The 72089-nt window shown below is 43.0% G+C and overlaps 2 protein-coding genes across 2 annotated transcripts; both read left to right on the top strand.

Moving 5' to 3' along the window:
- Nucleotides 1-7625: 7625 nt before the first annotated feature.
- On the top strand, nt 7626-8611 carry LOC109755157 (glutamate-1-semialdehyde 2,1-aminomutase, chloroplastic-like). The gene has a single exon (XM_040394301.2). The coding sequence runs from the start codon at nt 7871-7873 to the stop codon at nt 8426-8428; it is 558 nt and encodes a 185-aa protein (XP_040250235.1). The 5' UTR covers nt 7626-7870; the 3' UTR covers nt 8429-8611.
- A 2103-nt stretch (nt 8612-10714) lies between these two features.
- On the top strand, nt 10715-45114 carry LOC109755158 (MADS-box transcription factor 51). Its single transcript, XM_020314043.4, has 6 exons — nt 10715-11235; nt 12174-12273; nt 43978-44039; nt 44129-44216; nt 44360-44401; nt 44612-45114. Exons 1-6 carry the CDS (start codon nt 10937-10939, stop codon nt 44678-44680), a joined length of 660 nt encoding a protein of 219 aa, XP_020169632.1. The 5' UTR covers nt 10715-10936; the 3' UTR covers nt 44681-45114.
- The last annotated feature ends 26975 nt before the right edge of the window (nt 45115-72089 follow it).

Consider the following 72089-nt stretch of genomic DNA (forward strand, 5'->3'; position numbering starts at 1 on the left):
TATCATACATATATATAGCATCGCTAGTACAGCTAGAACCGTAGCGCCCGACGGGTATCGGCGCGGGCGGTGGACACCCAAAGGGAAGGAACCATCACAGCATCATAGCTCCAGTGAGATCCCTGAAGAACCTGCCAGGTATTGTCGAACCTGTCCTCCAACGCAACCATGTAGCAACGGACGTGCTCGTCCTCCTCGCTGACACGGTGACGTACCACCTCCGTGGTGTCCGGAAGCCTAGGCACCGTCACTGGCCCACGCGACCGCCACCAAACAAGGATCGGGTCAACGACGGGCTGGCTTCTCACCAACCTACGCCCTCCGGAAGGTAGCACCTCCCAATACCAGCCCGGCGGAGCCCAGTCCCGGACATGGCCCCTCTGATCAAGCCGGCCTCCTCCGCCGAGTCGACGACGAGGATGCGGGATAGGCATCGTCGACGTCGATGCGGGAATAATTTCTTGAACTAAAAAAAATATACTAGTTCTATTAATTTTCTTGCTAAAAATAAAATACTTCTATAGTAAAATAAAGTAGTTTTATTAAATCAACTAGTTCAACTACTAAGCACTTACTATAAATAAAATAAAGTAGTACTTACTAAAAATAAACTACTTCTATAGTAAAATAAAGTAGTTTTATTAAATCAACTAGTTCAACTACTAAGCACTTACTATAAATAAAATAAAGTAGTACTTACTAAAAATAAACTTGTTTAACTAGTTCTATTATTTATCGACCCCCCCTCCTCATGTCGAAGTTATCGGGGAGGGGGTATATCGACAACGACATACCCGATAAAAAATAAGAAGAGGAAGGAGAAGAAAAAAAGAGGAGAAGAAGAAAGGAATAGAGGAGAAGATCGAAGAAAAAAAAGAAGAAGAAAAAAGAGGAGAAGAAGAAAGGAATAGAGGCTCTCCTCTATTACTTTCTTCTTCTCCTCTTTTTCTTCTTCTTTTTTCCTCTTCTTATTTATTTCTCCACTTCTTTCTCTCCTCTTCTTCTCCTTCTTCTTCTCCTTTTCCTCTTCTTATTTTCCCTTTTCCTCTCCCCCCTCATCACATGTCTGAGGAGAAGAAGAAAAAAAAGGAGAAGGAGAAGCAATAGAGGAGAAAAAAAATAGATTTTAGATTAAAATCTATTTTTTTTCTTCTCCTCTATTCCTTCTCCTTCTCCTCTTTTTTTCTTCTTCTTCATCCTCTTCTTATTTTTCTTCTTCTTCCTTCTTCCTCTTTTCTTCCTCTTTTCTTCTTTCCTTAATTTCATTGCTCGACGACCCTAACCCTAAACAGTACAACTAACTACAACGACTTCGCTTGCATACATATGAACAAATATGATCGATCATCTATGAACAATATAAAAACATCATATGATATATGAACAAAAAATCACATCTATGAACAAAAAAATCATCTAATCATATATTTTTTACGGCGGCCACGGCGGCGGTGGCGGGGGGCAGGGCAGGGCACGGGGGCCGGGGCTCACTAGGGACGGCGTCGGCGACGGCATCGGGGCAGGGCGGCGTGGACCGGGGCGGTGACGACGCGGGGCGGCGTGGCAACGGCCTCGGGGCAGGGGCGGCGTGCGGCGACGGCGTTGGGGCAGGGGGCGGCGGCGCGACGACGGCGTCGGGGCAGGGGCGCGCGCGGCGACGGCGTCGGGGCAGTGGGAAGAAGAACTGAACCGAAAATTTCACAAGTGTGGCTTATATAGACAGACCTTTGGTCCCGGTTCGTGGCAGCAACCGGGACCAAAGCACCCCTTTAGTCCCGGTTGGAGCCACCAACCGGGACCAAAGGTCGCTTTTCAGCAGCCCAAAGGGCGGGAAGCAGAGGCCTTTGGTCCCGGTTGGTGGCACAAACCGGGACTAAAGGGTGCGCATTGGTACCGGTTGTTGGCATGAACTGGTACCAATGTACGCCTTTAGTACCGGTTGGTGGCACCAACTGGGACTAAAGGCCTTGTGCTGCCCGCATCGCGGCACGAAAGTTTAGTCCCACCTCGCTAGCTGAGGGAGCTCAAGAGTGGTTTATAAGCCCCACTCCCGCTGCCCTCTCGAGCTCCTCTCAAATGCAGGCTTTCGGGCCTAAACACACTGTATCTATATTGGGCCTTCTACAGGCCTGAATCCTGGCCCATGGGTGGGTTTCTAGTCGTATTCAGGCCGTGGTGGCCCAGTAGGTTGCTTTTTTCTATTTTTTCCCAGTTTATTTCTTTTCTTTTTTGCTTTATTTATTTTATTTTGTTTCTACTTACAACAAAATACTTATTTATTCTATTTTATGATAATTCTTTTTGCTATTAAAGTTTCTAACAAAAAAAGTTCTTTATGAAAATTCTTTTTGCTTTAAATGATTTTGAACAGAATAAACTTTGATAATTTTAGTTGCATCAATTTTATATAATTTTAGTTTCAATAATACTAGAGGTTGCTTATAATGTTTTGAACAGAAAATACGTTGATAATTTTAGTTTCATAAATTTTATTTATGTTATTAAAGTTTATTTTATTTTGTTTCTACTTATATATTTTATTAAAGTTTATTTTATTCTATTTCTAATTACTTATTTATTTTATTTTATGATATTTGTTATTTTCCATGTATTTACTGGTTATTTTGAGCTATAAGACCCTGAAATTGAAAAGCAATACAGATGAACTCTGAAAAGGTTGAAAGTTGGCATGGTATCATCATTTCACCCACATAGCATGTGCAAGAAAGTAGAGAGGGTTACGGCAAAAACTAGATGCACTTCGTGTACAAAACGGAAAATCTGTTTCGAAGTATCAGGATTTCATACGGAAACTCGTCTGTTACAAAGGGATTTCATTTTTTAGAAATTATTTGAACTCCATAGTTTTCCTGTGTTCAAAATGCACCATTCAAAGCCACATCATCAATTTTCAACCCTTTCTGACTTCATTTGTTATTTTCCATGCATTTACTGATTATTTTGAGCTATAAGACCATGAAACTGAAAAACTTTACAAATGAACTCTCAAAAGGTTGAAAGTTGCCATGGTATCATCATTTCACCCACATAGCATGTGCAAGAAAGTAGAGAGGTTTACGGCAAAAACTGGATGCACTTCGTGTACAAAACGGACAATCTGTTTCGAAGTATCAGGATTTCATACGGAAACTCATCTGTTACAACAGGCATTTCAAATTTACTACGAAAAGGTTGAAAGTTGGCATGGTATCATCATAATAGTTGTGGAGATAAAGTCTTCACTTTTTTTTCGCTTGTGTGAATTGCTTATTGCGCCGTAACCATGGATAATCTTCATCGTTTATCAGGATGCTTGGGTCAGCCTTGACTTTGAAGGGAGGAATTTCATGAAACTTTTCATAATCTTCAGACATGTCTGTCTTGCCCTCCACTCCCACGATGTCCCTTTTTCCTGAAAGAACTATGTGGCGCTTTGGCTCATCATATGATGTATTCGCTTCCTTATCTTTTCTTTTTCTCTGTTTGGTAGCCATGTCCTTCACATAGATAACATGTGCCAGATAATTGGCTGGGATGAAAGGTTCGTCAGTGTACCCAAGATTGTTCAGATCCACTGTTGTCATTCCGTACTGTGGGTCTACCTGTACCCCGCCTCCTGACAGATTGACCCTTTTGCACTTAAACAAAGGGACCTTAAAATCATGTCCGTAGTCAATTTCCCATATGTCCACTATGTAACCATAATATGTGTCCTTTCCCCTCTCGGTTGCTGCATCAAAGCGGACACCGCTGTTTTAGTTGGTGCTCTTTTGATCTTGGGCGATCGTGTAAAATGTATTCCCATTTATCTCGTATCCTTTGTAAGTCAATACAGTCGAAGATGGTCCCCTGGACAACGAGTACAGCTCATCACAAATAGTGTTGTCACCTCGGAGACGTGTTTCCAACCAACTGCTGAAAGTCCTGATGTGTTCACATGTAATCTAGTCATCACACTGCTCCGGGTGTTTGGAGCGCAGACTGTTCTTGTGTTCATCGACATACGGGGTCACCAAGGTAGAGTTCTGTAGAACTGTGTAGTGTGCTTGAGACCAAGAATGCCCGTCCCTGCATATTATTGAGTCCGCTCCTAGTGTGCCTTTTCCAGTCAGTCTCCCATCATACCGCGATTTAGGGAGACCTATCTTCTTAAGGCCAGGAATGAAGTCAACACAAAACCCAATGACATCCTCTGTTTGATGGCCCATGGAGATGCTTCCTTCTGGCCTAGCACCTGTTCCATTCAACAGCTGTAAGAGTTCTTCAACTAATGGCCTTAGGTACACATCAATGTCGTTGCCGGGTTGCTTAGGGCCTTGGATGAGAATTGGCATCATAATGAACTTCCGCTTCATGCACATCCAAGGAGGAAGGTTATACATACATAGAGTCACGGGTCAGGTGCTGTGATTGCTGCTCTGCTCCCTGAAAGGATTAATGCCATCCGCGCTTAAAGCAAACCATACGTTCCTTGGGTCACTTGCAAACTCAGGCCAGAACTTTCTCTCGATTTTTCTCCACTGCGACCCGTCAGCGGGTGCTCTCAACTTCCTGTCTTTCTTACGGTCCTCACTGTGCCATCGCATCAACTTGGCATGCTCTTTGTTTCTGAACAGTCGTTTCAACCATGGTATTATAGGAGCATACCACATCACCTTCGCAGGAACCCTCTTCCTGCGGGGCTCGCCCTCAACATCACCAGGGTCATCTCGTCTGATCTTATACCGCAATGCACTGCATACCGGGCATGCGTTCAAATCCTTGTACACACCGCGGTAGAGGATGCAGTCATTAGGGCATGCATGTATCTTCTCCACCTCCAATCCTAGAGGGCATACGACCTTCTTTGTTGCGTACGTACTGTCGGGCAATTCATTATCCTTTGGAAGCTTCTTCTTCAATATTTTCAGTAGCTTCTCAAATCCTTTGTCAGGCACAGCATTCTCTGCCTTCCACTGCAGCAATTCCAGTACGGTACCGAGCTTTGTGTTGCCATCTTCGCAATTGGGGTACAACCCTTTTTGTGATCCTCTAACATGCGATCGAACTTCAGCTTCTCCTTTTCACTTTCACACTTTTCCCTTGCATCAACAATGACCCGGCGGAGATCATCATCGGGCACATCGTCTGGTTCCTGTGGATCTTCAGCTTCCTCTCGATCTTCAGCTTCCCCCGTTGCAGCATCACCGTATTCAGGGGGCACATAGTTGTCATCGTCCTCTTCTTCTTCGCTGTCTTCCATCATAACCCCTATTTCTCCGTGCTTCGTCCAAACATTATAGTGTGGCATGAAACCCTTATAAAGCAGGTGGGTGTGAAGGATTTTCTTGTCAGAGTAAGACCTCGTATTCCCACAATTAGGGCATGGACAACACATAAAACCATTCTGCTTGTTTGCCTCAGCCACTTCGAGAAAATTATGCACGCCCTTAATGTACTCAGAGGTGTGTCTGTCACCGTACATCCATTGCCGGTTCATTTGCGTGTCAAAAGTAAGAAAATTAGACAAGTATCTATCTAAAGTAAGATTTTTTTCCTTTCAGAAAGAAGATAAGAACAAGAGGCTCACCACGGTGGTGCCGACGATGAGATCGGCGCGGGCGATCGACGGCGGTGAAGACGAGGATGGGGCGTGACGGGCCGCTAAACCTAGACAAATCTCAGAAAAAATGGAGCTCGGAGGTCGAGCTTCGAGAGGAGAAAGCTTAACTAGTGTGGCTCGGGCATTTCATCGAACACCTCACATGCATAGGAGGTGAGCTAGAGCACCCAAATGCCCTTCCTCGCCGGCCAGCAAAAAACAGAGCACTTTGGAGTGCTCTGCTCGCCGGCGATGGGGTATATATAGGCAACTCATTTGTCCCGGTTCGTGGCTAGAACCGGGACTAAAGGCCATCCTTCTGTCCCGGTTTCTGCCACGAACTGGGACCAATGGTTGTGGGCCAGGAGCGAGGCTCATTGGTCCCGGTTCATGCCAAGAGCTGGGACAAATGGGCCCAGACGAACCGGGACCAATGCCCATGAGGCCCCGGCCGGCCCCCTGGGCTCACGAACCGGGACAAATGCCTCCATTGGTCCCGGTTCGTGGCAGAACCGGGACTAATGGGCTGGCCAGGCCCGAACAAAAGCCCCTTTTTCTACTAGTGATAGGTTAGGAGGGGAGGAGAGGGCAACCACAAGGGGGGGAAGATCCCCCTTGGGGCACCAGCCAAGGCAGGGGAGTAGGACTCCCCCTCCAAGTAGGATTCGGACCCCCCCCCCCCTTAGGAAAGGGAGGCACCTCCCTTGTTGGGCCCTTGTGGCCCAACTCCTTCTCCACCTCTTGGCCTTATTTGGCCCGTCGATATTAAATTAAATGTATTTTTGTTCTAAGAATTTTCAGAGCATAATATATATAATTTAACATCTCCGGAAACATTTTCTACCTATATAAATTAATCGGTAATACCCGTAATTACCCGATATTCACCGAAACCCTTCCGGTGACCCCGAAATGCTTCCGGAACCTCTCAAAACTATTTCGGATATTAATGAAACTATTTCATGAATATATTCTCATTACTCACGTTCCACTAACACTCATAAGATCGTGATTACCTTAAGCTTGTGACCCCGTAGGTTCGGTAATAATAGACATGAACGAAACTCCTTCCTTCAATGACCGATAGCGGAACCATGGACATCCATATCGGTCCCTATGATTACACGAATAATATTTGAGTGAACCTTTTGTTATCATATGACGTTCCCTTTGCTTCGCGATACTTTACAAAACCCGGTGTGCATCGGTATCCTCCTGGATCATCACCATGCCCACTATACCGTTGCTCCTGTTACCGGTTTTGTTCTTCTTTCTCGTTGACGTGTTCCGGCATCCCTGTGACATAGTCACCTGTGTCTGGCTAGACGACGATGGATGCCATCACACTGAGAGGGCCTAAGAATATCTCTCCATCGTCGGAGGAGCAAATCACACTCTTGAGCACGGCCTCTTTACTTGGTTGCAAGCGTACGGGATGGAGGGAGTATTTCATAAATTGTATGGGATGTAATGTTTCTACCAGTATATTTTGAACTGCTTTATTGTTGCCCAGAGTGAATATTTGATGATTTCCTTTGTTGTACTCGGTAGGATTAATTTGACTAATCACCATTTTTTCCAAAAAAGAAATACCACTAGCTAAAGTACATGCGTTATTCATTAGATTGTTTGATCAAACTGCTGGAATCGCCTAATACTATCTCAGTTCAAAACTTTTGAGGAATCATGAAGTTAGTGCTAAACATATCTTGCTTTATTTCTAAATCGCAAGATAGAAACTGACTGATCATTCTGAACAAAATTCAGCGTTATTAAATGCTTGTGTTTAATTCAGGTGAATGCTGCACTTATTGAAACTCTGAAGAAGGGAAGTAGCTTTGGTGCTCCATGTGCGTTGGCTCAAATGGTCATCTCCGCTGTGCCGGGTATCGAAATGGTTCGTTTTGTAAATTCAGGAACAGAAGCTTGCATGGGAGCACTCCGCCTTGTGCGTGCATTCACTGGGAGGGAAAGATCCTCAAGTTTGAAGGCTGTTACCATGGCCATGCAGATTCCTTCCTCGTTGAAGCAGGCAGTGGGGTTGCCACCCTCGGCCTCCCAGACTCCCCTGGAGTGCCTAAGGGAGCCACTGTTGGGACTCTAACAGCACCTTATAATGATGTTGAGGCGGTTAAAAAGCTGTTTGAGGATAACAAAGGGGAGATTGCTGCAGTCTTCCTTGAGCCGGTTGTCGGCAATGCTGGCTTCATTCCTCCGCAGCCTGCTTTCCTAAATGCTCTCCGTGAGGTGACCAAACAAGACGGTGCACTTCTGGTCTTTGATGAAGTGATGACTGGTTTCCGTTTAGCTTATGGTGGGGCACAAGAGTACTTTGGAATCACCCCTGACGTGACAACCTTGGGGAAAATTATTGGCGGTGGTCTTCCAGTTGGTGCTTATGGTGGGCGTAAGGATATCATGGAGATGGTTGCTCCAGCAGGGCCAATGTACCAGGCAAGAACCCTGAGTGGAAACCCTCTAGCTATGACTGCTGGAATCCACACTCTCAAGCGTCTGATGGAGCCTGGCACGTATGAATACTTGGACAAGGTCACCGGTGAACTTGTCCGGCGGATATTGGATGCGGGTGCTAAAACAGGGCATGAGATGTGTGGTGGACACATCAGAGGCATGTTTGGATTCTTCTTCGCAGGTGGCCCAGTGCACAACTTTGATGATGCCAAGAAGAGTGACACCGCGAAGTTTGGGAGGTTCCACCGTGGGATGCTGGAAGGAGTGTATCTAGCACCGTCCCAGTTCGAGGCAGGTTTTACAAGCTTGGCACACACAACCCTAGACATTGAGAAAACCGTGGAGGCTGCCGAGGAAGTTCTTCGACGGATGTAGACAATTCAGATTGCAAACTTTTTGGAGCTTTTCCTTCTGTTGTACTCTGTAAGTTGTACGTGGCTGAAGTTTAGTTTTGTATTGTATTTTGTTGTGCAGCAGCAGAAGCAGCAGTATATTGTCTCTAGACCATTTCTTTTCTTCTGAATTAGCATTTGGGGTGATTTTGTCTTGGCAATAAAACTTTGGCTACGACCTCAATTTTCTTCTCCTATTCCATCTACCTGTTCAATGGATATTTTTGCACCAAGTAAAGAAACCAGTAAATGTAACCGTTGTGTCGTTGCGTGCCTAAAGATGTTGGATCAACGGTGCTGGTCGCTGTACATCTTCTTGTCTCGCTAAAGCCAAAGAAGGAAAAAACAAAATTTCTACTTGAGCACGTTATGTCAAATATCTTGCCCCATTCCATTTTCAGATATGATACTCTTTTCAGGTTGACATCGTGCTTGGCTGGTGATATATATTCCCTTTAACTCGCTCTCTTGTGCAACTTGATTAGGTCCGTCCAATTGTTAGGATAGAAGTGCATGTTGCAAAGGTATGGGGGTCTCATTCCGAAAAAGTTTTTTTTTTTACCGAAAAAGTACGGGGGTCTCTTTCATCGATCGATTCCATCTTTTTCCACACAAAGAGAAGGCACATCATTCTCTCACTCTTTTTTTCTTTATCATGAACAAGCTGCCTCCGTCGCTCCCTTAATGGAGCCGGCCTATCAGGAAATCTTCATGCAAGTGCCCTTAACAGCCAACATTTTCTCACTTGTAGTCATCACCAATGAACCCATAAATTGATTTGAAGCGCCTGACACCAAATCTCGTTGTCTTGCTCACATGGCGAGAAACCCTAACCTCATTGTCCCAAAAAGACTGCATGAATCTATGTCAAAACTCCATCGACTTTGTTCCGATGGACGAACTGGAGGAGAATCGAAGCTCGAAAGATCAACTTGAAGATGAAGCGCCACCATCCGCCACCTCACCGCTCCGAGGAGAAATAATAAACTCTAACCTAAACTACTAGCCCAACCGAGGCACGAGGAGGGCAATTGGTTCACGTCCATGGCAGCCTTGCCAAAATTGGTCACCCCAATAATTTGGCATCAGTTTTTGCCACCAGCGATTCGCCAACGCGTGGGCATACAGAGTAAACCGGCTACCAAAATATTGACGTGGATCCGATATTTTGGCATCCTCCAAACGCACGCCAACTCTAGCAGTCAACGTCAATTAATTGGCAGGGCAACCCTAGGCTGCAGTCCAAACGCCCCCAGGACTCCCCATCTCGTTGTCAGCTGCTAGAGTGGCGAACAGGGGGAGGCGGGTCCTCGGGAGCGGAAGGAATAGATTGATTCGAAAAAAAAACCTAAAAGCCAAGGACACATCATTCATTGTGCTGAATGCTTAATTTTGCGGATAAAAAAAATACACAAACCAATACATCATCATGGGGAGCGTCCCCTGGTCACAGTTAGAAGGTGATAGCAGTTGTCAATTAGCAACTGTCATCTCTTCGGGTGTTTGTTGACTGTTTTTTTTTTCAGAAAGACTTTCGATCATCAAACATCATGCCAGCATAAAGAACACAGGAAGTAATAACAAATATTTTATCCATGTCCCTAGGCCACCTAGCAACACTATAAACACAGGAGGAGTCAATGGCGCAATCATCACCCCTTCCTCAAGGGAGCCATACAAACCGTTTTTTTTTTCACGCTTGAAGAAGCCGACAAATCTTGTTATAGTAGATAGTTGGGAAGTCGTCAAGCTAGCTAAGGCCCCGAAGACATCCCCGGACAAATCTTGTTATAGCAAAACAACAACCATCATCACTACTACAGAGAAGACATCCCTTCCTTCCAATCTCTTCACCTTGTGTAAATACCAAAATCACTTGTGATAATTTTACATTATGGAACATGATGCATAATTCATTTTTGTGCAATTCTGGCAAACTCTTGGTTGTTCATGTTCAGATTAGTACTATGCCGCTAACCGCTCATGCCGATCGGTAGCATGCTCTGTATTGCATATACGTAGGAAATAAAATGAAACATCTGCGCTCTCTCTCTCTCTCTCTCTCTCTCTCTCTCTCTCTCTCTCTCTCTCTCTCTCCCCCCGCCAGAATCGATCTGTTCATTACATAACCGTCCAATTCAGATCCAACAAAGATCGGCCCACAAGGTCAGCGAGAGACAAAACAGGGAAACAGCGTTGTTGCGCGGCTGGGAGGCTACACGTATTGGGGGTTCTCAGCCCGAATTCTCAAGTTTTGGCGCCGAGGTTGGGTCAGGGGCCCGTGCCCGGCAACTGGTGCCCTGCCCATCCGATGGACAGGCCCATGGAGCCCCTCGTCCTGCCCTCCACAACTTTCGCTTGAATCTCTCTCATTCTCTCCCCCTCCCAAGTTAATTCTCCCCATCTTTATGACCAGCTGCCACCAGCCTCCTCCGCTCCTCGCTCGGTTGCGTTTTGCCGGGTAGCTAGCTACCTAGGGCCTTGGCTGGGAATGTCGGAGGATGTGGGGAGGAGGAGGATGCAGCAGCAGCAGCAGGAGGAGGAGGATGAGAGTTTGAAGGCGGCGGCGGCGGCGGTGGAGGAGGGAGGAGGGAAGACGAAGAGGAAGCGGGGGAGGGTGGAGTTGCGGCGGATAGAGGACAGGACGAGCCGGCAGGTTCGCTTCTCCAAGCGGCGGAGCGGGCTCTTCAAGAAGGCCTTCGAGCTCTCCGTGCTCTGCGACGCCGAGGTTGCGCTAGTTGTCTTCTCTCCCGCCGGTCGCCTCTACGAGTTCGTCTCGTCCGACACCAGGTATACCGTATATCCGTATGTATACTATATACTAATCTAAATTTTCTCTAGTCAGTTATCTTTTGTAACTATCCGTGTGTTTTCTGCTGTTCTTGGCAGCTAGTACTTTTGCCTTTTATCTTGCACCGGCGTTCTTGTATGTTCTTGTTTCGGCCGACCACACACAGTTTGGTCTAGAAAATCATTGCCGACTGCCGCGGATCGTGTTTAGGCGCCCGAGTTCGCGATGGTTAGTTCTCAAACTGAAGGATCTGTGCATGTATAGCCCGACCAAAAAATATGATATGTAGCTGCCCATAGCCACGCCGGATTATTTTTCTCTGATTTTATGTTGCATTTCTTTGTTTCCATGGGGAATGATTTATTTCCCACAGGCGTATCATTGCAATTTTGGCAAAATTAAGCGGGGCGTCCTTCTGTCAGTCTAGTTAAATATTTCTCTGTGCCTAAAAGCTCCCACTGCACCTGCACGTCGCGAGTGCTTTTTTCCGTAATATACATTCAGCAGCTAAATATGAGATGCAGCAATCCTGCTGTAAGACTGTTATAAGTTACTGTTAACAGTGTGCATGTTGCCCCAGTACGTACTACTTGTCTGCCAACCTTAAAAGAACACACACTAGTTTGAATACATGCATAATATCACTCGTATATAAGTGCAAATTATTGCATTTCTACCACCACTGTATACTTTTCTACGCAGATTATGCCATTTTCTTTTATTAGGATTAGCATACATATATAGTTCTGATAGTGAAACTGTCCTTGATTTTTTTTAAAAAGCCCTTTTGTGAAGCTAGTGCCGACCAATCGTGTTCTAGTGTGAAGTTATCGGATCAGTTTCTTTTACCTTGTTAATAGATACAAAGTATTTACTACAGTATGTTATTACACTAGATTCATTTTAGATTTCCTATTTCTATTCTATTTTTTTGCAGCGTTGAGCAACTTTTTGGTCGATGCAAGGACATTCCCGACACGGTAATTGATGATCTGAGTATAGCAGCACGAGATTCCAGCGGTTATTGCAATATACAGGTAAGGAATATGTATGTATGTGTGTATATGTTAGGTTAATTAATTATTCTACCAGCTTCATAGTTAGATTCATGTTTGTATTATGTATATGTTATTTTGGGTACACATATGAGTAATTAAACAACTTATTGTTCATGTGCTATCTGCCAATTGAATTCATGAGCCTAACTACATATACTCCCTCTGTTTATTTACTTTGCATATAGGTTTGACCTAAGTCAAACTTTATAAAGTTTATAAAGTTTGACTGAGTTTATTGAAAACAGTATGTACATTTACAGTTGACAAGTATATATAATGTGAAAATATATTCAATGATGAATCTGATGGTATTGATTTGGTATTGTAAACTTAGTCAAAGTATTCAAGATTTGACTTAAGATAAAACTAATATGCAGAGGGGGTACATGTAAATTATCTCAATACTGATGCACATGATTCTCAAGTTGATTACAATATACATGTGAGGAATCTTGTTGTGTGCTAAGGTTATAGGGAGGTAGAGGAAGGGCTCTTGCCCTGGAGGGACGATATAAGTGTTATTCTTCTGATTCTAGCTTGCTTTATTCCTCGTAGGGAGTCCTTTTTATATAGAGGACTAACCATCCAATCTAAGTAGCAAGCTGAAAGATATATTTCCGTATTAAACAATACACTACTTAACATAGGAATTGGTATCTTTTTGATATCATAATTGGGAGTTGCCATGGTGGTAGGGCCATGTACTAATGTACATAACATCACACCCCTCCTAGAGATGCAACTCGTCCTTAAGCTGCTAGGTGGGGCGACCATGGTTGCAATCTGGCGAAGTCCATTGACGATATGTGATTTCGCTGCACCTCATGGCTCGAACTAGATAGTAGGGCTTTGGCCCTGTGTTTGAAGTGGAGGCCCTCCTGGCCTAGGGGAAGACATTGTGTTACTTTGTTCCAACACGAATAGCCTCGTTGCTAGAAGATGTGGAAACTCTATTGCCCCATCTTCATTGGTATGGCATGTTGGGAAACATAGTAGAAAACAAAAAAAATCGCCCTACGATCACATAGGAACAATATGAAGATGCATATAAGGTTTGGATCGACGATTTTTACTGACTCCGGAATGCAGCAGAAGTAGACGAGTCGGTATAGATCGTACTTGGAGTCCCTCGAAACGTTGATGACGATCCCTCGAACAGAAGACCAAAATCACGACATGTGTACTTGGTTGCAAGCGTACGGTCTTCACGATCCGGCAGCGCTTTGCCGTCCAGGGCTAATCGTCGCCGTAGAATTAGAGGAGGAGATTAGAACCACACAGGGCTTCTAATTATGAAGATTAGAGGAACTAGGTCTACCTCAAATTAGATCAACTAGAACTAGAGGGGGCTCCAAAACTTGAATCATCAAAAGGGCCAATATCTCAAGTATATATAGGTTAGAGGAGGGGGGGGGGGGGGCAGACTGGCTTCCACCAAGGAGGGAAAGATCCTCCTTGGGGCACCGACCAAGGGGGGGGGGAGTTGGACTCCTCAACTCCTCCCCTAGTCCAATTCGGGGCCCCCAAAAGGAAGGGGGGCGCCACTTCCTATTGGGCCATGGTGGCCCAATACTCCTTCCACCACTAGGCTTTTTAAGGCCCGTTGATATTTATCGATAATTTTAATGTAACACATCTGGAAACATTAGAGAACTTTATTATTAATGTAACACATCTGGAAACATTTTCCACCTATATATTATTTATCGATAATATCCGGTGTTGCCCGATAAACTCCGAAACCCTTCTGGTGACCCCGAAACGCTTCCTGTTTCTCTTGAAACTATTCCGAATATTAATGAAACAATTCCGCATATAAATCCTCGATACTCTCATCCTACTAACACTTAGGAGATCGTGATTACCTTAAGCTTGTGACCCCGTAGGTTCGGTAAATCATAGACATAAACGGAATTCCTTCATTCAATGACCGATAGCGGAACCGGGGACGTCCATATCGATCCCTATGATTACACGAATGACATTCGAGTGAACCTTTGGTTATCATGTGATGTTCCCTTTGCTTCGCGATACTTTACAAAACCCGAGGTGTGCCGGTATCCTCTTGAGTCATGCACATGCTCATTATACCGTCATCCTCGTTACGGTTTTGTTCTACTTTCTTGTTGAAGTGTTCCAGCATCCCCGTGACGTAGTCACCTATGTCTGGCCATATGATGATTGATGCCGTCACACTGAGAGGGCCCTAAGAATATATTTCCATCGTCGGAGGAGCAAATCCCACTCTCGAGCTATCTAGTCTCTTGTCAAACTTTCTGATTGACCAGTAAGTTGTCGTTATGATCACCGTGTTACAAATGAAGTTTGAGCAACCCTAAATTTCACTTTACGGTAGGAAGTGACTACGATATATACCCTCATGGTCTAAGGAACTAAAACACATACTAACACTCCGAGTTATAACAATTGATTTCAGACGATATTATCTCAAAGTATAACAAACAAGTTTGGGTCGATTCAATATGATCGTTCTTCTAACATCATACTCTCAATGTTGTTTTAGGACGATCGTTACACTTAACGATATCCTAAGATCCGGAAAACGTGATCATCAACAACACCTGAGCCTGTTTTAGAGGCAAGACTATGAACCTATACTTACCGTTTATCATTCCATGGTGCATATGAGTTTTCCATTGAACAACAGATTCTAGGATCATAGCAGTTATATCATAAAATATAAATTCTTAATTATGAAAATAGAAATAGAATAATAGAATATATTGCCTCTAGGGCATATTTCCAACATGGCCTTGATGCTTCACACTAATTACTTGAAGGAAGTGTAATGGCCTTTTATCAAACCCATGATGTATGAGGTTCCACTGCTCCTGCACGGGAAGAGGCCCACCAACATACCATCTCACACTCTGAATCATAGGCATCTCAACCCGCGCCATGAAGTCCATCTCGTCCTTGAGCTGCTAGTTGGTGAAGGTGACTAAGTATTTAATTACATGTTCCTTGATTATCTATGAACTATCTAAGGTGCACATCATAAAAAGAGACATGGGAGATAAAACCGACTAGACAATATGAAGCTTTGCCCCCCAGAAGACAGAAAAGTTGAGGATCGTGATGTTGAAGAACATGCTACGCAAGACAAAACAAAATTACCATGCATGAACCAAACCAAGATACACAATTGAGTTGCAAGCAAGGAAAATATACCCCCGACAATCACGTCAAAGCAACAAGAAGTTGGTGATGTTGATGAAGTCCTCTGAATCCCGCAGGAAGGTTATACCACTCAGCCACGAGGTTGTTCTCCTCGCATAATTTTGCCTGAGCAAACGCCAGTGTGTATGACATCTCCAAGGTATCCACCCATACACATAGACCAGCATACCAAGAGCAGTTGGAAACTACAAGATGGAGTAGCAACAACACACTGGCAACTAGCACTATATCCAATCTAGAGGAGAGGGAGGGGAGGCGGCGCCCAACATGAGGGGTGTGGTGGCCAGGGAGACTTGGGGTGCCCTCCCTATGTACACTACGCTCTATTTACAAGTGGCCAAGGGGTGAGGCGGCCAACCCTAGGGGGATTCGTACTCCACCAGGGACTCGTTGATGGAGTCTAACTCCACCATGTTGCCCCCACCAGGCTGCCTTGCCCCTCAAGCAAACAGGGGTGCAAGCAGGCAGAGGGTCTTCTCGAATGTTCTAGAACATTACAAAACCTTCCAAACCTTTCGGAAGCTTCGATCATATTCTAGAACCTTTCGGTACTTCCCGAAACACTTCGAATATCACCGGAACACTTCCAAGATCCTTTGAAACACTTTCGAAACCCTTCTCACTCATTCTCCATAAAATCATAGCATTCCCAAACGTTGCTCAATGTTAAGCATGTGAAATGTTCGAGCATATGTGGACATGTCCGGAAAACCTTCCGATTAATAATCGTCAGCGGGATCTGGTCACCATAACAAATCTCACATATCATCGAAGATCCTTATCGAGCAAACCTTCTATCATCACATGCAATTCCTTTTGCCTCACAGTGCATTACACAACCCGAGGCGAGACTTTGACGGTATCCTATAATCAACTCCTTGTTCAGTATACCTAAGTATCCTCGTTACTTGTTTGTACTATTTTCTCTTCTCCATATTCTAGTATCCTCGTGACTAACTCTTTGGTCACAATACATGGCCAGGCAACGTTGGACACCGTAATAACGAGTGGGCCCAGAGTGTATCTTTCCATCGCCTGAGGGGCAAGTACAAATCTTGAAATATCTGGAACCATGACATATTTTTTGATGTATCTGAAAGTTACCTTTACAATTGCAAGTTATAGAATTATGTTTGATGACCCCGAAGCATAGTCTTATTTCAATCTTTTGCACCATAAGTGAGAAATCTTCAACTCTTCGCTTGGTATCCCAAGTGGGGGACCGAAATATGTCAAAGGGAATTCTCCTTTGCATTTGAGGGTTCTTATTAGAGCCTGCATTTTACCCTGTCGCACATTGATTGGGATCATAATGGTTTCTGATAGTTATCTTTGAGCCAAGTGTATCCAAACATAAGTATGGAGAGTGTCTTTAAGAAAGACCAACTGCTTAACATCATCACTACGAGTACATCAGATAAACCATAATCATTAGGGTAGCTCATATCACTATTGTATTGAACATCTAAAAGGTCAAGGTGGAGAGATTACAACTTTGGCTACTACCATGAACCCGTAATCCAGGGGGTTGACTACATACAACTCATCTTGCAGCGTGGTGATGAAGATTGTTTCCCCTTCCGGCAGAGTTCAGGATCAAGGCCAAAAACAAAGATTGCATCTGAAACATGATGTGGAGGCGATGAAAAATGCTCCATAATTAGGGTGAAAGTTTTAGGGTATTTATGGAGCATCAGGAACTGGAGGCCAGCCGGGAGGGTCCCACACGTACTAGGCACCCCTGTAGGCGCCAACAACCTTAGGACGCCTAGGCCCTATGGGATCCACCTGGGTGGGGCCAAGGCTCCAGGGTCTTCTGGTGTCTTCAAACTTCCCGAACAATTTCGATTTTAATTTTCCTTAGACTTTCTCTAGGGATTTTCTTGAAATTACAAAAAATAGGGAAAAAGTTGGGAACTAGCACCAGGCACTGGATTAATATGTTAGTCTAATAAATTCAACAAGAATTATTGCCAAATGTTATCTAATTAATAACATTATAGGATGATTCATACAAAAAGTATCGGTACGTTTGAGGCGTATCATGGTGAAAGAGATGGACTTTTGGAGGATGGATTCAAGAAATGTGTTTCTTGGTCCTCAAAGAATCAAAGAAGTGACATGAAATCACCCAACACCTTTTTCCTTCCTTTCTTGCATTTGATGTCCCTTTATCTTTGGTGGTAGCTGAATGGAGTAGAGTGGCTTGCAACAGGTGGAATGAGTAAGTGGACTATCTGTTGAAATACACAACTTGTCTTTCCAGTTGGCTAAATATATACAACTCTAACACCCCCCTCAAATTCATGGTGGATCAACAACACTTATTTGGATAGATAGAAGTCGTGTTGTGCTCTAATCCAGGCCTTCGCAAAGAAATCTGCCAATTGTGTTACTCAAAAGGCACATACTGAAGAGCAATAACCTAATCCTGCAAACCAGCGTGCACAAAAGCAGCATCAACACCAATATGCTTGGTGAGCTCATGCTTCACAGAATAGCACGCAATACTAATAGAACATATACTGTCAGACAAGAGCAGAGTATGTGTAGTGTCAGAAACACCAAACTCCAATAGTAACCGCCATAACCAAGTAACCTCTACGCCAAAAGAGCCACAGTACGCAAGTCACCCTATACACTCGGACGGGAAACTACAGTCTGTTACTTCGTCTTCCTGGCAATGAGAGAACCACCAAGAAAAACACAGTAAGCATAAAGTGAACGACGATCTGAGGATCGTTAGCTCATTTAGCATCCAAATAGGCCTGAAGTTGTAATGAACTGGAATCGGGAAAGAATCAATGGTGAGATATCATGCCATGAAGATATCGGAGAACACAAAGGAGGTGACTATAGTGAAGCTAAGAGGGGGCAGAGACAAAGTAACTCAAAATATGAACTGGATAAGAGATATCCTGACGAGTGACAGCTAGATAGACAAGACTCCCAACAAGATTATGATAATGGGTAGATCAAACAAGGGATCACCATAAGTAGCATGTGAGATCCATCGAAGTCTCAAGAATGCGCTCATCAGTGAGAGCAGGACAAACACGAAGATCCTGGATGTACTTTTCTTGGGAATAAAAAGCCATCAGAGGTCAAAGAGACCTCAAACGCAAGTAGCCAAGAGGACCAAGATCAGACATAAGAAACTGCTCACTAAGACGGGCCATCACAAAGGCAATATACTTAAGGTCCTCGCTAGTGATGATCATGTCGTCAACATATAGAAGAAGTGTCCGACCATAAGCAGAAAGGTGGACAAACGGCGCTTGATCATGAGCACTCGTTGAAAACCCAGTTGCAGTCACCAAACAAGACACTTAATCAGGCGCAAGGGGCTCGCTTCAGGCCATAAATAGAGCGACGGATATGACATACCATGCCGTTAGGGAACAGAATACCCAGGTGGGGGCTGCATGTAAACCTCATCATGCAACTCGCCATTAAGAAATGCACTCTTAACATGAAGTTGAGACATAGACGTGGCGAATAGAGGCCACACTAAGAAGTGTGCGACCAGTGGTCATATGGGCCAAATGAGCAAAAGTCTCATTGTAATCACGACCGTGCTCCTATTGAAAGCCACGAGCTAGAAGACGAGCTTTATAACGGTCTAGAGAACCATTAGAGCGGGTATTAACCCTGTTGACCGATTTACAAGTGATGGGGCAGACATGGGGAGAAAGATAAAGAAGATCCCACATGTTGTTACATTCAAGTGCTCCTGTGCCATCACAAGCTGCCATTCAGCAGGATGAACAACAACTTCACAATAAGAAGTCGGTTCAAGAACAACAACGCCAGGCAGAGAAACCAGGGCGATCAACAGGCAGTAGCGGACGAGGATGGAAGCCATAAGTAGGCTAAGACAAGGAAGATAGCACATCGGTAGACGCATCCACAACACACAAATGGAGAGTATAAAAGTGTGGAAACGATGGAAGAATACAAGGAGGATTCACCGGGTAGACTCCGATGAAGGAGACGAAGAAGTCATCGAGGAGGAAGGTGCAGAATCCTGTGACAACTGAGGTGAGGAAACCATGGGTGGAAATGTCGTGTCTGGAATAGTCGAACAAGTAGGGCAATAGGATAAATGGACAATTGGCTCAACGAGAGCGATAGGTGTGTCAGAAAAAGTGAGGAAAGAGATGCACTCCACTAAAAAGGTTGAGGAAGATGGACGCGGGTAGAAGGGACGAGAATCATCAAAAGCCAAATCCCGAGAAGTACGCATCTGATGATCGATAGGATCCCAACAACGATAGCCCTTATGCTCATCACTATAGCCTAAGAAGACACACTCGATAGATCGAGCGGTCAGTTTGGTGTGCTCACGTGGGCAAGTAGAACATTGCAAACTCAACCAAACAAATGAAGCACCGAATAATCAGGAGAATAATCAAAAATATGCTCAAAAGGAATGCCACCCTACAAAGCAGTGGATGGCTGAAGATTGATGAGATAGGTGGAAGTGGAAAGAGCCTTAGCCCACAATTGAGGCGGAAGAGAGGCGGCGATCTTCAATGCATGAGTCATCTCGAGAAGGTGACAATGTTTGTCCTCAGCCATGCCATTCTGAGCATGAGCACCGCGATAAGAGAATTGAGCAAGAGTACCCTGCTTAGCAAGACCTCCATGCAACATCTTGGAGATATACTCTCTAACAGAGTCAGCATGAAATAGACGAATAGGCATGGAGAACTGAGTATGAACCATGGGAGTGGAATGCTTATAAATAGATAAAACCTCACAACGAGAAGACATAAAATATATCCAAGTGTGGCGAGAGAAATCATCTATAAAGATAATATAGTGGCAATGACCCCCCTTTCGAGCCAAAAGGAGCTGGACCACAAATCAGAGTGAACAAGCTCGAAAGGGTGCTGAGACACAATCTGGCTATGATGATAAGGTAGTTGGACCTGTTTGCCAAGCCGACAACCTTGACAGTCTAAAGACACACCACTTGAGACACATCCACGAAGGCCACGTCGAACTAAGGACAAGAGATGAGAGCCATACAAGTCACCAAGGCGATGATGCCACTGCTAAAAAGAGCTGGTAGACCAGGCAACAGAGGCGGAAAGACTGACGGCGATGGCAATGGAGGGAAGGTGAAGCCAGCCAGGCTCCTAGAGGCCCTGTGAGTCATGGTGCTAGGGGCCAGCACCAAGTAGAGCATATTGTGACTGTCTAGAACGGAGCATGAGTCAAAGTCGATAATGACCCTACAACCAGAGTCAACAATCTGACCACCAGAAATGAGCTGGATGGCAACTTAAGGAACACGAACAACATTAGTAACATGAAAAGATGAAGTGCTAAGAATGCCTCGGCCAGTAACTGAGTGATAGCTACAAGCAGAAATAAAAATATGAACAAGAGAATCGAGAGATTGAATAGAGGATAGAGTGGATGAATCATGTGAATGAAAAGATGCTCTTGTATCAAGGATCCACTAAGGTGTACCTGCGTGTGTAGAAGGTGGTCTCGCCCTACGAGAAGAGTCGGGAGCAGAACCTATGGATGTAGAACTTGAAGATGCACTTGCAGGCATCAAAGTCGCGCAATCTCCTGCTTAGTTAGGGGTGTTAATATTCATGCACTAGCTAACACAAGCAAAAGTCAGTACTTTTGGAAAGGTCTAGGCAATCCACATATACACTTCCACAACCCCTGTACATGTGACGCGGGAAGTCAAGATGTGAATAGACTCAGAGGTATGGCTCAAGAGGTCTATACATGGATATAGAGGGGGGAATATTGATTTTTGGATAAATTGCAAATGCTATGACTTGAATTCAGGACCTTACGCCCTGTTACCATGTTAATATTCATGCACTAGGCAACACAGCCAAAAGTTTAAACTAATGGAAAGGGCTAGGCAATCTATATATACACTTCAACACCCCTCTCACGTTTGGCATGGGAAGTCTAACACGTGAATAGACACAGAGGTATGACTCAAGAGGCCTATACGTGGACACGGAGGGGGCAACAACAATTTTTGGATAAATTGCGAAAGTAGGGACTTGAAATCAAGACCTTAGGCTATGTAGTCACCATGTATTTAGCATTCATGGACACCCACATATCTGACATTTGTGAAAGTGGACTAAGAATATTTACGTCCAGACTCCTCGAAGGCTTTCTAAACGTCTGGGTGGATAGCTCGGTCAGGGTCTGAACAAGAGAGAGAAGAAAAAGGCCATCCAACCGGACTCATCAAAGTCTCCTCAAACGCTGGGGCTGTCCGGCACTCCACGAAGTCAGTCCATATATGGGGCAGATATGGGGAGGCTCAGACACGCCCGGACATGCCTCCCATGTTAGCCCAAAATCCATTCCACACACCTAACCCCACCTACAACCTCAAATATTTTTCTCATTTTCTCTTTCATCTCCTGCGTTACCCTAGGTCGGAGAGGAGCTTGGCTGGGTCGGATAGGAACTCGCTAGCATGTGCTAGACACTGCCCCCGTCCCTGCCCTGGCCCTTCGCTGGAGCTCGTGGTTGCAACTACAACAGGCTACCACGCGTGCATGCATAGACCATGAGCGCTGGTTGCAGCTGCGTGCTGTCATGCGGGCGTGGTGTCCGCTACGTGTAGCCACAACCGCCGCGTGTTTACATAAGAGTAAAATTAAGTGAAAGATCAAATGACTAACAAATATCATGATTGACAATGACACTGTCGCATTTTGGGAAATTAATGAATTATGGCAATGCATATATATTTGCCTTATATTATTCTCCCACACATTGACCAAAGCATGATGAAATGAGTTGACATAGGAGTAAGGAGCAGACTAAGGCATAACCTAGTGGTGGAAAGGGGTTGCTGCCTTCTCACCCATCCAGGTTTAAGGCATGGTACTTGCAATTTTGGCTTGTTGCACCAATTATATTGTAGGGGCCTCCCTTATAGTCTTTCTGTCAAAAAGACATAAGAGGAAGTGCACGATCATATGACTTGAAAAGTATCATGAGAAATAACATGTTCATGAGATAGTAAATATCATGACAAGTGACTTGTTCATGAGACTGGTAGGCACAGATAAAATAACACACCGCCATCCAAAAAAATCTTGAAGGTCAAACTCTAGCCAAAACATATAACATAAGTCACAAGCCACTACCAAATTTGATAGTATTGGGCATAAATCATGTTAGCCATGGTAGCCTTTGTGGCAATGATCTCATTCATATGCTTTTCAATAAAAGCATTTGATGGTAGTGCCCCTTGATTTATTTTGCTAGTAGTATTCCATCCACCAATGTGGAATAGCACTGTGTTGGGTTAAAGTCAAGGATTATTTCCTCAGGTATAAGGTGTTGCGACATAATGGGATATTAATGGTCAAGCTAAATAGTTAAAAATATCATTAGGGGGAGATTTACTTTACCTCCAGTATATGTGGACCATAATCCCCTTCATTCCCAAGGACTAAGTCCAACTTATCATCAATGTCAATTAGAAGGCACTTAGGCCTATTGTGACACGGGTTTATGCAATGGATGTAAATGCATACTCACACAATGTTTACTATTACTCCTGTTTTGGGTTCTTCCTCCTTTTATGTGTTGGTATATCGGCCTTATTTTGATACACTAGAAGGGCTACACTCATTCTATTGGTCTTCTCTGCGAAGGAGCACACAGGGATGCCACATTGGCGTATGGTCCCATCACCAAACCATTATTTGGACTAAACTATATCATTTAGATTAGAATAGGGTGCTAGGTGTGCATTTTGTTAGTTCTTTAACTAAAGTGTTCATTTACTCCGACTACGAGTTCACATACCAATGTTGTATTTCATTTGAGTAATGTAAGTTAATTAGACGCTACAATGCAAAAGTTACAAATAGTTAGGTTTATAACTAAACTTGTCACACATATTGATACTCTTAGCAAACCTACAATGTCCAACACGTCACCTACAATGACATCAAAAGTCTTGCCACCGACATAATGGAAGACACTCGCTTGCAAGCAAACACTACCGAGTACACCTCACTAGCTTCCGGGTTGTTTCCACATCTTACGCGGCTACCCGACACCACCTTTTAAAGTCGTGTGGTGAGATTCTCACTCGCTTGCATTCTGCGATGCTACACCTTGGACATTCCTAAGCCGCTATCGATCAACAAGGCTAGTGCTCACGACCAAAATACTTCGTCCACATCTATCACTAGCAAAACCTCACTACATAAAAATGCAAGTCCTTGTCCTTCTACAAGGAAATTACTCTCCAAGGCCATCTCCTCAAACAAGATAGCGACAAATATTCCAAAGTCACCCACTCTATTAGAATCGTATCTTGAATTTTCACCATTGAAATCTTGAGTTTTCACCATTGAAAGGTATATTTGTATTGGCTAGGCCTTTCCATTTGTTCGGACTTTTGGTTGCGTTGTCTAGTGCATGAAGCTTAACATGGTATTAGGGCCTAAGGTCTTGGGCTCAAGTCCTGGCTTTTGTAGTTTACCCAAAAATTGATGTTGCCCCCTGTGTGTCCACGTATAGGCCTCTTGAGCCATACCTCTAAGTCTATTCACATGTTGACTTCTTGTGTCACACGTGAGAGGGGGTGTTGAAGTGTATATGTGGATTGCCTAGCCCTTTCCATCAATTTGAACTTCGGTTGCGTTGGCTAGTGCGTGAAGCTTAACATTCACATCAAAAACCACATGTGGCAGGAACAAAACTAGAGCTACACAACTATGTCCCTCAAGGGAGCCACCACTGTCGGCATCAACCGACACCAGAGTTAAGTTTTCGCCTATAATGCCAACTACCACAAATAATGTATAGCACCTGATGCTCATAGTAGCTAGTCATGTCGTGTTCTGTATATCATGTGCTAATCAACACTCCCATCTCCCACAGGAAGCTTCCCACTATAGTACCTTAAGTTATTATAGATATAGTGGCACATGCCTATCCATTTTATCCATGTGAAACCCACTGGATTGATATGCCACGACAAATACCGCACGTGCCCACAATCATGTATGTGCTCACTCTACCATCTATGTGCATCTAAATTTCGAACACCAACAAAATTGATGTGTCCTAGCTTGCTCCACATGTGTAGTAGGATCCCACGTCACTACACATTGATCTTAGGAAAACCTAGCCCATGCAGCAATAGGACGTTATAGTCAGGTTCACTTGAGAAAAGATGTAACCTCCACACCTGAACGGTAGCCATGTGCACCATAACTGCCTCCCTCATTCATGCCAAATCAGGAACCCAACATTCTAGATATGCTAGTTGATGCACCTCGCTAGGCACCTATTCTAGATATGCATGCTTTCGCACCTTGCTATACACCCACCACCACATCTAGATGTCACAACCATAGTGTACGTTGGTCCATTCCTTAAGAAGAACAACTCACCAATTTGGCTGACTTGACCTCGGCATCATCAAGGAGAATGTGGTGTAGGGGTCATGGCACCTATGTTTTGCAAGAAACTTAGGAGACTAGTGTGGCCAAATAGTATACTAGCACCAAGGTGACATGCATGAATTATTATTCTTTTAAGATCAATGTCTATCTTGACAATTAGTTCCCTGATACCTGTTTGCTTGAAAGAATTTTTTTCTTTCATATTAGTGCCTTAACATCCAAGTCCTAACCTTTACTAAAATTTTCATGATGAAATCTTTGTACTTGGATCATATAGTAAACATTAAGATTGATACGATGCAAGGTTGTGACCACAAGTGCCCAAATGACAATAGAACCTTTCAAGGGAAGTGTAAGCCATTATTGAACTTCAGGAGTTAAGGAAGGTTTTTACCAACCCCATAGCTATGCATGTTACTGAATGCAGCTACATTCCACCTGAACCAACATTGGAAGTAACTTAATCTGTTCGCTTCTTGGCACATGCTAATTGTAAAGGGTAGCAAACTAAACTAGTAACTAAACAAGACGAAAAGACAAAAATAAAATGAAATAAGATTAAATTTACATACTAAATCATCCAAAACCTAGAACCAACAATTACTAAAATAGTAGACACATTAAATAGGGGGTTCAAGTTTACAACCATCCCGAAGGCTCAACGAGGGATAGAGAGGGGGTTGTAGTGAGATGTCGCAACGTCAACGAATAGGGCTATGATAATGAAGGATGGCAGATTCTCTCTTTGTATTTCTCATTTGTCCTTCCTTCAAGGATGTGATGGATCTTAGTGGTGTGGAGGTATGGGCTAGGGCACAACCCCCAAAATGCCTAGGGATTGAACTAGAATAGGGTTAGGGCCGGATACCTCTTGGAGATGAATATAAGAATCGAGTTGACTCCTCTGTTTTGATCCAAGAGCTCCAAGGTGAATTAGATGCCCCCTAAACCTTAGTTACCTCCCACATATGGAATAAAAACAAATGTCACCCAATCAAAGCTTGGAACGTGAAGACTAGGCCTTTTCTCCAGCTCTTCCTGCATGGTACATATGGTCATACCACCTTGTACGGTCATACCCGAGCTCGTATTGTGCTATGCCCATTGCTCTAATGTGCTTAGTTGGTAGCTTGGTCACATCTTGCATACAACCTCAAATAGGGATGATCCAAAAAGGAAATTTGTTATTTCGTCATTTGAGCTCATTTTGAGGACAATCTTGTTCAATGTACCATATACAGCCACAAATTGTGCTATGTTTTACTAAAAAATGGGTAGCAATTCCTGGTAAGTGCTTACAAGGGAGAAACAACCAAAAGACCTACAAAATACAGAAAAAGGGAAACGAAATAAAAGCAAAACTTAATGGGATATTTTGAGATAAATCCCGAGAGTATCATGGTTAAACTCAATGCAATGGTGAGTATAAATAAAACTTATCACAATGTATTGGAGATAAAGGGGTATCACATCAAGGATACATGTACCTATGTTGGCATCCATCTTGTCATATGACGCATTGTTTAACTTGTTACCAAATTCTACACTAAAGTTGTTTAGAGAGGAGACATGCAATGAAGAAAGTGTGTTCAAGACATAAACTAGAAATTGTTGTCCCCTATCATCTCAATAGAAAATTAAGGAACAAAACCTATTATACCCTATTACATCTCAAAATTCACTACAATAAGCGCTGCAAAAAGAGAAGCTGACAAATCAATGGAAAGCTTTATCCGAAAGATATCATCAGAAACTCCTAACCATAGCTTTTGTATTCCTCAAATACTTTTCATCACACTAGCTTCAACCATAGAGAAGATCCATTACAAGAGTATGAGCTCGCCTTGTCAGCATCCTAACACCACCTTCAAAATTGCTTTATCCTCATCCCTTTTAAACCTATCAAAGAGCAAAATATGGAAATCATCTCATGAGGGGATTTAGTGATGTGCCCCTTCTGAGGCTCAGCTAGTAGAAGAGGACCTAGTCACCTTAGCCTTGGCGGCCAGGATTTAGTCTTTATCGGTGGTAGTGACACGGTTTAGACACTAGCAACAAGATGACATGCATAAATATTACATATGATTAAGACCAATGTCTATCTTGAAAATTGGTTCCCAAACATCTTCATGCTTGAGACTAAGATATTTCTTTCATCTTAATATCCTTAACTTACAACTCACTTACTTTGTAGTAATCTTCTTGTTAAACACTTTCTACTTGATCATATAATAAACAAGCTAATTTCTATGCTACTAGGATAAAAGATATATCAGAAGAAGTCCTTGGCTTCCAACTCTGTTAGTTTTATAATATCTTTCTTGATGAAAAGAAAAATTGCTATTTTCAAGGATAAAATATATATGTCTAAAAGTGGTTGACATATCAATGATACAACTATAGTGACATACATCTTTTCTACGATGTATTGCCCAGATCTAAATGAGCAGTTCAAAGAGGAGAAATAAATGAACAAAGCAAGTTGCACACACTAATATGAAAAATGTTGTTCCCTATTAGCTCGAGATAACACTAAGGGGATAAACAAGTTAGCACATATTACATCTCAAAGTAACAATCATTTGCACTCCTCAAAATAACTACCAACCGAGTTCAACACAAATCTATCCAAGGGGAGACCAATGGGCCATCCCAACCATATCCATTGTATTCCTCAAATCACCCTTGTAAAATCAGCTTCGTCCACAAAGGCGGAAGATTTCTTGCCTCACTAACAAGGCCAAGCTCTTCTTATTAGCATTTTAGCAACACCCTTGAAAATGACGCGTTCTTCTGTACTTTGTAAATGTGTCCAATATTGAGTATAAGAATGTGTCCTGAAAACTATGTTATGTGGGATTGCAATGATGTATCCCTCATGATACCTAGACAATAGAAGAACACCTTCTCCATATATCTAGCCCGACCTCTAAATGGGCGAGGGGACGCAAAGAGGCATCAACAACTAGGGTTTTGTCTAACCATAGTTGTTCGATGGTCGACACAACAGATGTGTGTGAACAAAGTAGTGGATTATTTAATAAACAATAAAATTACTACGCTTGAAGGATATACAATATATATGAGATAAAGTGGGAACATCCATGGTACACGTATGTTGACATCCATTGTGTCATATCATCTATTGCACAACTCATTGTCAAGATCTAGAAAAATTCAAAGAGAATATCATATAGGAAGAATATTAGTTAAACACACTTATCTGAAACCCCTTGTTCCCTATCATCTCGATGAAAAACTGAGGGAAAAGACTATGAACAACTACCACATCTCAAATTTTACTATCATAAGAATTCTCAAAATTAACCACCAACCAAATGAATAAAAAACATTATCCAAAAGGGGACAAATTGACCATCCCAACCATAAGATTAATATACTTGAATCACCCTCATCCTACTAGCTTCACCAACAAGGTATAGGATTCATTGCATATAGGAAAAACACCAATAGATCATCTCATCAGCATCTTACGATGGTCCTTCACATGTATTTATCTTCTTTATTCCTCAAACCTATCGAATACTAAACAACAAGCAATCTGTGAGTTATCTCATGTGGAGATGTAATGACTTTCATTTCACGTAATGCATCATTAGGTGTAATTTGTAGATGGGCCAACATATAACTGATAGACAATCCATAAAGAAGCAATCTCCCTATGGAAAAAGGACATGTTGGGGGGATCTGTCGCAAGGTTTAGAGGGTTTTTAGGTTTGATAGTTTAAGCACGAAGAGCTAGTTGATCCTTACACAATCAAGCATATCAAATAAGTAGAGAAACAAAAATATAACAACTTGCATGAATGTATGTTAGTAAGGTAGAATGTGCAAACATAGGTTGAGACGATGATGTTGGTGATGTCCAACACCCACCTTGATGGAGGCTTCGAACCAATGGTTCCAGGATCACAAGGGTCCTGGTTGTGTCGCCCACCAACCGGTCCACGGAGCACAGCCAACCTATTCCACAATGGGTTGCACTTAGAAGCCTCACTAAAGGGTTGTTTAGATACCTAGATTTTTATCGATCGATTTGCCTAAACACAATTATGTTTGCAACTAACTATTTTTTTGGTTATCATAACAAATTGAAGGATAAGTAAATTTTAGTTTTCCTAAAACCAAAAAACGGGTTTATGGAAAAACTACAATTAAACAGTTTTCTATAAACCCCTTAGCATATCTCTTGCAGCCATTCTCATCCAATGAAGATTAGACACATACTTTTCCCTAACAAAATTATTAATAAAACTATTTTTCTAAAAAAAATCCTACTGAGAGCATTTTATTAAAACTAGGCGCTAATTTTGGTTATCCAAATAACCATCGAGGGTAAATCTTCCTGAAGTTGGCAATCTCCGAGCCCATACAAACTGTCTAGTCCTTCACATGTAGAACTTTATAGGAACTCAAGGGACTCCTAGCCATCCGGGTTGCACTCACCATCCAAGAGTAACAAGCAAAGCAAAGTCACTGGATAAGAACTCCTTGAATGATCATCAATCAAACCTTCTCTCAAGAATCCAAGGATCACTCTCTCACAAGGATAGGATTGTGGTGAAAGGAGATGAGCTTGAGGTGTAGGCATTTAGTAAAGGGGAGTTCTTGGCCTTTAAAGAATCAAGAAATGAAAATGGAATCATCCAACACTTAATTATTTCTTTTTTCTCTCCTTGGATCTTGCTTCTCTATGTGGTAGATGGATGGAGTGGAGGAAGTGGATGGTTGAGGTGGAATGGACAAGGGTGGATGAGATGGATGGATGGAGGCATGAAAAGGTATGAGAGGATATTCATAGAGAAGATCCAAAATCTGACCGTCACCCAAAAAGTAACTAGATTCAAAAGTATCGGAAGAAAACTTGTGGGACTACCGGCCAATGTTTAGGAACTAGATGAAATATAGTACTCTGGAGTACCGGTGAAATAATGAGTGGTGGTTCCGAATGAAAAAAAGTAGCAGCTTTTCTACAAAGATAGAATGATTCCGAAGTACCAGATAAAATTAATCGCTCAGTTGTACTATAGTAAACAAAGCAGTTCTAAGAATAAGAATTTGCAGAAAAGAAGTAAGACAAAACTCAGTGCTAAGAATGCCTCGGCCAGTAACTGAGTGAGATCTACAAACAAAAATAAAAATATGAACAAGAGAATCGAGAGATTGAATAGAGGACAGAGTGGATGAATCATGTGAATGAAAAGATGCTCTAGTATAAAGGATCCACTAAGGTGTATCTGCGTGTGTAGAAGGTGGTCTCGCATTGCGAGAAGAGTCGGGAGCAGAACCTATGGATGGAGAACTGGAAGATGCACTAGCAGGCATCAAAGTCGTGCAATCTCCTGCTTAGTTAGGGGTGTTAATATTCATGCACTAGCCAACACAAGCAAAAGTCAGAACTTTTGGAAAGGTCTAGGCAATCCACATATACATTGCCACACCCCCTCTCACATGTGATGCAGGAAGTCAAGATGTGAATAGACTCAGAGGAATGGCTCAAGAGGTCTATACATGGATATAGAGGGGGAATATTGATTTTTGGATAAATTACAAATGCTATGACTTGAATTCAGGACCTTACGCCCTGTTACCATGTTAATATTCATGCACTAGGCAACGCAACCAAAAGTCTGAACTAATGGAAAGGGCTAGGCAATCTATATATACACTTCGACACCCCTCTCACGTTTGACGTGGGAAGTCTAACATGTGAATAGACTCAGAGGTATGGCTCAAGAGGCCTATACATGGACACGGAGGGGGCAACAACAATTTTTGGATAAATTGCGAAAGTAGGGACTTGAAATCAAGACCTTAGGCTATGTAGTCACCATGTATTTAGCATTCATGGACACCCACATATCTGACATTTGTGTAAGTGGACTAAGAACATTTACGTCCAGACTCCTCGAAGGCTTTCTAAACGCCTGGGTGGATAGCTCAGTTAGGGTCCGAACAAGAGAGAGAAGAAAAAATGCCATCCAACCAGACTCATCAAAGTCTCCTCAAACGTTGGGGCTGTCCGGCACTCCATGAAGTCAGTCCATATATGGGGCGGATATGGGAAGGCTTGGACGCGCCAGGACATGCCTCCCACGTTAGCCCAAAATCCATTCCACCCACCAGACCCCACCTACAACCTCAAATATTTTTCTCCTTTTCTCTTTCATCTGCCGCATTACCCTAGGTTGGAGAGGAGCTTGGCTGGGTCGGATAGGAACTCGCTAGCATGTGCTAGACACCGCCCCGTCCCTGCCCTGGCCCTTCGGTGGAGCTCGTGGTTGCAACTACAACAGGCTACCACGTGTGCATGCATGGACCATGCGCGCTGGCTGCAGCTGCGTGCTGCCATGCGGGCGTGGTGTCCGCTACGTGTAGCCACAACCGCCGCGTGTTTACATAAGAGTAAAATTAAGTGAAAGGTCAAATGACTAACAAAGTATCATGATTGACAATGACACTGTCGCATTTGGGAAATTAATGAATTATGGCAATGCATATATATTTGCCTTATATTATTTCCCACACATTAACCAAAGCATGATGAAATGAGTTGACATAGGAGTAAGGAGCAGACTAAGGCATAACCTAGTGGTGAAAAGGGGCTGTTGCCTTCTCACCCATCCAGGTTTAAGGCATGGTACTTGCAATTTTGTCTTGTTGCACTAACTATACTGTAGGGGCCTCCCTTACAGTCTTTCTGTCAAAAAAACCATAAGAGTAAGTGCACGATCATATGACTTACAAAGTATCATGAGAAATAACATCTTCATGAGATAGTAAATTTCATGACAAGTGACTTGTTCATGAGACTGGTAGGCACAGATAAAATAACACACCGCCATCCAAACAAAATCTTGAAGGTCAAACTCTAGCCAAAATATATAACATAAATCACAAGTCACTACCAAATTTGATAGTATTGGGCACAAATCATGTAGTAGCCATGGTAGCCTCTGCGGCAATGATCTCTATCATATGCTTTTCAGTAAAAGCATTTGATGGTAGTGCCCCTTGATTTATTTCGCTAGTAGTATTCCATCCACCAATGTGGAATAGCACTATGTTGGGTTAAAGTCAAGGATTATTTCCTCAGGTATAAGGTGCTGCAACATAATGGGATATTAATGGTCAAGCTAAATAGTCAAAAATATCATTAGGGGGAGATTTACTTTACCTCCAGTATATGTGGACCATAATCCCCTTCATTCCCAAGGACTGAGTCCAACTTATCATCACTGTCAATTAGAAGGCACTTAGGCCTATTGTGACACGGGTTTATGCAATGGATGTAAATGCATACTCACACAATGTTTACTATTACTCCTGTTTTGGGTTCTTCCTCCTTTTATATGTTGGTATATCGGCCTTATTTTGATACACTAGAAGGGCTACACTCATTCTATTGGTCTTCTCTGCGAAGGAGCACACAGGGATGCCACATTGGCGTATGGTCCCATCACCAAACCATTATTTGGACTAAACTATATCATTTAGATTAGAATAGGGTGCTAGGTGTGCATTTTGTGAGTTCGTTAACTAAAGTGTTCATTTACTCTGACTACGAGTTCACTAACCAATGTTGTATTTCATTTGAGTAATGTAAGTTAATTAGAAGCTACAATGCAAAAGTTACAAATAGTTAGGTTTATAACCAAACTTGTCACACATATTGATACTCTTAGCAAACCTACAATGTCCAACACGTCACCTACAATGACATCAAAAGTCTTGCCACCGACATAATGGAAGACACTCGTTTGCAAGCAAACACTACCGAGTACACCTCACTAGCTTCCGGCTTGTTTCCACATCTTACGCGGCTACCCGACACCACCTTTTAAAGTCGCGTGGTGAGATTCTCACTCGCTTGCATTCTGCGATGCTACATATTGGACATTCCTAAGCCGCTATCGATCAAGAAGGCTAGTGCTCACGACCAAAATACTTCGTCCACATCTATCACTAGCAAAACCTCACTACATAAAAATGCAAGTCCCTGTCCTTCTACAAGTAAATTACTCTCCAAGGCCATCTCCTCGAACAAGATAGCGACAAATATTCCAAATTCACCCACTCTATTAGAATCGTATCTTGAATTTTCACCATTGAAATCTTGAGTTTTCACCATTGAAATGTTTATTTGGATTGGCTAGGCCTTTCCATTTGTTCGGACTTTTGGTTGCGTTGTCTAGTGCATGAAGCTTAACATGGTATCAGGGCCTAAGGTCTTGGGCTCAAGTCCTGGCTTTTGTAGTTTACCCAAAAATTGATGTTGCCCCCTGTGTGTCCACGTATAGGCCTCTTGAGCCATACCTCTAAGTCTATTCACATGTTGACTTCTTGTGTCACACGTGAGAGGGGGTGTTGAAGTGTATATGTGGATTGCCTAGCCCTTTCCATCAATTTGAACTTCGGTTGCGTTGGCTAGTGCGTGAAGCTTAACATTCACATCAAAAACCACATGTGGCAGGAACAAAACTAGAGCTACACAACTATGTCCCTCAAGGGAGCCACCACTGTCGGCATCAACCGACACCAGAGTTAAGTTTTCGCCTATAATGCCAACTACCACAAATAATGTATAGCACCTGATGCTCATAGTAGCTAGTCATGTCGTGTTCTGTATATCATGTGCTAATCAACACTCCCATCTCCCACAGGAAGCTTCCCACTATAGTACCTTAAGTTATTATAGATATAGTGGCACATGCCTATCCATTTTATCCATGTGAAACCCACTGGATTGATATGCCATGACAAATACCGCACGTGCCTACAATCATGTATGTGCTCACTCTACCATCTATGTGCATCTAAATTTCGAACACCAACAAAATTGATGTGTCCTAGCTTGCTCCACATGTGTAGTAGGATCCCACGTCACTACACATTGATCTTAGGAAAACCTAGCCCATGCAGCAATAGGACGTTATAGTCAGGTTCACTTGAGAAAAGATGTAACCTCCACACCTGAACGGTAGCCATGTGCACCATAACTGCCTCCCTCATTCATGCCAAATCAGGAACCCACCATTCTAGATATGGTAGCTGATGCACCTCGCTAGCCACCTTTTCTAGATATGCATGCTTTTGCACCTTGCGATACACCCACCACCACATCTAGATGTCACAACCATAGTGTGCGTTGGTCCATTCCTTAAGAAGAACAACTCACCAATTTGGCTGACTTGACCTCGGCATCATCAAGGAGAATGTGGTGTAGGGGTCATGTCACCTATGTTTTGCAAGAAACTTAGGACACTAGTGTGGCCAAATAGTAGACTAGCACCAAGGTGACATGCATGAATTATTATTCTTTTCAAAATCAATGTCTATCTTGACAATTAGTTCCCTGATGCCTGTTTGCTTGAAAGATTTTTTTTCTTTCATATTAGTGCCTTAGCATCCAAGTCCTAACCTTTACTAAAATTTTCATGATGAAATCTTTGTAGTTAGATCATATAGTAAACATTAAAATTGATACGATGCATGGTGGTGACCACAAGTGCCCAAATGACAATAGAACCTTTCAAGGGAAGTGTAAGCCATTATTGAACTTCAGGAGTTAAGGAAGGTTTTTACCAACCCCATAGCTATGCATGTTACTGAATGCAGCTACATTGCACCCCAACCTACATTGGAAATAACTTAATCTGTTCGCTTCTTGGCACATGCTAATTGTAAAGGGTAGCAAACTAAACTAGTAATTAAACAAGACGAAAAGAGAAAAATAAAATGAAATAAAATTAAATTTACATACTAAATCATCCAAAACCTAGAACCAACAATTACTAAAATAGTAGACACATTAAAAAGGGGGTTCAAGTTTACAACCATCACGAAGGCTCAACGAGGGATAGAGAGGGGGATGTAATGAGATGTCGCAACGTCAGCGAATAGGGCTATGACAATGAAGGATGGCCGATTCTCTCTTTGTATTTCTCATTTGTCCTTCCTTCAAGGATGTGATGGATCTTGGTGGTGTGGAGGTATGGGCTAGGGCACAACCCCCAAAATTCCTAGGGATTGGACTAGAATAGGGTTAGGGTCGGATACCTCTTGAAGATGAATATAAGAATCGAGTTGACTCCTCTGTTTTGATCCAAGAGCTCCAAGGTGAATTAGATGCCCCCTAAACCTTAGTTACCTCCCACATATGGAATAAAAACAAATTTCACCCAATCAAAGCTTGGACCGTGAAGACTAGGCCTTTTCTCCAGCTCTTCCTGCAGGGTACAGATGGTCATACCACCTTGTACGGCCATACCCGAGCTCGTATTGTGGTATGCCCATTGCTCTAATGTGCTTAGTTGGTAGCTTGGTCATATTTTGCATACAACCTCAAATAGGGATGATCCAAAAAGGAAATCTGTTATTTCATCATTTGAGCTCATTTTGAGGACTATCTCATTCAATATACCAAATACAGCCACAAATTGTGCTATGTTTTACTAAAAAATGGGTAGCAATTCCTGGTAAGTGCTTACAAGGGAGAAACAACCAAAAGACCTACAAAATACAGAAAAGGGAAACGAAATAAAAGCAAAACTTAATGGGATATTTTGAGATAAATCTCGAGAGTATCATGGTTAAACTCAATGGAATGATGAGTATAAATAAAACTTATCACAATGTATTGGAGATAAAGGGGGTATCACATCAAGGATATATGTACCTATGTTGGCATCCATCTTGTCATATGACGCATTGTTTAACTTGTTACCAAATTCTACACTAAAGTTGTTTAGAGAGGAGACATGCAATGAAGAAAGTGTGTTCAAGACATAAACTAGAAATTGTTGTCCCCTATCATCTCAATAGAAAATTAAGGAACAAAACCTATTATACCCTATTACATCTCAAAATTCACTACAATAAGCGCTGCAAAAAGAGAAGCTGACAAATCAATGGAAAGCTTTATCCGAAAGATATCATCAGAAACTCCTAACCATAGCTTTCGTATTCCTCAAATACTTTTCATTATACTAGCTTCAACCATAGAGAAGATCCATTACAAGAGTATGAGCTCGCCTTGTCAGCATCCTAACACCGCCTTCAAAATTAGTTTATCCTCATCCTTTGTAAACCTATCAAAGAGAAAAATATGGAAATCATCTCATGAGGGGATTTAGTGATGTGCCCCTTCTGAGGCTCAGCTAGTAGAAGAGGACCTAGTCACCTTAGCCTTGGCGGCCAGGGTTTAGTCTTTGTCGGTGGTAGTGACACGGTTTAGACACTAGCAACAAGATGACATGCATAAAGATTACATGTGATTAAGACCAATGTCTATCTTGAAAATTGGTTCCCAAACATCTTCATGCTTGAGACTAAGATATTCTTTCATCTTAATATCCTTAACTTACAACTCACTTACTTTGTAGTAATTTTCTTGTTAAACACTTTCTACTTGATCATATAATAAACAAGCTAATTTCTATGCTTCTAGGAGAAAAGATATATCAGAAGAAGTTCTTAGCTTCCAACTCTATTAGTTTTGTAATACCTTTCTTGATGAAAAGAAAAATTGCTATTTTCAAGGATAAAATAGATATGTCTAAAAGTGGTTGACATATCAATGATACACCTATAGTGACATACATCTTTTCTACGATGTATTGCCCAGATATCCTTCCTCACTAGTAAGGCCAAGCTCTTCTTATTAGCATTTTAGCAACACCCTTGAAAATGACGCGGTCTTCTGTATTTTGTAAATGTGTCCAATATTGAATATAAGAATGTGTCTCGAAAACTATGTTATGCGGGATTGCAATGATGTATCCCTCATGATACCTAGACAACAGAAGAACACCTTCTCCATGTATCTAGCCCGACCTCTACATGGCGAGGGGACGCAAAGAGGCATCAACAACTAGGGTTTTGTCTAACCATAGTTGTTCGATGGTCGACACAACAGATGTGTGTGAACAAAGTAGTGGATCATTTAATAAACAATAAAATTACTAAGCTTGAAGGATATACAATATATATGAGATAAAGTGGAAACATCCATGGTACACGTATGTTGACATCCATTGTGTCATATCATCTATTGTACAACTCATTGTCAAGATCTAGAATAATTCAAAGAGAATATCATATAGGAAGAAAATGAGTTAAACACACTTATCTGAAACCCCTTGTTCCCTATCAACTCGATGAGAAGCTGAGGGAAAAGACTATGAACAACTATCACATCTCAAATTTTACTATCATAAGCATTCTCAAAATTAACCACCAACCAAATGAATAAAAAACATTACCCAAAAGGGGACAAGTTGACCATCCCAACCATAAGATTCATATCCTTGAATCACCCGCATCCCACTAGCTTCACCAACACGGTATATGATTCATTGCATATAGTAAAAACAGCAATAGATCATCTCATCAGCATCTTACGATGATCCTTCACATGTATTTATCTTCTTTATTCCTCAAACCTATCGAATACTAAACAACAAGAAATCTGTGAGTTATCTCATGTGGAGATGTAATGACTTTCATTTCACGCAATGCATCATTAGGTGTAATTTGTAGATGGGCCAACATATAACTGATAGACAATCCATAAAGAAGCAATCTCCCTATGGAAAAAGGACATGTTGGGGGGATCTGTCCAAAGGTTTAGAGGGTTTTTAGATTTGATAGTTTAAGCACAAAAGGCTAGTTCATCCTTACACAATCAAGCATGTCGAATAAGTAGAGAAACAAAAATAGAACAACCTGCATGAATGTATGTTAGTAAGGTAGAATGTGCAAACATAGGTTGACATGATGATGTTGGTGATGTCCTACACCCACCTTGATGGAGGCTTCGAACCAACGGTTCCAGGATCACAAGGGTCCTGGTTGTGTCGCCCACCAAGCGGTCCACGGAGCACAACCAACCTATTCCACAATGGGTTGCACTTAGAAGCCTCACTAAAGGGTTGTTTAGATACCTAGATTTTAATTGATCGATTTGCCTAAACACAAATATGTTTGTAACTAACTAATTTTTTTGGTTATCATAACAAACTGAATGATAAGTAAATTTTAGTTTTCCTAAAACCAAAAACGACTTTATCGGAAAACTAGAATTAAACAGTTTTCTATAAACCCCTTAGCATATCTCTTGCAGCCATTCTCATCCAATCAAGATTATACACATACTTTTTCCTTACAAAATTATTGATAAAACTATTTTTCTAAAAAAATCCTACTGAGAGCATTTTATTAAAACTAGGCGCTAATTTTGGTTATCCAAATAACCACCAAGGGTAAATCTTCCTGAAGTTGGCAATCTCCGAGCCCATACAAACTGTCTAGTCCTTCACATGTAGAACTTTATAGGAACTCAAGTGACTCCTAGCCATCCGGGTTGCACTCACCATCCAAGAGTAACAAGCAAAGCAAAGTCACTGGATAAGAACTCCTTGAATGATCATCAATCAAACCTTCTCTCAAGAATCCAAGGATCTCTTTCTCACAAGGATAGGATTGTGGTGAAAGGAGATGAGCTTGAGGTGTAGGCATTTAGTAAAGGGGATTTCTTGGCCTTTAAAGAATCAAGAAATGAAAATGGAATCATCCAACACTTAATTATTTCTTTTTTCTTTCCTTGGATCTTGCTTCTCTATGTGATAGATGGATTGAGTGGAGGAAGTGGATGGTTGAGGTGGAACGAACAAGGGTGGATGAGATGGATGGACGGAGGCATGAAAAGGTATGAGAGGATATTCATAGAGAAGATCCAAAATCTGACCGTCACCCAAAAAGTAACTAGATTCAAAAGTATCGGAAGAAAACTTGTGGGACTACCGGCCAATTTTTAGGAACTAGATGAAATATAGTACTCTAGAGTACCGGTGAAATAATGACTGGTGGTTCCGAATGAAAAAAGTAGCAGCTTTTCTACAAAGATAGAATGATTCCGAAGTACCAGATAAAATTAATCGCTCAGTTGTACTATAGTAAACAAAGCAGTTCTAAGAATAAGAATTTGCAGAAAAGAAGTAAGACAAAACTCAGGAGTACTAGTCGAAAATGAGTTGCGGCACTGAAACTAAATTGTGACTAGCATAGGAGCAAACCGAAATGACTCGGAAGCGCTGAGGAAAAATGTTGTGCTTGGAAGTGCGATAGCAAACGTATAATGTTACGTTGGAATGGTTCGACGGTTATAGAATGAAAGAAACTGTGGTCCCAAACTGTTCAAATTGAGTTTGTTCTGGGGCAAAGAGAAACTCATACAAAGGAATGAATTGTTAAGCTTCATGCACTAGCCAACGCAACTAAAAGTCCGAACTGATGGAAAGGGCTAGGCAATCCACATATACACTTCAACACCCCCTCTCACATGTGACGCGGAAAGTCAACATGTGGATAGACTCAGAGGTATGGCTCAAGAGGCTCATACGTGGACACAAAGGGGGGCAGCAGCAATTTTTAAATAAATTGCGAAAGCCAGGACTTGAACTCAAGACCTTAGCTCTGATACCATGTTAAGCTTCATGCACTATCCAACGCAACCAAAAGTCCAAATTGATGGCAAGGGCTAGACAATCCACATATATTGTAACATCCCCTCTCACGTGTGATGGGGAAGACAAGTCCGAACTGATGGAAAGGGCTAGGCAATCCACATATACACTTTAACGTGAATAAGGTGTGAATTTTGTAGGATTGTGTCTTAGGATATGTTCTTGGAGTTAAGACCAAAGTACTTTACCTTCTCCTCTCTTCACATTATGGCCGTCCTACACTCAATGTGAATCTTGGATTGACTAAGAGCATGTAAAATACGTGCTAAGAGCTTTATGTAGACATCAAGTTGAAAAGTTGCAGGTAGGGTTCATCAATGATCTTCCACTTATAAAAAGGCATCATAAACCATAATATCACATGCTATACCAGAATAAACACAATGAAACATTAGTCTCTCAATTGTTTTGTCATAAATTAACAGAACCACTAGAGTATATAGAGATGCACTTTCAACATGCATCGACTATAACAATTGTACCAAATAGTTAGGAATCACGAAAGTGTAAAACAAGGTGCCCCTCCCCACAAAAAAGACCCTAGCAATGGTGTAGTCGAAACCAAATGGTAACAAGATTCCAGGTTGTCATGAAGAAACATAGGGAGATCCAACCATTTCTACTTTGCAACCGTCTTTGATGAGTAGAGCATTCAGGAAAAGTTTTCGTGTGAAAATTTGAATCAATGGGAATCTTAGCTTTGCAAATCTATTTAACACAAAAAGTCCCAACATTTTTATGCTCACTGGCGAACAAAGGATGATTCGGGTTACTATGCGGCCTGCCTCAGAGGCGACTGGCCGGAGTGGGAGGGAATTGTTCTGTTTTTGTTTACATTTGTTATCCCAGTAGAATTTTGTGTCCTGCTTACGGTGGCTAAGCGAAGGCACCCTAAAGTCATAATAATGTCCTTCCCGCCACTCCCCACTCCAGCGGTGCTTCCAACAATGACAGAAGGTCCATAAAGCTGTGGTAGCAGCGGATCCGATTGGATTGGGCAGTTTATTTAGATGAAGTGGGTGCTAGACCGCTGGTTCGAGCGACAGTGATGGTGGTTGTTTGGGTGGCGACCATGACTCGATGTTCGACCTCCATTATCTGGTGGAGGGATCTAGATCTGGAAGAAGTGCTCGAATCCCTCAGTCGGCATGCTTCTACAATTCTAGTGATGACTTTGATTCCAGGATGTAGGTTCAAAGGGGCTGAAGTGTCGATGACTTATCGTCCGCCTGAAAGAAGGTTTGACCAGCTCCTAGAGGGAGCAGCAGAGACGACGACGCGCCATCTACTCATTCCCGAGGTTGAAGACGATAGATTCCTCAGGGGCTCTCTTGTAATTTTTACTATTCACACGGTTGTTTCTGTAATGCTGGAATCTGAATAAACTGTGCCTCTTTCGCAAACAAAGATAAAAAAGCCCCTTTCCAAGCCATCTGTCAATTAGAGAGGTTTAGGCTGCTTTTGACATTGCAATGGATGATTATAATCCCGTTTTCCCAACTAGTTTTTGTCTATTTTAGTGTTTGTTTAGTCCGCTTTAGCCTATCTTTTTGGCTAATTTTCTATAGTAGATGATAAAATAAGCACAACACAACACAGTGGAGCAATCACAAATTGAGCCTTTCTTTTCGACGATGGGTGAATTTTATTGACTCAAAATGAAGCATAAAAGGGATACAAACACAATAAGCACACACCCGGCCTATGCATAATTAGGATCCACATATCCAACACCAACACACACATACACACAAAGAGTCATGAATGCAAATGCAAAATTCATACAAGATCGAATCTATGCCTAGGCAGATGGGGAAGAAGAAAAAGAAACTCTACAGGGATTAAACAACGATCGACAAACTCCTACAACACCCATATCTGCACCAATCATCTATTCACATCACGACAATGAGAGAGGTTCTCCAGTAGCATTGCCTCCAAGAAGGGAACGACACTCAAGCATCGCTGTCACTGGATCCAACCACCAATGATGAGATCCTGGGTTTCACCTTGAAGATAAAGTCCGAGCAAACCTTAGCAATGCCTTCAACAAGGTAATGACGAGAAAACACCACCATTGCCAGGTATAACCAACTACGGTCACATCTAGGGTTTTCACCTCGAAGCTTGAGACTGGGTACTCAAGAAGCATGACCAAATCAAAATCATCATGTGTTGTCGCCACCACTTTCCACGATACTAGCAGCTACATGTGTAGCACGGTCTCGACGTGAGGCGCTACACGAGTATCGACCATGCCCGCAAAAACAGACAATCAAACTGCTACAAGTGCTAGGAGACACGAAAGGCTCAGTACAGCGAAGGTCATTATCATAAGTTTGAAGAAGATTGGCGGGTGAGGAAGGTCATCGGCACTGCGAAAATCCCAATCCGGGACACTCCGGCAATCGCACATTGTCCTCCTGCTCCTTCATCCTCGTCTGTGGGGCGGAATTGGTTAGCAAAACGTACTCGTCGTTGCTGGGGGATATGAAGGCCCAAGACCCTCGGACATATTACGAGAACGTCCTAGTAGCACAGGACCACATCGCCATCTGAGCATCCGAGCGGAGGGTAGCCTTATTGGAACGCAGAAGGAGGCCGCTGCCTCCTCCGTACTTGTAGATGGGATCGCGACCACCGGCGCCTTGCCACCGGGACTAGGATTGAAGATTACTACTCCAACGCCATCACCGTACGGTCCAACTGCACTCAAGGCTCTCTTGGATACCGTCGGGGCACCGTCCAACAGCAATACCCGATCGTCCGGGTGTATTGATCAAGTCAACCATGGATCATTGAGTGGGGTGCCAATCATGGAGTATGGGCCTATCATCAGAGACCTATACAAACGACACAACAAGAAGAATGGTGGCAAGCCCTTCACATTGCACCATGACAAGAACTAGTTGGCAATGAGAAATGAATCCAGAGGAACTTTGAGACCATGCCGAAGAGGCCATGGATTACCATATCCGTCGAAGCTGATGACGAGGAGGATGAACACCCTTTCAGGAGGCAGGACGGTAATTAACAAGATTGCAAAAGAGAGGAAGAAGCATGGAGGCGTCGACGCCTACAAAGAGGATCTTGATGCTATGATTGAGAGCAAGAAAGCACTGGCAGCCAAACGCAAAGAAGACAGGACGACGAAGCGGAACGAACTCAAGTGCTTGGAGGACGAGAAGTGGAGGTCCAAGTTGGTGGCCGAAGAGAGGAAGGTGAAGGAGGAGTGTAGGATTGCACTCAAGGAGGAAAGGCTTGCAAAAGATAAGAAGGCCGAAGAGAGGGTTATCATGTTCATGGACCCTAACGCGATGGATGCCACGGCAAGGAAGTATTGGGAACTCACTCGTTTAGAGATCATAGCCCAATCGGAGGCCTCTCGTGGGGGTGATGATGGTGGCCATGGGGGTGATGGTGGTGTCTATGGAGGTGATGATGGTGGTGGCCGTGGGGGTGGTGATGTTTTCTTTGGAGATGATGAGCACGAGAGTGCTTTGAACGTTCAGCCGAAACATGCCTTTGGTAGGGCTGAATCCACGACATAAGACATGCAATGTTGTGGTGATTTTGGATCAAACTTGACCGATGTGGTGCCTTTTGGATGAACTTTGTGCATGTTTTAATTTGAATTTCTTGATGATATGAACTATATGCATGTTTATATGGTCGATTTGTCGTGTACGTGAATTTGAATCGTTCGAATGCTTGATGAATTATTGTGCAATTCTTTGAAATGTATGTGATAAAGGCTGGAAGAATTTGTCAATTTTTTTAGGGAGTTAAATATAGGGGTTCAGCTAGGTTCCGCAACCTTTAGCGGAGCAAATTCTGAAGGAGTTAAGTATACAGAGGCATATAAGGAGTTAAGATATAAGGAATCCGCTAGAGATGCTCTTAGTGGTAAAAACACTGTTTTGTTTAGGGCCCAAATGATACTATTCTAATTCTAAGGAATGATTTTCAGACCAAGAACAGCCTCTCCCAATCATTCTCCAATAGTTAAGTTGTTGGTAGCAGATGACCATCTTCCAAAGTGAAACTAAACCCAGGTGTAAAGAAAGAAACAGTCAATACAGATATTTGACAAGGAAGACGTCACATAAAAGTTTCTCTTTTAAGCCAAGTATCGTCCCAGGAGAATGGGCTTCCTGTTTTAATCCTAGATCCTGTTTCTAGCTTCAATTAAGCACTTGACAAAGGAAACACGACTGTAGAAATAAAAAGTGTATGATGGAGATGACATTTATCAGCGATTGAAAGCAATCTCGAAGTAAACAGCTTGCGTTCAAATTTTCGGGTTTGAATTCAATCTTTGATAGGTCCATTTTGTTGGCTAATTAGGTATATAACCAGCTGCGGTAGAGAATTAATGCTGGTAAAGTTGGTAAGCATGCATCGGAGATTTAGTTCCAACTTCATACCTGTACTGTTGCAATGGATTTATTCATGCTTGGTTTCTGTAGCAAGTTACTAACCGGTTCTTTCGATTCTTTGGACAGCTTGATCTGAACGAGCAGTCAGCTCCGGAGTCAGTATCTGAACTAAATAGCTTCGCCCAAATGTAATTACTCATCCATCACACATCCATACACTGATCGACGCTGTGCCTAAGATTATATATTTCGCATTACACACACTGTCTAATTTCAGGGCCTTGGAACTAGATGTTAAAGAGATGAGCATTGCTGAGCTAACCCGCTTTGAGGAAATTGTTACAGAAGCATTGGCAGCTGTTAAGGTCAGCTAGTTTTTTTATCTCCAGAACATTCTAGCGTACATTTGAAGTTCACCTGCATAACAATTTCATTTGCAATGTTAATGATGGTGCACGTATATATACAAAAATGTTTGAGAGCTGCTTATTTTTTTGTGTGTGTGCAGAGCATCCGTATTATGAAGGTGGCTGAGCTCACCCAAACTGAGGTTAGTTTGAGAATGCTGAAGCTCCAGTATTTTGTTTTTCTCTAATGCAACTAAAGTTCCAGTATTTTTTTTTGAAAAAAAAGAAGAAGAAGAAGAAAAAAGTTTCAGTATTGATGGATGAACATAGTAAACATATCAATTGTTCATTCACAGTTAGTCTTCATACATTGGTTAAATTACTTTATATTCTTGTTGTTCTTCTGTTCATAGGCGAGATTAAAGAGAGATCCACAGAAGAAAGGGGACAACTGGTCGGGCCAAGAGTCGGGAAAAGAGTGAGGCTGTGAGAACGTTCTGGGAAGGGGAGGGTATATACGTAGGCAGTCTACATCTGCATCCAGACGTTCAGAACCTGCAGCCAATGTTCATGCTTGCAATAGCCGACTCGGTTTATTGCCTAAGATTAGAATGACCTCCTCAGGAAAGAAGCAGCGGGAGCTCTGCTAGTCTGCTATATATCGCCTAAGAACACCGAGCTCAAGTATCTTGTATCAAATTCAAATACGCCTTTCTTACGATACAGCCGGGGCTCTGCTATTTATTGCCATAAGAGCAATTCGAGAATCATCATGTATTGTTGTATTGTATCGAACATTTGTTTTCGTTCCGTCCATGTACATGATTGTACTTGCATTCGTTTGCATGAGCTCGAGTTCATATGGTGTAAATCCTGGCAAAATATTAGTAAGAAGAAATGAATTATCTGACGAAAAGTTGGTAGTTGCTTCCACCCCTTCCACCGATTCATGTCCTTTCTTACCGGCGTTTTTTTTTCTGTGCACTCCCCCACCGGTTTTTCCACGCTCATGCGTCCTACGATCTCTTCCGCGGTGTCCATCCATCCTTCAGCAGTTCAGCAGATCTATTTCCTTCCTCCGAGTCCTGATCCCGAACAAACCGCGCGCCTTCCAACCTGCCGCCGCACGCCCGCACCTCCGCGACCTCCTCTCTCACCTAGCCCCACGATCACCTCTGTCTTTTTCTCCCTGCTCCCACGGCGCCCACCGCGCCTCAAGGGAACGGACATGTGCTCGACTTCCTCATGGGGCTCAACGCCTGCAGCGGGTGCGCCCGGGCTCGCTGCCCCCTTCCCCTGTACGCCACGGCCTGCACCGCCGTGAGCGCGACGTGTAGTGTGCAGCTCTAGGGTGATGAAGGCGGTGCGGAGGAAGAGCCGGAAGGTCGTGGGAAAGGTTGCGTTGGGGGAGATAGCCGTGCTACGCCGGATGTACTGAGACATGGAGCAGTTCGGCACCAAGGGTTTCAGTTGGCGAGGAAGGGGGACGTCAGGACGTACGAGGACACGGGCCTTACACGGTGCCCATAGACCTGGCAGCCTGGGCCAGCCCAGCCCACCCCATATGCCCATGACAGCATGGGCATACGGGGCGGGCCGGGCGCCCTTATATCTCGCCTTCAGCGAGTCTCACTTCCGACTCGCTGAAGGGGGCGAGCGAGGTGGGCTGGCCCACGAGCGCAGGAGGCCACAGCCTGTTTTTTTATGTTTTCGTTTTTTCTTAAATTGTATTTTTGTTTATACTATAAAATATTCTTGTTTATGCTGTAAACCAAGCATTTAGAAAATTTTGAACAAATATGAGAAAAATGTTGAACAAGTATTTGACAAAAATATTAATCAAGCATTCAGAAAATGTTGAACAAATATTTGAAAAATGGTAAACAAGCATTTGAAAAATCATGAACAAGTATTTGAATTTTTTTAATTAAGCATTCAAAAAATGCTGAACAAGTATTTGAAAAATGTTAATCAAGCATTCGAAAAGTGTTGAATGTGTATCGAAAAATGTTGATAATGCATTAAACATGAAAAAAATCATGTATATAAAAATGTTAATCAAGACTTTGAAAAATGTTGAACAAGATTTAAAGTTGTTAAATAAGCATTTAGGAAATGTCAAAAATGTGTATAGAAATAATGTTGACGATGTATTAAAAATGATGATTTTTTATCGTGTATATAAAAATGTGAATCAAGCATTTAAAAAAACACATTGAACAAGTGTTTGAAAAGTGTTGAATGTGTATAGAAAATGTTAAATCTTTTTAGTTAAAACTGTTACTCAAGCATTTGGAAAAAGTTTAAAAGTATTTATAGAAAAAATGTTGATCAAGTATTCAAATAATGTTAGTCTTGTATTTGAAAAATGTTAATCAAGCATTTGAAAAATGTTAAAAATATGTATTAAGAAAAGTAGACCAGGTATTAAAACATGTTAAATTTGTATAGAAAAATGTTAAATGTGTATTAGAACAATGTTGTTTACATATACAAAAAATGTAGAATGAAAAACAAAAGGAAGCCAAAAAATGAAAACCCAAGAAGAAACAAAATAAATCAACGAATGAAGAAAATGAAGAAAAAAATGCAAAAGGAATGAAAAAACCCCGGAAAAACCAGTGAAATACAGCTTGTTCCGCCTAAAGTAGGCCGGACCCAACTAGCTAATCATGAAACGAACGGCGAGCCGAGTGGCTAGGATAGATCCCTTGGTGCCCCCCATTTATTCCTGATTTTTTAAGTATGTGCACGCTATATGGGCCTGCCCGATACTGTTCTCGCTCGACGGGAGAGAACCTTCGGTCTTGCTTACTGCGAGACATAGCTCTCGTGACATGGAAGTAGCTCTTGCGCGAAAGAATCCCCTCTTCTGTCGTTTCTAGTTGGCCCGTTTTCTGTGAGTTGTTCGTTGGTTTTAGTCTTGTTTTCTTTCTTTTCATTTCATGATTTTCTTTGGTTTTGTGTTTTCTTTGTTTTTGGTTGATCTTATTCGCTCTTTTCTCAGGTTTCATGGATTTTTTTATTTTCTCTCATTTTCTTTGTTTTCTTACATTTTGTTTGCTTCTTTCTCCATTTTCAATGTTTTTTTCGTTTGTTTACTATTTTCCTTCCATTTTTATTTCTTTTTTATTTTTCATTTATTTCTTTGTTTCTTCCTCGGTTTTCACCGCATTCATTCTTCTACACTAGTTTCATTGGTCTTCATTTTTTTTGTTTTGTTGATTTTTTTCTCTTAACATGAATATTTTTTATACCCGTTTGACATTTTTTCAAGTATATGAAAAAAATCATATACATCTGAAACATTTTCCCCATACATGCTTGAATATGTTTTCAAATACATGATTAACATTTTTTGAAACGCATATTTTGATTTCAACTTTTTACATGCATATTCAACATTTTCCGTATATATATGGAATTTTTTTACATACATATTTAAAGTTTTCCAAATGCATGATCCACATTTTTTAAAATTTATAGTTTTCTGTCTCTACCTATTTTCATACACATTGTACATGTTTTTATCCACCAGGGCCATTTTATATATACATGTTTAACATTTCCCAATTATATATTTACAAATTTTTAAAGTTATATTTTCCTACCTACTCTTTCCATAAACATTGTACAACTTTTTTTTATACATCAGTAACATTTTTTATAGGAACATTCACATTTGTGCCCCTAACTCAAACCCACTACTCAGATTTGCCCATAATTTCGAAGCACGCTCAAATTTGCCCCGTTGCAGTTAGATGCACTTATAAAAATGCCCCTTCATGCCGTTACCGTCCTGTCAAAGGGCCTTGAACATTTTCTAGGCGTTTGCTGGACATTTTTGCCCATGAAAAAAATATTGAAAAAGAGAGGAGAGAGGGCGCGCTTACCTTTTGGCCCAGGACGGCCCAACCAGCGTAGCCTGTTGGCTAGTCATCTCCTTCCTCTGACAAGGCCGAGGGCATGTTACCCGCGTACTCACCCGAGGCGCCGTTCCCGTGGCCAACGTCGCTGAGAAGCCAAACCATCATGTCTCCGAGCCCCGCCATCAAGCTAAGAATCACCACGCCGACGATAGTGACCTCGGGTGCCCTGCAATTCCGCAACCGACGCCATCTCCGCCGCATCTGTCAGCCGGCTGTCGTCTTTGATTCACCGTCGTCTGAGACCCCTCGCCACGACGCCTCGCTCCAGCGGTCGTAGACGAGTTCAGCCGCTATCGGCCCTTGCCAGCCCCTTCTTCCACTCTGGAATACTCGCGATGGTCCCCTGATTCCGATGCACCTCTATCCCCTCTTCCCCGTGCCTTCTAGCCCCTCTACTACCAAGCTTCAAACGGCGCCGCCGCTAGTCTCAGCCATAGCCAACACTCCATCCGTCCCCGCTTGCCCTGCCACTTCCATTAGATGCGGAGCAAGCCCAGGTGCGCATAGGACGAAATTACCCGCCATTTTGGTCGCCGGACAGAGCTCCATGCCCTTTGTCGTGGCTCACCGGTGGTTTGATTAGGATAGTGAGCTTCCTATGACATGTGGGTCACATTAATTAGTTTAGCCCTAATCCTACCTAGTATTAACAATATGCTTATTAATGAGACCAATCCGTGCGCCTTAACAGTTAACAAAAGTGCTAAATCATTTTAGAAAAAATAACTAGACACTTACATGTGGGGTCCACAGGTAAGTAAGAGAGAGGGTTTTTTTGCTTTTATTCTTCAGTGGGCGCACATGTAAGTGAGTGAGAGGGTACATAGGTTTTTTTTATTTTTCTTCAATGGGTCCCACTTGTAAGTGACTGAAGGAAATATGCCCTAGAGGCAATGATAAAGTTGTTATTTTATATGTCCATATATCATGATAAATGTTTATTATTCATGCTAGAATTGTATTAACCAGAAACTTGATACATGTGTGGATACATAGACAAAACACCGTGTCCCTAGTAAGCCTCTACTAGACTAGCTCGTTAACCAAAGATGGTTAAGTTTCCTAACCATAGACATGTGTTGTCATTTGATAACGGGATCACATCATTAGGAGAATGATGTGATGGACAAGACCCACCCGTTAGCTTAGCATATTGATCGTTCAGTTTTATTGCTATTGCTTTCTTCATGTCAGATACATATTCCTTCGACTATGAGATTATGCAACTCCCGGATACCGGAGGAATGCCTTGTGTGCTATCAAACGTCACAACGTAACTGGGTGATTATAAATATGCTCTACAGGTATCTCTGAAGGTGTTTGTTGGGTTGGCATAGATCGAGATTAGGATTTGTCACTCCGAGTATCGGAGAGGTATCTCTGGGCCCTCTCGGTAATGCACATCATAAGAAGCCTTGCAAGCAATGTGAGTAATGAGTTAGTTGCGGGATGATGTATTACGGAATGAGTAAATAGACTTGCCGGTAACGAGATTGAACCAGGTATAAAGATACCGATGATCGAATCTCGGGCAAGTAACATACCTATGACAAAGGGAATAACGTATGTTGTGATTACTGTTGGGGATATTACTACTGGGCACTAACCGGCCAGGAGAGGCCGGGTTATCCCCATAATGAGTTATTATATTTGAAGCCCATGAAGACAAGGATTGTGGCGCTTTATGAAGGCCCAGGGCCCAAAGGCGGATTAAGTCCTGTAGACATAAACCGACATTAGTATGTAAACTTGTGTTGTAAGATAGGAAGAGTAGAGTTCGGGCCGGACACGTTTATGAGCCGGCTTGGGATTCTGTAAACCGACGGGCGTCAACCCATGTATATAAGGGGACGACCCGGCGGCGGTTTAAGGACAACAAACAACAACTCGAGAGCCAGGCATAGCGGATTCACTCCTTGGTCATCGAAACCCTAGCAATTCCACGACAACTGGATTAGGCCTTTACCTTCACCGCAAGGGGCCGAACCAGTATAAACTCTTTGCGTCCTTTGTCCGCTTTAACCCCTTTAAGCTAACCCGTCGCGATGGCTCCACGACTAAGTCCTTTCACTAGGCATCTGCCGTGAGAAAACCACGACAGTTGGCGCCCACCATGGGGCTATCGCACGATGGTTTCGAGTTCTTAGAGGGCAGCTTCGAAGGGCTCAAGGGATACGCCGTGGGCCAGATGACTAAGAGTCGTCGCGGCAAGCTTTACATCGACGATGCAGGCTGGGGCCCCGAGGCCGGCTCAATCGAGTACGGGTACCGGGTCCCCTTTGGCGGCATTCACGTTTTCATTGGCAAGATGGGCGAACCGGGCCCTGAGCCGGACATCTGCACCGACATCGTCGAAACGGCTCAGCGTGCGAGACCCGCCCGGGTTCAGCCTGCCATGAAACGTGCCTTCGTGGGAGTCATCCACGGAGCGGAATCTGAGGTCAGATCGGCATCTGGTGGTGAGACCGTCGTTTACTCTGATGACAAGTCATCGACCGGAGAGACCGAGTCATTGTACCAGTTGCAAGATGGCTGGATTGGGGGCTGTTCCGATGGCGACAGTATTCCGGACCCCTTCGATCCGCCAAGCCGGGTTGCGATCTTCATGGCCGGTACACAGTCAGCGCACCACTCTTCGACCGCAGTGGCGATGGTTTCCAGATCAGTAGCGGCGACAGCAGCCGGGGCAGGAGGCCATGTGCGACCGCCGACTCAGGTTTTATCAGACTTATTTGACGATTTGGCAACGCTGATGGCGGAAGTTAACCCGGCGAATCAAGAGGAACGTAATGTGGAAATCACGAAGGTGAAAGATCAGATAACTCAAGCCAAGGCAGACTTGGCGGCTGAGGATACCAGGATGGCTGCAGAACGAGCCGAGTTGGATGCACATACCGGCTTATGTTAGATCAGAGCGCGTCAAATGATGTCATGAGGAGAAGGTACCGATCTCATCTACCTCCGGTTTATGAGGCAAGAAATCTCTTTAACAAACCAGGAGCAGGAACCAGTAATCAGCCAGTGGTAAACCGGGCGGAGGCACCTGGAACAGGGACGCCGGTTCAGCCGTGCCCGATGGATCCGCCTCGTCAGAACAATGTCCTGCCACAGCACGTCCCAACACCACCGGGTCATTACTCTAACCCGTTGGATAACATTGTTGCCGCCGCTTCACGATTGGCAGCTCTCCCGATCGAAGGCGAGTCCCCAGTAGCGGTCGAGACACGACGGGCTAGAGAGCTCCTTCAGACAGCCTTGACTCAGCAGCAGGCTTATTCATACAGCCGCGAAAGGATTCATTCTACTCCCCGCCCGAGCCGGAGTTACAGCAGGCATATGGATGAACCGGCCGTGTCCAGCAGCGCGCGGAATCGTAATCCGCCTCGTGGTCATAACCCGGCAGGTGGCGGTGGTGATGCTCAGGATGTGGTGGATCATGCTAGGGCACGTCGAGAGGCCGAGTTAGCGGTGCAGCACGAAGCTCGCCAACTTACTCCGGTTCGTCCAACAACTTCGGTGGAACCAGGGGTTACCTCCAGTTCTTTGGGGGTGCCGTGTCTCATCCCAGCACTGCGCAACATACGGCTGCCCAAGGATTTCAAGGGCCCACGTAAAGTGCCAAATTACACTGCCGATTTATCCCCCGAGTCATGGGTTGAAAGCTATGAGATGGCAATGGAGATGCTGGATGTGGACGATGCGGCATGTGCTAAATACTTCACCATGATGTTGGAGGGAACAACTCGCACATGGTTGAAAAATCTGCCAGCTAACTCCATTGGGTCATGGGCCGAGTTAAGGGCCCTGTTTATCCAGAATTTCAAGGATACGTGCAAGCAGCCCATGTCAATTGTGGACTTAGCCACCTGTGTCCAGGAGGAAGGGGAGTCAACAACCCATTGGGTGTGCCGGGTTTCAGAAATATTGCATTCATCTGACCGCATCAACGCTGATACAACAGTTTTAACGTTGGAAGGCAACTGCCGGTTTGCACCCCTGAAGTTGAAGTTGGGACGGCTCAAACGTCACTGCAATGACATGGGGACACTTATGGCAGCTCTGGTGAAGTATGCCGACTCTGATAGTACCAAGGACCCCGAGTCTGACGATGATAAGACAGGGAAGGGAAAGAAGAGCGGCAGCACCAAAGGGCAGCAGCATAACCCGACGGGTCATGGAAACAGCGGTAAGCGTAAAGCAGATAACAGTCTAGATTTTGTGGCTAATATCAACACGCAGGATAATGGCCAGCGTCGTAAGGGTAAGCCACCCCCGCGCGATGGAGGATCAGGTCCCAATCCTGAGCGCCTGTCTCACCTGTTAAACCAGCCTTGCCCGAAGCACGGGTCGCGGGATAAGCCGACCACACACCTCTGGAAGGATTGTTATATTATGCGGGAGTTCAAAAATTCAGATTTTTTTGGTATGATCATGGACCGGGCGGCGGTTAAGGCCCGGATCTCATGGGCCGGGTTACGGTGGAGGCAGCTCCGGTTCAGGATTTCACGGTAATCAGAGCGGACATGGCAATCAAGGCAATCAGGGCAACCAAGGTGGTTATAATCATCAGGGGAGCCAGCAGCAACAGCAGCAGTCGGGTTACCAGAGCAACCCGAAGCAGTTGAATAGTGGGCAGTATCATGTCTTCACCACAAGCCTGTGCAAGCGCGATCAGAAGCTTCATAAAAGGGCAGTGGACTCCGTTGAACCGACGGTGCCCGTTACTTGCGCTGGTCTGAACAGCCCATTGTGTGGAGTCGAGAAGATCATCCACCTCGGGTTGATAATCCGGGTCATCTAGCATTGGTGGTAGCACCTCAGGTTGGAGGATATAAGTTCACCAAGGTACTCATGGATGGAGGGAGTAGTATCAATATCCTTTATTATGAAACCTTCCGTCGCATGGGGTTAACAGATAAAAATCTTAAACCGTCAAACACCATTTTTCATGGTGTGGTGCCTGGTAAATCGGCGTATCCAGTTGGTAAGATAGCTCTGGAGGTTTCTTTTGGAGATGAGCATGACTCGATATCAGAAACACTGACTTTCGAAGTGGTGAAGATCAAGAGCCCATATCATGCCCTGTTTGGACGGCCGGCTTATGCCAAGTTCATGGCAAGGCCCTGTTATGTTTATCTACAGCTCAAGATGCCGGGCCATAAGGGGACCATCACAGTGCATGGGAGCCGCAAGATCGCTTTAGAATGTGAAGAAGGTGATGCGGCATATGCTGGGTCGGTTTGTGCGACAGAGGAGTTGAAATTCTACAAAGACAATGTTGATCCGGTGGATATGACCTCTTTGAAGAAACCAACTACAGAGCATGATCCAGCCTTGAAGTTTAAATTGGCTGATGAGACTAAGATGGTTGATTTTGTTCCTGGCGATTCATCCCAGCAGTTTAGCATCAGCGCTAACTTGGATCCGAAATAGGAAAGCGCGCTCATTGAGTTCATCCCTGAGAACCGGGACATCTTTGCATGGAAACCCTCCGACATGCCAGGTGTGCCGAGGGAACTCGCTGAGCACACTCTTAATGTTGATCCCAAGTTTAAACCGGTCAAGCAGTTTCTCCGCCGCTTCAATGAAGAAAGGTGCAAGGCTATTGGTGAGGAGGTAGCCAGGCTCTTAGCGGCTGGGTTTATCATCGAAGTATTTCATCCTGAGTGGTTGGCTAATCCGGTGCTGGTACTTAAGAAGAACGACACTTGGCGTATGTGTGTGGATTACACCGATTTGAACAAGGCTTGTCCAGCAGATCCTTTTTCTCTCCCTCGTATTGATCTGATCATTGATGCTACGGCAGGTTGTGAGCGTTTGAGCTTTCTGGATGCATACTCTAGTCACCATCAGATCAAAATGGCAGTTAAGGACCAGGAGAAGACAGCTTTTATAACTCCCATTGGATCCTTCTGCTACGTGTCTATGCCTTTTGGGCTCAAGAGTGCCCAGGCGACTTATCAGCGCTGTGTGCAGAATTGTCTTCATAATCAGATCGGCCGCAATGTTCATGCTTATGTGGATGATATTGAGGTGAAATGCAGAAAGGAGGAGACATTGATAGATGACTTGAAGGAGACCTTTGATAACCTCCGGGTTTATAAAATGATGCTTAATCCGGCCAAGTGTGTCTTTGGTGTACCGGCAGGCAAACTCTTGGGCTTTCCGGTGTCTAACAGGGGCATTGAAGCTAACCCGGAGAAAATCAAGGCTATAACTTCTTTGGCTAAACCGAAGTGTATGAATGATGTTTAACGCCTGGCAGGTCAGATTGCAGCCTTGAGCCGGTTTATCAGTCGCCTTGGGGAGTGATGACCCACAAGTATAGGGGATCTATCGTAGTCCTTTTGATAAGTAAGAGTGTCGAACCCAACAAGGAGTAGAAGGAAATGATAAGCGGTTTTCAACAAGGTATTCTCTGCAAGCACTAAAATTATAGGTAACAGATAGTTTTGTGATAAGATAAATTGTAACGAGCAATAAGTAACAAAAGTAAATAAAGTGCAGCAAGGTGGCCCAGTCCTTTTTGTAGCAAAGGACAAGCCTGGACAAACTCTTATATAGAGAAAAGCGTTCCCGAGGACACATGTGAATTATCGTCAAGCTAGTTTTCATCACGTTCATATGATTCGCGTTCGGTACTTTGATAATTTGATATGTGGGTGGGCCGGTTCTGGGTGCTGTGCTTACTTGAAAAAGCATCCCACTTATGATTAACCCCTATTGAAAGCATCCGCAACTACAAAAGAAGTATTAAGGTAAACCTAACCATAGCATGAAACATGTGGATCCAAATCAGCACCTTATGAAGCAACACATAAACTAGGGTTTAAGCTTCTGTCACTCTAGCAACCCATCATCTACTTATTACTTCCCAATGCCTTCCTCTAGGCCCAAATAATGGTGAAGTGTCATGTAGTCGACGTTCACATAACACCACTAGAGGAGAGACAACATACATCTCATCAAAATATCGAACGAATACCAAATTCACATGACTACTAATAGCAAGACTTCTCCCATGTCCTCAGGAACAAACGTAACTACTCACAAAGCATATTCATGTTCATAATCTGAGGAGTATTAATATGCATATAGGATCTGAACATATGATCTTCCACCAAATAAACCAACTAGCACCAACTACAAGGAGTAATCAACACTACTAGCAACCTACAGGTACGAATCCCAGACTTAGAGACAAGAATTGGATACAAGAGATGAACTAGGGTTTGGGAGGAGATGGTGCTGGTGAAGATGTTGATGGAGATTGCCCTCTCCCAATGAGAGGAGCGTTGGTGATGACGACGGCGATGATGTCCCCCTCCCGGAGGGAAGTGTCCCCGGCAGAACAGCTCTGCCGGAGCCCTAGATTGGTTCGGCCAAGGTTCCGCCTCGTGGAGGCAGAGTCTCATCCCGAAAGCTTGCTTATGATTTTTCTTCGGACGAAAGACTTCATGTATCAGAAGATGGGCACCGGAGGGCCAACAGGGGGCCCACGAGGCAGGGTTGCGCGCCCAGGGGGGTAGGGCGTGCCCCCACCCTCGTGGCCAGGGTGTGGGCCCCCTCTGGTATTTCTTCCGCTCAGTATTTTTTATTATTTCCAAAAATAACTTTCGTGGAGTTTCAGGACTTTTGGAGTTGTGCAGAATAGGTCTCTAATATTTGCTCCTTTTCCAGCCCAGAATTCCAGCTGCCGGCATTCTCCCTCCTTATGTAAACCTTGTAAAATAAGAGAGAATAGGCGTAAGTATTGCGACATAATGTGTAATAACAGCCCATAATGCAATAAATATTGATATAAAAGCATGATGCAAAATGGACGTATCAACTCCCCCAAGCTTAGACCTCGCTTGTCCTCAAGCGGAAGCCGATAACGATAAATATGTCCACATGTTTAGAGGTAGAGGTGTCGATAAAATAAAATACGGACATGAGGGCATCATGATTATTCTCATAACAACAACATATATGGATAATGTCATATGATTTCTTATGCTTAAGTAATAATCTATTCACAATGCAAAGTATGAATCAGAAACATTATTGAGAACTAACAAACTATAATCTTAGTCGTTGAAGCAATTGCAATTTATCATAACATCAGAAAGAGTCTATGTCAGAGCTTTTTAGCAAGCCCAGATACTCAACTATCATTTAGTCTTTCACAATTGCTAACACTCACGTAATACTTGTGGTTACGAAGTTTTAATCGGACACAGAGAAAGATAGGGGCTTATAGTTTCGCCTCCCAACCTTTTACCTCAAGGGTAATGTCAACAATAATAGTTCATGCTAACTTACATCCAATTATATATATATATATATATATATATATATATATATATATATATATATCAGGATCTTTCCAACATACTATGCTTGCCAAAGGATAAAATGTAAAAAGGAAAGGTGAAGATCACCATGACTCTTGCATAAGGTAGAAGATAATAATAAAAGATAGGCCCTTCGCAGAGGGAAGCAGAGGTTGCCATGCACTTTCAAGGTTGGATGCACAAAATCTTAATGCGAGAGAACGTCACTTTATATTGCCACTTGTGATATAGACCTTTATTATGCAGTCCGTCGCTTTTATTTCTTCCACATCACAAGATCGTATAAAGCTTATTTCCTCCACACCAATCAATCATACATATTTAGAGAGAAATTTTTATTGCTTGCACCGATGACAACTTACTTGAAGGATCTTACTCAATCCATAGGTAGATATGGTGGACTCTCATGGCAAAACTGGGTTTAAGGGTTTTTGGAAGCACAAGTAGTATCTCTACTTGGTGCAAAGAATTTGGCTAGCATGAGCGGGAAAGGCAAGCTCAACATGTTGGATGATCCATGACAATATACTTTATCTCAGATATAAGAAAACATAACCCATTACGTTGTCTTCCTTGTCCAACATCAATTCTTTAGCATGTCATATTTTAATGAGTGCTCACAATCATAAAAGATGTCCAAGATAATATATTTATATGTGAAACCTCTATTTCTTTATTACTTCCTATTAATTGCAACGATGACCAAAGCTATGTTTGTCAACTCTCAACAATTTTTAATCATCATACTCTTTCTATGTGAAGTCATTACTCTCCATAAAATCAATATGATCTCTTTGTTTCTTTTTATTCTTTTCTCTTCTCTTTTATTCACTCAAGATCATGGCAAAATAATCAAGCCCTTGACTCAACACTAATCTTTATTATATATAGCTCATGGACTCGATTACATAAAGGGATCATAAAGCAAAACTCAAAACTAGATCATACCAAAACTTTATTCTACTAGATCAAGATATTACTAAAAGGATCAAACTAAGAAAAACGGTAAAGATAGAAGATGTGGTGGTGATACGATACCGGGGCACCTCCCCCAAGCTTGGCAGTTGCCAAGGGGAGTGCCCATACCCATGTGATTATATCTCCTTCTTTGTTGGTGAAGAAGATGATGGTTTAGTTGATGGCGTAGGCTTCTTCCTTAATTTGCGCTTGAGGACAGAATTTTGATCCCTCAGGTCATCAATCTCCTGCTCCAGGCTTAATATCTTTTTGCATAATTCCTGCTTGTTTTCCTGCAAGAGGCGAAAAGGGAAAAACTCGATCTTAAATTTCTGTGCTCTTTTAGGGAGGCTTGACTTTTTGAACTCCACATGCATGTCCCCAGGTTGAGGTAATGGGACATCATCTTCATCTGAGCTCGTCTCCTCCTTTCTCATGGGTTCATAGTCCTCTTCTTCTTCCGTAGTCCAACCACAATGCTCCACATCCCCATAGACCTTAAGATCTGCAAGGTAATCAGCCACATAGCTTTCTCCTTCCGAATCCTGGGACGACATGTTGCTCTAATCTGTAGCAGGACAGCTCGACAAAGACAGGAGATATTTGCGTGATACGGAGGTCAAAGCCTTCAGGAGATTATATAATGAATTTTTACCGACCAAAATACGTATCGTGCAAGAAAACAGAGTCCGGAGAGCGCACAAGGTGCCCACGAGGCAGGGGGGCGTGCCCAGGGGGGTAGGGCGCGCCCTCCACCCTCGTGGAGGCCTCGTGTCCTTCCCGGTCTACTTCTTATTTTTCTATTTTTTAAATATTCCAAAACGGAGAAAAATTGCCTTTAGAACTGTTTTGGAGTCGGTTTACTTACCGTACCACATACCTATTCATTTTCGGAGTCTGAAACGTTCCGGAAAGTGTCCCTTATGTATTCCTCCGGGGTTACGGTTTCAATAACATTGGTTTCAACATTTATGGGATTACATGAGATATAATGTTTGATTCTTTGACCGTTCACCACCTTCGGGTTTGTGCCTTCGAAGTTGTTGATTTTTATGGCACCAGAACAATAGACCTCCTCGATAACGTAAGGACCTTCCCATTTAGAGAGAAGTTTTCCTGCAAAATATCTCAAACGAGAGTTGTATAGCAATACATAATCACGTACATTAAACTCACGCTTTTGTATCCTTTTGTCATGCCATCTTTTAACTTTTTCTTTAAACAATTTGGCATTCTCATAGGCTTGGGTTCTCCATTCATCAAGTGAGCTAATGTCAAATAACCTCTTCTCACCGGCAAGTTTGAAATCATAATTGAGCTCTTTAATAGCCCAATATGCCTTATGTTCTAGTTCGAGAGGTAAGTGACATGATTTTCCATAAACCATTTTATACGGAGACATACCCATAGGATTTTTATATGCAGTTCTATAAGCCCATAATGCATCATCAAGTTTCTTGGACCAAATCTTTCTAGGTCTATTAACAGTCTTTTGCAAAATTAATTTGAGCTCTCCATTACTCAATTCTACTTGACCACTAGACTGCGGGTGATTAGGACATGCAATTCTATGATTAACATCATACTTAGCAAGCATTTTACGAAAAGCACCATGAATAAAATGTGAACCACCATCAGTCATTAAATATGTAGGGACTCCAAACCTCGGAAAAATAACTTCTTTAAGCATCTTAATAGAAGTGTTATGATCAGCACTACTAGTTGGAATAGCTTCTACCCACTTAGTAACGTAATCAACAGCAACTAAAATATGTGTGTCTCCATTGGAGGCAGGAAAAGGTCCCATATAATCAAAGCCCCAAACATCAAATGGTTCAATAACAAGTGAATAATTCATAGGCATTTCTTGACGTCTACTAATATTACCAATTCTTTGACATTCATCGCAAGATAAGACAAACTTACGGGCATCCTTGAAGAGAGTAGTCCAACAAAAACCGGATTGCAATACCTTATGTGCAGTTCTGTCTCTAGCGTGGTGTCCTCCATAAGCCTCAGAGTGACACCTGCGTAGGATTTGTTCCTGTTCATGCTCAGGTACACAACATCTAATAACACCATCTACTCCTTCTTTATAAAGATGTGGGTCATCCCAGAAGTAATGTCTTAAATCATAGAAAAACTTTTTCTTTTGTTGGTATGTGAAACTAGGTGGTATGAATTTAGCATCGATGTAATTAGCATAATCAGCATACCATGGAGTAGTACGAGAAGCATTTATGACTTAATTGTTCATCAGGAAAGCTATCATCAATAGGTACTGGGTCATCAAGAACATTTTCTAACCTAGACAAGTTGTCTGCAATGGGGTTCTCAGCTCCCTTTCTATCAATAATATGCAAATCAAATTCTTGTAACAAGAGAACCCATCTAATAAGTCTAGGTTTAGCATCTTTATTTTCCATAAGATATTTAATAGCAGCATGATCAGTGTGAATAGTTACTTTAGAATCAACAATATAAGGCCTGAACTTATCACAAGCAAATACAACTGCTAAGAATTCTTTTTCAGTAGTAGCATAATTTCTCTGAGCATTGTCTAGAGTTTTACTAGCATATTGAATAACATTTAATTTCTTATCAACTCTTTGCCCTAGAACAGCACCTATAGCATAATCACTAGCATCACACATAATTTCAAAGGGTAAATTCCAATCAGGTGGCTGAACAATAGGTGCAGAGATCAATGCTTTCTTAAGTATTTCAAATGCTTCTACACAATCATCATGAAAGACAAATGGTATATCTTTTTGTAATAAATTAGTCAGAGGCCGAGAAATTTTTGAGAAGTCCTTAATGAACCTCCTATAAAAACCGGCATGACCAAGGAATCTTCGTATACCTTTGATGTTCTTGGGACATGGCATCTTTTCAATAGCATCAACCTTGGCTTTATCAACTTCAATACCTCTTTCAGAAATTTTATGCCCCAAGACAATACCTTCATTAACCATAAAGTGGCACGTTCCCCAATTCAAGACAAGATTAGTTTCTTCACATCTCTGCAAAACTCGATCAAGGTTGCTCAAGCAATCATCAAAAGAGGATCCATAGACGGAGAAATCGTCCATGAAAACCTCACAAATATTTTCACAAAAGTCAGAGAATATAGCCATCATGCATCTTTGGAAGGTAGCAGGTGCATTACATAAACCAAAAGGCATACATCTATAAGCAAAAGTACCGAAAGGACAAGTAAAAGTTGTCTTTGATTGATCATCGGCTGACACATGTATTTGGGAGAAACCAGAATAACCATCTAGAAAGAAAAAATGTGTATGTTTGGATGGTCTTTCTAGCATTTGATCAATAAAAGGTAAGGGGTAATGATCTTTTTAGTACCCTTATTTAATTTGTGGAAATCAATTACCATCCTATAACCTGTAATAATTCTTTGTGGAATCAATTCATCTTTATCATTAGGAACGACAGTAATACCTCCCTTCTTAGGGACACAATGGACAAGACTTACCCACTAAGTATCAGCAACGGGATAAATTATACCTGCCTCAAGGAGCTTTAGTATTTCCTTTCTTACCACTTCTTTCATCTTAGGATTCAGCCGTTGTTGGTGATCACGAACTGGTTTGGCATCTTTCTCCAAATTTATTTTGTGTTGACATAGAGTTGGACTAATGCCCTTAAGATCATCAAGAGTATATCCAACAGCAGCACGGTGCTTCTTCAGAGTTTTCAATAATCTCTCTTCTTCATGCTCTGAAAGGTTAGCACTAATAATAACAGGATATATATTTTTCTCATCAAGATAAGCATATTTAAGAGTATCAGGTAACGGTTTAAGCTCAAACACGGGATCACCCTTGGGTGGAGGAGGATCCCCTAGGATTTCAACAGGCAAATTGTGTTTCAGGATGGGTTCCTGTTTGAAGAATACTTCATCTATTTACCTTCTTTCATTCATAAACATATCATTTTCATGGTCTAGCAAATATTGTTCTAAAGGATCACTAGGAGGCACGACAATAGAAGCAAGACCAATAGTTTCTCTTTACTAGGCAATTCCTCTTCACGGTGTTGTCTACGAAATTTAGAAAAGTTAAACTCATGAGACATATCACCTAGACCAATGGTAACAACATCCTTTTTACAGTCTATCTTAGCATTAACAGTGTTCAGGAAGGGTCTACCAAATATAATGGGACAAAAGCTATCTTGTGGGGAACCAAGAACAAGAAAATCAGCAGGATATTTAGTTTTCCCACACAAGACTTCAACGTCTCTAACAATTCCAATGGGTGATATGGTATCTCTATTGGCAAGCTAATGGTAACATCAATATCTTCTATCTCAGCAGGTGCAATATCATGCATAATTTCTTTGTATAAGTCATGAGGTATAACACTAGCACTGGCACCCATATCACGTAAGCCATGATAACAATGATCTCCTATTTTAACAGAAATAACAGGCATGCCTACCACAGGTCTATGTTTATCTTTAGCACAAGCTTTAGCAATTCTAGCAGTTTCATCACAGAAATAAATAACATGCCCATCAATATTATCAGCCAAGAGATCTTTAACAATAGCAATATTAGGTTCAACTTTAACTTGCTCAGGAGGTGTATAGGTTCTAATATTGCTTTTACGAACCACAGTTGAAGCTTTAGCATGATCCTTTATCCTAACAGGAAAAGGTGGTTTCTCAACATAAGTGGTAGGAACAATAGGATCATTATAAGTGATAGTCTTTTCTTCAACTTTAATAGGTGCAGCTACTTTTACTTCTATGGGAGGATGATATTTAAACCACTTTTTCTTACGGAGATCAACGTGAGCATCAAAAGATTCACAGAAAGAAGCTACTATCTCAGAGTCAAGTCCATATTTAGTGCTAAATTTATGGAAAACATCGGTATCCATAAAAGATCTAACACAATCGAACTTAGGTGTCATACCTAACTCCTTAGCTTCGTCGAGATCCCAATCTTCAGAGTTGCGTTTAATTCTTTCCAATAAATCCCATTTGAATTCAATAGTCTTCATCGTAAAAGAGCCAGCACAAGAAGTATCGAGCATGGTGTGATTGTTATCAGAAAGCCGAGCATAAATTTTTTGAATAATTATTTCTCTTGGAAGCTCATGATTGGGGCATGAATATAACACTGATTTAAGCCTCCCCCAAGCTTGAGCGATGCTTTCTCCTTCGCGAGGCCAAAAATTATATATATAATTGCGATCACGATGAACAAGATGCATAGGATAAAACTTCTGATGAAATTCCAATTTCAATCGTTTGTAGTTCCATGATCCCATATCATCACATAGCCTATACCATGTCAATGCGTCTCCCTTCAAAGATAAAGGGAAGACCTTCTTCTTAATAACATCATCGGGCACACCTGCAAGCTTAAATAATCCACAAACTTCGTCCACATATGTTAGGTGCTCATCAGGATGCATTGTTCCATCTCCTGGAAAAGGATTAGCTAGCAGTTTTTCTATCATACCCGAAGGAATCTCAAAGTAGAAATTTTTATTTTCAGTCGGTTCAGTAGGTTGAGGAGCAACTCTTTGCTCTACTGGTCGGGGTGAAGATACCCCGAACAAGCCCCTCAGAGGATTACTTTCCATAGTAACAAGTGACAGAAAATTTCAGCACACTATATAAATTTTTTTGTACCAAATTCCACCTACCAAAGGCGCTTCACTCCCCGGCAACGGCGCCAGAAAAGAGTCCTGATGACCCACAAGTATAGGGATCTATCGTAGTCCTTTCGATAATTAAGAGTGTCGAACCCAACGAGGAGCAGAAGGAAATGATAAGCGGTTTTCAGCAAGGTATTCTCTGCAAGCTCTGAAATTATAGGTAACAGATAGTTTTGTGATAAGATACATTGTAACGAGAAATAAGTAACAAAAGTAAATAGAGTTCAGCAAGGTGGTCCAATCCTTCTTGTAGCAAAGGACAAGCCTGGACAAACTCTTATATAGAGAAAAGCGCTCCCGAGGACACATGGGAATTATCGTCAAGCTAGTTTTCATCACGTTCATATGATTCGCGTTCGGTACTTTGATAATTTGATATGTGGGTGGACCCGTGCTTGGGTGCTGTCCTTACTTGAACAAGCATCCCACTTATGATTAACCCCTATTGCAAGCATCCGCAACTACAAAAGAAGTATTAAGGTAAACCTAACCATAGCATGAAACATGTGGATCCAAATCAGCCCCTTACGAAGCAACGCATAAACTAGGGTTTAAACTTTTGTCACTCTAGCAACCCATCATCTACTTATTACTTCCCAATGCCTTCCTCTAGGCCCAAATAATGGTGAAGTGTCATGTAGTCGACGTTCACATAACACCAGTAGAGGAGAGACAACATACATCTCATCAAAATATCGAACGAATACCAAATTCACATGACTACTAATAGCAAGACTTCTCCCATATCCTCAGGAACAAACGTAACTACTCACAAAGCATATTCATGTTCATAATAAGAGGAGTATTAATATGCATATAGGATCTGAACATATGATCTTCCACCAAATAAACTAACTAGCATCAACTACATGGAGTAATCAACACTACTAGCAACCTACAGGTACCAATCCCAGACTTAGAGACAAGAATTGGATACAAGAGATGAACTAGGGTTTGAGAGGAGATGGTGCTGGTGAACATGTTGATGTAGATTGCCCTCTCCCGATGAGAGGAGCGTTGGTGATGATGATGGCGATGATTTCCCCCTCCCGGAGGGAAGTGTCCCCGGCAGAACAGCTCTGCCGGAGCCCTAGATTGGTTCGGCCAAGGTTCCGCCTCGTGGCGGCGGAGTCTCGTCCCGAAAGCTTGCTTATGATTTTTCTTCGGACGAAAGACTTCATATATCAGAAGATGGGCACCGGAGTGCCAACAGGGGGCCCACGAGGCAGGGGGGCGCGCCCAGGGGGTAGGGCGCGCCCCCACCCTTGTGGCCAGGGTGTGGGCCCCCTCTGGTATTTCTTCCGCTCAATATTTTTCATTATTTCCAAAAATAACTTTCGTGGAGTTTCAAGACTTTTGGAGTTGTTCAGAATAGGTCTCTAATATTTGCTCCTTTTCTAGCCCAGAATTCTAGCTGCCGACATTCTCCCTCCTTATGTAAACCTTATAAAATAAGAGAGAATAGGCATAAGTATTGCGACATAATGTGTAATAACAGCCGATGATGCAATAAATATTGATATAAAAGCATGATGCAAAATGGATGTATCAGGGAGAAGGCCATCCCTTTATATCAGATGCTGAAGAAGACGGATGACTTCGTCTGGAGTGACGCCGCCAATTAAGCATTTGAGGACTTGAAGCGGCAGCTGGCCGAGCCGCCGGTCCTTACTGCTCCCGTTGATTAAGAGCCCTTGTTGTTATATATGGCTGCTAATGCCCGGGCTGTTAGCGTGGCTATTGTGGTGGAACGCATGGAGGCCGGAAAGGAGTATCCGGTTCAACGGCTGGTTTATTATATCAGTGAGGGACTTATTGAGTCCAAGCAGAGGTACCCACATTGGCAGAAGCTGGTGTATGGAGTTTTTATGGCGAGCCGGAAGCTTAAGCAATATTTCCAGGGCCATCCTATCACTGTGGCCAGTTCTTCTCCTTTGGGGGATATAATCCAGAACAGGGAAGCAACTGGCCGGGTTGCCAAGTGGGCTATTGAGCTTGGGCCTCACGGGTTAAAATATATGCCCCGGACGGCGATCAAATCTCAGGCACTTGTGGACTTTATCAATGACTGGACAGAGTTACAGGCGCCAGAAGAAAAGCCGGATCATACTTATTGGACTATTCATTTTGATGGGTCCAGGCAATCGGAGGGCTCAAGGGCTGGAGTTGTATTAACTTCCCCACGAGGTGATAAGTTTTGTTATGTTCTCCGTTTAATGTTCCCTTGCACTAAAAATGCAGCTGAATATGAGGCTTTACTCCATGGTCTTCATATGGCTAAGGAGATGAATTTAAGCCGAATTAAGTGCTTCGGTGACTCGGACCTGGTGGCTCAACAAGTGTCTGGTACTTGGGATTCCAAGGACCCACTCATGGCAGCATATCGTCGAGAGGTGGACATTGTTGCAGGTCACTTCAAAGGTTATCAGGTCGATCATGTGGATCGGCGGAAGAACAAAACGACAGATGCTTTAAGTCCTTTGGGTTCCTAACGTAAACCGGTTCGACCCAACGTCTTTCTGGATGTGCTACATAATCCATCGATCAAGCTCCCAACAAAGGAGGATTTGGCTGTTCCTGATCCGGAGGCTCAGTTGGTGGCGGCTCTTCATGTCATCCCAGATTGGACGGTCCCATATTTGGCGTATATGAACCGGGGCGAGTTACCGGAGGATGAAACCTTGGCCAGGCAGATAATCCAGCGGTCCAAGTCCATGACTATTGTCAATGGAGAGTTACATCATTGCAGTGTGACAGGGGCGTTTCAGCGTTGCGTGTCTCCTGAAGAAGGCCGTGAGATTTTGCGTGAGATCCACGAAGGAGATTGTGGCCACCACGCCGGTTCAAAGTCTCTGGTAGCCAAGGCTTTTCGTCACGTTTTTTATTGGCTGACGGCTCATGCCGATGCTGAGGACTTGGTCAAAAGGTGTGATGGCTGTAAAGAATTCTCACGACGTGCTCATGTACCGGCTCAAGAATTGAGGATGATTCCAGTCACTTGGCCGTTTGCGACTTGGGGGCTGGATATGGTTGGGCCCTTTAAGAGATCTAAGGATAAGAAGACCCACCTTCTGGTGGCAGTTGATAAGTTCACTAAGTGGGTGGAGGCAGAGCCAGTTAGTACGTGTGACGCAGCTACGGTGGTTCAATTCATCAAGAAGGTGATTTTCTGGTTTGGCTTTCCACACAGCATTATAACTGATAATGGCACTAATCTGTCCAAGGGTGCTATGAAAGAATTTTGTCAACGAGAGCACATCCGGCTTGACGTATCATCAGTGGCTCACCCCCAATCTAATGGTCAAGCGGAGAGAGCCAATCAAGAGATCTTGAGAGGCATAAAACCCCGGCTTATGGTTCCTTTGCAACGGACGCCGGGTTGTTGGGTGGAGGAGTTACCTTCTGTGTTATGGAGCATCAATACCACACCCAACAGATCTACGGGTTACACGCCTTTTTTCATGGTTTACGGAGCAGAGGCGGTTCTCCCTAGTGACATCCGCCATGACTCGCCCCGTGTGGCAACTTATGTTGAAGCTGACAACGAGAAGGCATGACAGGAAGCACTTGACCTATTAGATGAGGAGCGTGACATTGCAGCAGCCTGTTCGGCGATTTATCAGCAAGATCTGTGCCGTTATCACAGCCGCCGGGTTAGGACTAGACCTTTTCAAGAAGGCAATCTGGTGCTCCGACTCATCCAGGATCAGACTGATATGCACAAGTTATCCCCGCCTTGGGAAGCACCCTTTGTGGTCAGCAAGAATCTGCATAACGGGTCATACTACCTTATAGATGTTTGAGAGCACAAAGACTCACGTAAATCGGAGGAGGAGACCCACCGGCCATGGAATATCGCTCATCTTCGGCCTTACTATACTTGAGCCACAGGCTCTGCTTATGTACATAGTTATGACAATATATATATTATGATCAATATAATAAACCGGAGCCTCAGGTAAAGCGGGGTATCTGTTGTTTTTCTTACATCATGTGTGGTTACATGGGGGCTTCTGTTTATAAAGCGGCGTCCGGTTTACCCCTTGATTCAGCTTATAAAGCCATATATAAAAAAACCACTTGGGGGCTTGGTCGTATTCGAACCATAGCTACGCCTCTTGATCGGCGCAAGGCCACAAGGAAAATCACTTGGGGGCTTGGTCGTATTCGAACCATAGCTACACCTCTTGATCGGCTCAAGGCCAAAAGAAAATTACTTAGGGGCTAAAGAGAGTGTTGCAAAAGCACAACTCAAACATAGGCACCCACTGAGCACAGCTCAAAATATTGCTTGGGGATTCTTTTCTTCACAATGAACAAAGAATCTACACTTGTAATAGGCTATCAAGCCATGGCTTGGAAGCCAGGTGTATTCACCTAAAACCCCGGGTTATCCTGCCTTTTTAAGTAAGCCACTCTGTCCAGGTAAACCTGGTATGACCCGCTGAACTTTTGACAAGTCAATCTCATAGACCCTGAACTTGTCAAAGTTAAAACGACGATTGGTTAAAGATTGAGGTCCATCTTAAAAGCCTCGATTTGGGGCCTGGCAGCCCATGAAAAGCCTCGATTTGGGGCCTGGCAGCCCATGAAAAGCCTCACATGTTCTTTTTTGCTTTGTTTTCCAAGTTTTTCTCTTTTGATGGGATTTATAATATTTTTTGATAGACCAGCTTTATTGACCCGGCTTGAATTTCAGCTACAAAAGTTGTCAGTACATAATCAATTATAATCCGGAAGTTTATTAACCCGGTCTGGTTTCGACTATAAGTCGCCAGTATTATATATGGTTAATCCGGCGTTTATCACAACCCGGTACAGTTTTATCATAAACCGGCACAATATGGAGGGAGTTATGAGTGCTCATGATTGGGGTTATCGCCCTTACTGCAAAAACTCGGTAAACCAACGAGGTGATTCAATATCACAGGTATCATTTATTTTCATATTTGATTATCTTCTTACAGCCTTGGTTATAAACCCTGGCTATATATCTGGGCATCATGACCCGTCCGGCGGTAAACCGCCAGGACACTTTCAAACTTCATGTACGCAGGAAAAGCTGGGATAAATTGCTATGTATTATGAACATAATATATCTTCAGCATGGTGGATTAACAGTGTCAGGCAATATAAATATGCGCGATGGCATAGCAGACCAAAAGTTTGAACTAGCCTATTACAAGGCGCTTTAATGCCCAAAAGAGTAATTGTTTTCAGCAAAGCTTAGCAGAACGCAGATGGTTAAACCGGCCTTCGGATCATGACTCGTCACCAGGCTGACCTGACGGCTGTGGATCGTCTTGCACCGGTTCATCCTCCTCCTCTCTAGCAGTGGCTGGAAGTCAACGGTTGCCCAATCGATCCCAGTTAGGGCTTGGAATACAGCTTCATCGCTTATAAGTGTGGACGGTTCAACGTCAGGGGCATAGGTGTGCTTACGGATTGGTGGGATGAGATTTTGAGCCTCAGGAGTTGGTGCAGCAACCCGTTTGTTGTTGATGTCATAACTCGCCTGATAGTATGAAAGTCAGCTTCTTCAGCCAATTGGCAGGCCAGTGGATGCATCTCCCTAGTTATGACTCGGAGAGCATCATTGTCAAACTCTGATCCGTTCTCCCTTAAGCTCGGAAAGCCCTTACCCACATCCACCGGATCAAGATCAGGCACCCATGCTTTAGCCCAGTTTAGCACAGTCAGAGCACCTGCCCTTGCAGCCGATCTTTTCAATTCTTCAACCCGGGCAGGCAACATTGACAACCTTTCTAAAGTTTCTTTGATCAAGGTTGCGGGCGGCTTGTTATGAGAAGCAGTGCATATGACCCGTTGCGCGCCGGTATATAGCTGCTCTATAAGGGTATAGGCAGCCTTCAGCTTCTTCTGTATGTCAGAGCCCAGATGACTAATGCGAGTTCCTGCATCATAGTGAACATCAGTAAACCGACACTGTATGGGATGATATGTTGAAAAATTTAAAGCAAGGATATTTACCAAACACAGCAGCAGTCATGGAATGTATTTGCCGCTTCACGCCAGTCAGCTCGTCTACCACTGGTTTAAGAGCTGCTTCTGCGTCCTCGACTCTTTTTTGCAATGCAGATTTTTCTATGTCCCAATCTGCCCGTTCCTTGTTGAAACCCTCCTTCAGCTTTTCCATGGCGGCTAAGGCATTGGTCAGTTCATCCTTGGCTTTGGAGGTTTCTGCTTGCTGGGACTTAATGTTCTCTTGAAGATCAGTGGTTTGGGCTTCCTTTTTGCTCAGTTCAGCCTATAAGAGAAAGGCATATTATGAGTTGATGGCACATATTTGAAGTACCAAGCACATAACAAGATATACACTTGATACTTGGGGGCTAATGCCTATTTGCTCGTTATCAGAAATTTCTACAAGTCCCAAGCACAATACAAGTATTATTCTTGGCACTTGGGGGCTAATGTATGATTGCTCAAAGTAACATTATGGGTATTTTTTCTAAAGTCCCGGTTCATCTTCCTAAGTTAAAACCGGCCCTCGGGGACTATACCGGCGAAAGTTACAATATTACAGATCTAAAGTACCGGTTCATCTTAAAAAGATAACCCGACCCTTGGAGGCTAAGCATGCAAAGTTGAGATATTACAAAGTCCTGGTTTAGATTGACATCATAAACCGGCCCTTGGGGGCTACTGGAGTTGATATTTGAAATTGGACATAAGAGAGAAACAATTATGTAGTTACCTCATATCGCTCCTTCATCGGATTTACTAGGCCGGCTTCATAGTCGCGGCTTGTGTATAGACGGTTCAAGAAGCCAGAATGAATATCTTGGGCGTTGAGATGAGCATAGCTTGATAAATCGGCATTCCACTTGCCTTTTCCCATAGCAGAAAGCTCGTCCTTGGCATTATGCTTGGACAAGGCAACAGGATTGCCAGGGGCGGTGTGGCCAAAGCCAGTAATCATAATGTCACCCTCCTTCTCATCAGCAGCCTTTGATGGAGTTGACGATTTATCAGCAGCCTTAGCTGGGCTGGACGGTTTATCATCAGTTCGGATCGGGCTTGTTGGTTCATCAGCATGGCCTGTTGTGTCAACTTCTACTTGTTCGGCAAAGAAGTCATGATCTTGTGGTGGCAGATCATCAAGCATGGCATCAGCATTTGTTCCTTCTGGGTCTGGAGTTTTTTCGGTTAAATAACTACATTATCGTCCGCCGGTTTATTTAACCGGGCCTTCTTGCTGGGTCTAGGTTTGACGCTGCAAACAAACATGAATATCAATAAATCAGATAGATATAATATAGTAAGGATAAAATCAAAACATAACTCACCCAGGAACTGTCTTAAGGGGTGGAAGTTGTGTGGCTGTTGACTCGCCAGAAGATGAATGAGGTGTGCCCTGATAATTTGAATCAGACGGATTAAGAGGCTGTCGGAAACAACCCGCCTTGGGGCAAGAAGTATCAGGAATATAAGAGACCTCTGATCGGCGTTTCCGGAATGGAGTGTTCGGTAAATCGGCGGAGGTAACTACCTAGCCGTTGTGCCGGGTTGTGCGGCGAGCTTCGTGTTGCTGCATCTTCAAAAGAAAGTTTGGGTCCAAGTGAGCAAGGGGGTGAGAAAATTTTACTTTCCGGTTTGCTCGACGGATTTTCTGTGTTGGCAGAGGATCTGAACCAGAGGAAAGAGTAATTACCTCTAAATCATCAGCTTGGCTGCCTTCAGCGGCGTCCTGATAATAGTCATTGTCAATGAGGTGGATGAAAAATGAACCAAGAGAGTCAAGTTCTACCTCTGAGTCCGGATTAGCCAAGTCAGCATCAGCATTTGGTTCGGAAAACTCAATGGTCCTCTTCTTGGCAGGTTTTTTAATAACCTTGGTCTTGGGGCGAGGTGTCTTGGCCGGTTTATACTGTGGTTTCTTCTTCCAGAACGGATCATCGCCCTGTCAAAGATGGATAAAATTTTGAGAGAATATTTAAAAAGGAGCAAGCTAAAACAAAAAAGTTGTGATTCATACAATTGGCGATTTATTGGAAACGCAGAAAGGACTTAAACCGGTCTGGCTACAGACAGCTTCCGGTTCATTCAATATTTTCTTGACAGCCTCAATAACTTCAGCTTCTGTTAGCTGAATGTCGATATGTCATTGAGGGTCTTTTAAGTCCCCTGTGTACTCACACATTAAACCGGGGCGCCGGCTTAAAGGTAGAACGCTCCAAGATATCCAGCAGCGAACAAAGTCAACACCTGTTAAACCATTTGCCATAAAGGCTCTAAGCTTTGACAGTTGTGGTGCATAGTTGGACCGTTCCTTTGCAGTTAGCCTCTGAGGAAATGGATGAGTGTTGCTAAGCCGGTGAGGACGGTAACCCGGCAGAGGATTCTCATCAGTTGGAGACGTGTCTCGGCAATAAAACCAAGTTTGATTCCAGTCCTTGGGGTGACTATGAAGCTTGGCGTGAGGGAAGCTGACATCTTTCCTCTTCTGAATCGCCATTCCACCAAGTCCAGTATTGGGCCCATCTATAAACTCAGTACGGCAGTTCAAGTAGAAAAAGTCTCTGAACAGCTCAACTGTGGGCTCCTCTTGAAGATAGACCTAGCAAAATACTTGGAAGTTGCAAATATTGGACACAGAGTTTGGTCCAATATCTTGAGGGTGGAGTTGGAAGCTGGCAAGCACGTCTCGGAATTTTTTTGAACCGGGAGGACTAAAACCTCGACCCAGATGGTCAACGAACACGACTACTTCTCAGTCCTTGGGTTCAGGAGGATTTTCCGGACCAGGGGCCCTCCAGTGGATGACTTCTTTCTTTGCTAAAGCGCCAGTTGTGACACATCTGTCTAGTTGTTCTTCAGTAACCCGGGAAGGATCCCAGTTGCACTCGTAAACTTGTTTGGCCATTTCAATGGAAGTCTGAAACATGGTTATTGCCGGTTTAAGATTTATAATGGACAAGTATAAAGCGATGCAAGATCAGAAGAAGACAGAGGTAT

The sequence above is a fragment of the Aegilops tauschii genome, chromosome 7, assembly GCF_002575655.3.
Source record: "Aegilops tauschii subsp. strangulata cultivar AL8/78 chromosome 7, Aet v6.0, whole genome shotgun sequence".
In the NCBI taxonomy this organism is placed as follows: domain Eukaryota; kingdom Viridiplantae; phylum Streptophyta; class Magnoliopsida; order Poales; family Poaceae; genus Aegilops; species Aegilops tauschii.

Coding starts and splice junctions, on each gene's coding strand:
- LOC109755158 (XM_020314043.4), top strand. CDS start 10,937: ATGTCGGAGGATGTGGGGAGGAGGAGGATGCAGCAGCAGCAGCAGGAG. Junction 11,236..12,173: donor TTCGTCTCGTCCGACACCAG/GTATACCGTATA, acceptor ATTTTTTTGCAG/CGTTGAGCAACTTTTTGGTC. Junction 44,040..44,128: donor CTAAATAGCTTCGCCCAAAT/GTAATTACTCAT, acceptor GTCTAATTTCAG/GGCCTTGGAACTAGATGTTA.
- LOC109755157 (XM_040394301.2), top strand. CDS start 7,871: ATGACTGGTTTCCGTTTAGCTTATGGTGGGGCACAAGAGTACTTTGGA.